A 72089-nucleotide genomic window follows, 5' to 3' on the forward strand; every position below is an offset into this window, starting at 1 on the left:
AGCGACAATGGCCTCTACTACCACGGGGTCCTATTCATCCAACCCCCACCGGGAACTGTTCATCAAGAGGCGGCTTCGACCGGCTTCTGTTAGCAGCAGTGGCGAAGGAATCACTTGGGTTTAGTTAACTGCAAGGGATCGATCAGGGTTCAGTAACGTAGCTAGTGCAATCGCTCAGTTTCAGTTAGAGCCCAATGCCTCGCTCGGGTTCAATTAGAGCGCAACACCTCGCACACATACGTGTACATGTACGAGAGAAATGCACAAATGTCCGTGCATCGCTCGGCCCCGACCACCCACCGTAACTGGGAACTCCCCGATATTTACCTCGCCCTGGCTTCTACCACGCCTTTTTCCGTCATGGACAGCCCAAAGAATGTCATGCAGCTGTGTCTCCAGCCCGCCCAGGACAAAAAGCCCATTTTTTGTCATGATTTTTTGTCATAGAAGTAGGAGCCCACCACACCTACGATGATACCGGGTTTTGTCACAATTATCGTCATAGAAGTGTCATAAGCATGACAGGAAAAAATTCATTCGGCCCAAAATGTCACAGATGTGTCTTTTTTTGTAGTGATGCCTCTCGCTGGTGCCTCCAACGAGGGAAGGTTAGGGGCGAATGCTACCTTGGCCGGGTAGGCGAACATAAGCCTTGTGAGCCCGAGTTTGTTTATGTGCATCTGTCCCCGTAGGCGATCGTTGATTGTTTCGCCACCACGGTGGCCGTTGGATGTCTTTGGTGGACATCGGGGCCACCCATGACTTAGCTCAATAGGGGAGTTTGCCGGAGTGGCTGGGAGAGTATGATGGCAATAGAGCGGTTTTGTCAGAATGCCATTGGTCCACCCGAATAGGAGTGCGAGGCCATGGGTTCCGTGGTGTGGGTAGAGTGTACTAACCTCTGCAGAGTGTGTGTTAAATCTATCGATAGCCGCGCCCGCATATAAGGGCCCAGTTCGTAGTCGGTCACACTATGGGTCAATAGTAATAATAATGTGCTTAATAACAACCCTAGTTCTAGGATGAGAAAGAGATTGGTTGTGATCGTGAGATGATCACGGAGGTATCGTGGATATCGAAGTTGGTTGATCTTTATGTGATTGTGAGAGGATCACCGTGGTACAGAGGATACCGAGTTGTTGGATATTTGTGGTGTTATGCGAGAATCACGGGTAAAGGTTAAGCTCCTTGTGATCGTGTATTGATTACTATGGTATTGTAATACCAAGGTTGATTGGATCCTGAGGTGATCGTGTGATCTCCATGATGGTAAGCTTATGCATGTGATGGTTACGAGGTAACCCGAGCATAGTAAGTTGGTGCATCATAACGTCATTAGGTTGCATGCTAGTATCATCATGTTCATATGTTCATGCTTTCCTTGTATTGTTCTAGCTATATCATGTTCATCTTGTCCATGCTATGATTGGTCTGATAGTATCATGTTAATCCTTGTTAACCTGTAAATGCCAAGCTGTTGTCTATCTTGATTGCTTTTGGTTAATTGTCAGGTTGCAAGTACATTCAATGTACTAACCTAGCGTGTCATGCCAGTTTACAGGTCATGCCTGGATTGCTTGCTTGTTTGGTGTGGTTCCTATGTCCGTGAACTAGGATAAACGTTCCAGACAGAGTACCTGTAGATTGGAGTCCATCTCTGTTGTCGTTGTTCCACTACCAGAGTTATTCCGCTACCTCGAGTTGTTGTGCTTCTTGCATAGAGCAACTGTGGTTGGCATAGCGTCACCGTGCCGATGTTATTCATTGTAATATCAGATACCTTGTATTCGTATTCGGGTTGTAATAGAGAGTTGGTTTGTTCTATGCTAAGAAGTGTCGTATTCCAGAAGACTTCGCCTCGATCTTTGGGCTAGAATATGAGGCATCCCGGTTTCTCTGAGCCAGGGTGCCACAGGGCTTGGCAACAGAGCAGGTCTGGCTGTAGAGCGTCCTAGTTCGTTGGAACGTTAGAAAACGGTAGTATAGGTTTGGTTGTTGTCCTTGCTTGTTGCATTTGGTTGTTGCATTTGTTTGCTACATATAGTCTTATTCGGTTACCCCTGTTTCGTGTGATGATGGCAGTCAGCTTCCATGAGTTCAATGCCCTCCCCAAAGCCCCCGGTGCTATTCCTATTATGTTTAATCCCACTCCTCCACCTCTCAGCTTTGCCACCCTTCTTGGCGACATGTGGCTTAGCATTTATCCCCCTGGAGATCCACCTCATTATCAAGTATTTTAGTTTTCTGCCAGAGGAAGAATCCTGGAATATGTTGCTCATGTCCATCTATCAGCCCCGATTCCTGTTGGTAAGCACACCTACAGTTTCCATGGTGGTTACGGTGCTACTCCCGAGTGTGCCGTTCATCTTGCCACAATGACAGGAATCACAGGTCTTCGTCATCAAGAGAGCATGGTGCAAGAGAACAGTGCTTATCAATAATATCCTACAATCGTCGAGAATCCTATGTGGATCAGGTTCCCCTCTGTCAATCCTCAAGATGACCCGGCTATCCTCGCCATATTTCGTTACATGACGGCCGAGTGTCTTCTTATTTCTGAATTAGTCTGAGACGCCATTCAAGACAGGAGATTGCTTAGTGCTTCCTTACCTCAATCTCCGCCAGCTTCTCCAACCCCTCTGCCTCATCCATCCGGAGTTTCAAAGTCAGTAGTTCCACTCACTACTCCCTTAGCTTCTTCGTCAGTGCCTGAGCGTTTCCTCAAGTGTAGGATGTAGTCATTCGTATAGTGCATGTGCATTTTGCTCTAGTATTATGCTTTTGTGTGCCTGTGTGGAGTAGTTTTGTAGCTTGTTTGTTGTGTACTTTATTGCAATCGATCATTTTCTCGTGCTTCTTTATTTGAATCTTTGGTTTTACCCCCTTATGGAAAATTTCTCACCAACCGACACCGGACCAGAGGAAGTCATGAGAAGTAAAGATATACACCAAGGAACTCAGTCAGAAGCAATGAGATTTTCAGCTTACGGCATTGTATTGCAGACATCTGGTCTGAATACAAGTATATTCTGCTCAGACTTTCAGTAACAAGTAACTGTCAGAGATACATCTTTACTGCAGCAATAATTAAGCTAGAAGGAGACAAAATTGATCCAAGTCCAACATGCATTTCAAGTCAAAGGTATGGTCTGTACAAAATGATTGATTCTGCCACAGGTCAGTTTTGAAGCATGCGGCACCCAAAAGTTAGTCCAAATATGCAATAAATTCAGCAAGGACGGTCAAACAATTCTTGGCATACAAGTAATCAGCAGTCGAAATGTCAAGAATATGTATATATATGTTATCCCGTCCGCAAAGAAAAGCAGCACAATATTTCTTAGCGAACCGTACAAGACATGATTGCCCACTCTGCATCAGTAAGAGTAAGGTATGAATGACTTCCCGTGCAAGATATTCAGTCTTCTTCGATAAGGTACTGCAAAAGCTTCTGGCACAAGGTACCGAGTCTTCCTCAGCAAGTCGTTAAGGGGGGAAGCTTATGAGGTACGATACCCAGTCTTCCTCGGCTAGATATCCGCCGAAATCTTCAAGCACAAGCCATCTAGTCTTCCTCAGCAAGATACTCCTGATGGCTTCCACTGCAAGTTGCCCAATCTTTTTCAGTACGACACTGGTACGAGATATAAACAATGAATTGTCGACATATGACAGTGTTTTCCAAGTGTCAGATCTGCAACAGTTGGGTTAGACACAAGAATCAGTCAAAACAAAGGTATGGCTCGAGAATCAGATATTTGTTCATACAACGAGTACGATGTCAAGTTCCTGCAAGTCCTTCGCGCAAGGAAGAATTCATGGTATGCATCCGACAACCTCACCGGTTATTCATGGGACAGAAAACCAGTGGGTGATGCAAGAATCCATAAATCTTGAAGAAAGACAATATTGAGACACCATCTTGGCAGTAGTTATCGAGGTCAGCCTCCTCACACCCGGCAAAGTGAAATTATTAATCCTGTCAAGATCCTGCATAATCAATAGTGAGAAATGTAAAAACACACATCAGCCGGATAAATATACCGAGACTGGACATATGAACAAGACCATGTTATGATTGCAAGATATTGCACATGACAGCACTCGGGGTCATGAAAATAATCAAGGATATATAACGCCCTGCTCTTTCAGTTAAATATCCCGATGAAGAAAGTAATAATGAAGGAGCAAGACCGACAATAATGGTACGCCGGAGTATTGTGTGAACAATGCGGTATGAATGCACAAGACGGTCTTATTTCATATCAAACCCCATAAAGATACGCCTAAGAGGTATACTCCATTGAGGTAAGAACCTCATGGCAAGGCAACTAGCTTAGCCCACAGTATGCTCAGAACTGTCAGTATTGAATACCCAAGTCTGTCAAGTCCGACCCAAGGACAACTCAATATATTGACCTCAGTAACTGTGCTAAAGTATCGCACAACCTACTATCCACATGAGAATGCCGGAAAAATGAAGAACCAGAGTATTAAATCACAAATCATGTGCTCTCACATATGGGAATAGATTAAAAAATAGGCTACCGTGAGCAGGATTCTTTGCCAAGATCACCGCCAGTCAAGTCTGCACATGTTATCCCCAGGAGATGGTGAATTTTTCTATCAATCACATCAAGCGACAGTCAAACCATTGGTACAGTTTAGATACTCAAGACTATGAAGCCGGTCAAGATAAGTCAAAAACTCCTGCAAGATGTCAGAATCCGTTAGAAGAGAATAGGTATGATTCACATCACTGTTTTGAACCCAGAAGGCATGCTTATATATTCGAGTAGCACGATGCCTCGATAAAAGGGAGTCTTTGTTCCACGGGAAGATGTGTTCCCAACCGCGTGAAAATTCTCGGTACTCGATACGAGAATAACATCTCCAGCAAGGATCAATATCGAGAAGAACACTTATGTCAGTAAAGATAATCTGTCGGACCCCAGCTAATCCAACAGATATGAAAGAAAATTTTGAGTCAGTATGTACAGGAACATATGAGGTAAGTCCTGTCAGAATGTCAGATACGGTGAAGTAAACCACCCCAGACCATGGCAGTCAGTCAGATGCAATTCGGTGGAAACATTATGAGAGTAAATAAGAGAAACTTGAATTGGAAACGGTTTCTTCAAGATAGAATATTTACTTGTTCCCTAACCAACCAAATCTTGAGGACGAGATTTCTTTAAGGGGGGAAGGTTTGTAACATCCTGGATTTTGCCCTTTTCTTTTTCTGATTATTTTCTTGGATTTATTGATTTGATTTTTTTGGCTATGTGGTTCTGAAACTTGGGAAGATCATGTCTTCCTAGGTTTTATAGTGGCTTGTAATCCTCATCATCATCCCTAGATCATGTCATTTTCATCCTTGACCTAATCCAATATTATTTTCTAGGGAATATTCCTTTTTCTATTAAAGGAATAACCCTCTAAACCCTAGGTTGTGAAGCAACCTATATTTCTGTCACTCCCAAAATTCCCAAATAATTCTCATAAATTTTTTGGGTCCTATATTCCTCAAATATGGAAAAATATTGCATTGCCATTGACGGTGTCCTGGACTAGGGGGTACTCACCACGTCGTCTCCCGATCTATTAGATTGGGCCGAGGACCCCCGTGGCCGTATACTCATGGGCCAGTTCGGACAGCTGCCGCATACAAGGAAGATTCCACAAGACTTGGCGATCAAGACAAGGACTTCTCCCCACCGGCGTATTCGGCTAGGACTCTTGTTATCCTAGGCCTCCGGTGCATTATATAAACCGAGGCCAGGCTAGTCGATAGATATTTAACATACAATACATACAACAATCATACCATTGGCTAGCTTCTAGGGTTTAGCCTCCTTGATCTCGAGGTAGATCTACTCTTGTACTACCCATATCATCAATATTAATTAAGTAGGACGTAGGGTTTTACCTCCATCAAGAGGGCCCGAACCTGGGTAAAACATCGTGTTCCTTGCCTCCTGTTACCATCCGGCCTAGACGCACAGTTCGGGACCCCCTACCCGAGATCCGCCGGTTTTGACACCGACATTGGTGCTTTCATTGAGAGTTCCGCTGTGTGATCGACAAAAGGATCGATGGCTCGCCTGCAGATCAACTACGACTTCGGCATCTTCATCACCAGCTCGACTGGTCACCTTGGTTCGACCAAGAATTGCGCCCCGTGTTCGGATCACCATGTCCGGACGAGGGCCTTCATCAAACATCAACTCTGATCTCTATCAAGATCACGAAGGAATCATCTACGGAGCTCGGGGGCTCAACGTCAACATTGCCCTCAAGCGACCGTGTTTTTTTTTTTGGACAGCGAACTCGTATCTGCCTCCACCACCTCCTCAAGTATCGCTTTGACGATCGCTTTGGTGTAATTGTGCGGAATTGAGTCTATAACAACCCTGGAAAATTTTGTCGAGTTCCGATGGAGGAATCTCTGGCAATCCACGATATACCGGAGCCTTGTCAAATCTGGACGGGAATTTGGATGAGTTTAGGGCGTGGTGTCCATCTTCTAGCTCGGACGTCCTTTGGAAGAACCAACTGTTGATCGGCTGCGGAATTCCTATATCTACCACCTCTCAAAATTTCAGCTCGATCCGACCGTCCATACTCCGGGAACCTTCCGATTAGTGCATCACTTTTCGGATCTGTTTTCTGCGCGAAAACGAATCCGACCCGAGTTCATCTTTTTTATGAACAGGATTTCAGACATCCCTTTTGAAGGAAGTTTTGTATGGGGTATTGTGTTTTGTTCCCGAACACATCCCACTAACTTTAAGATCTTTTGAACATGATCTTCTACATCATGCTCGTGTCAAACCAGTCCGGCAATATTGCTCCACGACTGCCGACCTGCGCTAGACACGTCGTCACTTTGTTGAGCCGAGCTCAACTTCTTCGGATCATCATCTCGGCAAGCCGAACAAGAGTCCGGCATCGCGAATGATAAATCATCACCAACATCGCCGCCCCACGGATTACACGGAGCAGGCATACCGGCATCACCGCATGGTCGTGACCACGTCACGACCTGCATCGGCAGGGCCGCACTATTGCTTCTTCAAGCTAGTGTCCATCACGCCGACCTACTTCGACTCATCAGCTGACATCGAGGCTTCGCCATCTCTTTATCAACCTACTCTGGTAATGGGTGTGCGGATCGAGTCCCAATTTTGGGAATTACCTTCCTTCGGATTGCTACAACAAATAAACCAGGTGCTATTAATCCTAGTATTTTTTGCTTGTTTGGGTTCAACTTTTCCCAAGGAATTATTACTCTGGTTTGTCCATCATATGTACATAGGTCTATCAAATGGTGGCCGCATTAACGACGATCACATGGTGGTCCGGTCAGTCTCCATACATAGTCCGGCGAATGCCGCATCTGGAACTCGGACCGACCTGTGAATTCAGGCTTTGCCACGCCTTTACTGCATCACACCGACATTACTGACACGAGATCCACGCCCTGCATGGACATTGACTTCGGCGCCAGGCCATATTTCTTTTATTACTCACTTTGCATAAATTATTTATTATGCAACATTTTTTTAATTATCATTATTACTATTATCTCCGGTTTGCACTATTTTTTGTGCACAGGGAAACGATCCGGGGACTTCGACGTCACTCTGCCGGTCTGCATTGACCGTGCTATGTCACCACTTCGTCGTGTCGAGCTCTCCGCTCCGCCACCTCGGGACCGGCTTGGGGCATGGAACCTTGCCCCGCATCAAGCTCGGACCGCGTCATCAATACCGAACACATTAACCAGCTAAGTCGCTTTCATGCTCAAAGCTTTAATTTCTAACTTGTGTTCGGTTCGACTAAGCATTATACTTTCTTGGAAAAAGTTGCTTGTAAAATTTTTTCATTGTCCAAACTTTGTTTGTGACACACAAATTCAAGGACCCAATTCACTTGGGGTTTTCCTTTATGAAGCTTTTCCTCTTGCATGTGATTATACATGTACAGCTTTGTTCCTTGTTCGTGTATTATGCCACAATATGCACCATATTGACTTAAGCGATTTGCAAGCTGGGTTGCCTCGCTCCTGTGTTTATCCCTACGTTCCCGATTGTTCGGCTAGGGAGTAAAGGGAGCACCTCTGCGATTGTCACGATCGGGTCGCCCGAGCCGGACCTCAGACTGGGTGAAGCCGAAAGCTAGTGCTCTTATAGTTTTCAATGATGGTCGGCGCACAATAGAACTCATGAGTACAAAAAATCTATTGCACAAGTCTCATAATAACAATGAGCACCGAAGAAAGGTATCGGTGGGGGTACTATTTTCTTCGAAGATGCTTCTTACACTTCACGGTAATATAGCATAAGTTCCCTGAGCGCGCTTTGTCTGTTACAGCCTTATGGCCTGATTGCCTGGTTATTGGAAACACCGTCGATATTCTCGACCGATGGAGTACATAACACTTTTTGGTCCTTGACCGAAGAGGGAGAAGCTAACGGTCGGTTAAGACGCGTTTAAAGTTCGGTTGAACATAGATATGATATAACTACTTCGGTACATGCAATCATTCTTCTACCCAAGTCACTTGGGGGCTCGTAAGTTTACTTGAGCCGTTTTATAATAAGTGTTCTTCTTCTTAGTCGTTGCAAAGTTTTATTATTATTATTTATCAGTCCTTTTTTCGACACGAGTGTGCGGTCACTAGCCAGGGAGCCTAATTTTTCTCTCAAAGCCGCTAGAGTTTAGTTTGCTAAACTGGCCTGATGAGAAGTACTCCGCCCTCGGGATAGGAGGTTGAAGCCGTAGGCTGACCTGCTCGAAGTCTTGAGATAGGATGTATCATGTTAAAGCACGACAGAAGCACTTATTTTTTCTAAGACCAACTTTCGGATTGGCACCGAACACTTGATATTGTTCGGACGTCATGTTTTTACTAATGTTTCTTGGTTTTCCAAGCTTTTTGGCACTTTTAAACTATTTGTGCTTTTCCAGCATTAGTCTTGCAGTGCAACGCCGGACACCCTTAGGGATTCGGCAAAAACATTCTCAGATATTGCTATATATGCATCGGTTTCGAATTGTGTCTTCGGTCAATAGTTGGGTTGCCCGGCTCCTGCACTTGCTTCCTACGTTCCGTTTTGTTCGGCTAGGCGTGCAAAGGGAGAACCACTGCGATTGTGCTTCCAGCTCACATGGTTAAGCACCTCAGTGGAGAAAGCCGAAAACTGACTTTCACAATAAGCGTAAACTGGTCAGCGATCCGATGACTATGTTAAATGATGGGCCATTCAAAACATTGGCCGAAGTGTTTACGGCTTGACCTCGACTGTCGCCGAACACTACCGGGGGCTATTAACTGGCCTCCCAAACTAAATTCTCGATATTTTGCTCTTACATTCGAGCTGAGGTTTCATGATCATGCTTAGCATGACAACCCAAAGAAAGGAACCGATAGCGGGACTATTTTCTTTGGAATACATTTCTTCTGTTAAACAGTAATATAACATATCTCTCTGCGTACCTTTGTTTATAAAACCGTGTGGCCAGATTGCCTTGTTTGTCGTAAATCTTTGCCCTCATAAAGGCTTTATAAAGTAGGACAAACACTCCTCGACTACTAGCCAAGGAGGTGGAAGCCGATGGTCGGTCAACAAAGTTTTGTACAATGCGGATCCGAGCATTAATGACATAAAGTACTTGGATACATAGAGTCATTACACATAATTTTGTGATTTTACTATGGATATTGATCGTTAATTCGGCCACCCGTGCCCGCATTAAGGCTCGGGGGCTACTGGGCTTTGGGCTTATTATTTACAAATATTAAAGCGGCACATCGATCCACTGATCAGATGTTGCCACCCGACCAGTGTCTCGGGGGCTACTGCATTGCTTATCCAATGCAGAAAATTTTATGTGCAATATAGTTTCCAAGGAGATTTTGATCCTCAGGTTGGTCGGCCGCACCCAACCTGAGTCTCGAGGACTGAGCACGCCGCTTTTAGTGTCCCGAAGTATTCTGCTGAGCTAGGACTTGATCCTCAGGCCAATTTTGCAAATCGGCCTGAGTCTCAGCGGATACTGGGATCAGCGGTCTTATGTCATCCTTCATGTGCATCTCAGGTTTTAGACCGATGCCCACCTTGAGGGCTACTGGCTATATATCTCGGCAGAGAATAAATTGCGCCAATAAAAAATATTCACAAAAATCGGCCCACATTCGGGGTGGTGCACCACCTCGGAAGCAGCCCGACATAAAGCTCGGGTGCTAGTGGCTGGCTCCATAGAGGGCATTTCCGGCATTAAGATCGGCTAAACTCCTTCAAACTTCTTTCAACCAAGGTGATTTACGACACCTCGGATATAGTCCGGCGTTGGAGCTCGGATACAGTCCGGCGTTGGGGCTCGGATACATATTCCGGCGTTGGAGCTCGGATACAGTCCGGCGTTGGAGCTCGGATACATAGTCCGGCGTTGGAGCTCGGATACATTCCGGTGTTAGAGCTGGGAAGCGGTCCGGCGTTGGTGCTCGGCTGCAAAAGATACCTTGAATGCAGTCCGGCGTCGGAGCTCGGACGCAAGAGGACGCTACTGCCCAGGAACAACTTCAAACCCGAGGTGTGGCATAAAAATAAGAAGGCATTGATAAAGGCCGGAAACTTAAAGGGGCTCCTCGGATACCCGATGTGTAAACTCGTCGAATGCATTTCGGCGATCCTCAAGATCGAAGATAAAGAAGATTTGTTGAACCAGTTTTCAAGACCGGCGACCGAAGATAAAGAACAGTTCGGAAGAATCGAGGAGCGTCCCTAACTTGAAGACCGGTTCAGGGGGTTACTGACGGTGTCCTGGACTAGGGGGTACTCACCACGTCGTCTCCTGATCTATTAGATTGGGCCGAGGACCCCCGTGGCCGTATACTCATGGGCCAGTTCGGACAGCTGCCGCATACAAGGAAGATTCCACAAGACTTGGCGATCAAGACAAGGACTTCTCGCCACCGGCGTATTCGGCTAGGACTCTTGTTATCCTAGGCCTCCGGTGCATTATATAAACCGAGGCCAGGCTAGTCGATAGATATTCAACATACAATACATACAACAATCATACCATAGGCTAGCTTCTAGGGTTTAGCCTCCTTGATCTCGTGGTAGATCTACTCTTGTACTACCAATATCATCAATATTAATCAAGCAGGACGTAGGGTTTTACCTCCATCAAGAGGGCCCGAACCTGGGTAAAACATCATGTTCCTTGCCTCCTGTTACCATCCGGCCTAGACGCACAGTTCGGGACCCCCTACCCGAGATCCGCCGGTTTTGACACCGACAGCCATGTTCCTAAATGATCCTCCAATAATTCTTTTCCTATTCTGCCCTAAGTGGCACTTTGTGAAGGAAGTGCTATTTATCTTTGCTTGCTTGACCCCAAACTTTTTGGAAACCTTTTAATGTCCATATCATTCCCCCATGCCAAAATTCAACTCAATTTTCCTAGTAAATATTCCTGAGAAATTTTTCAAAGTTCCTGTCTAAGGGAAGCCTTTGTTAAGGAAGTACTAGCTAGGCATATCCAAATGAGTTGAAATTTTGCAAGGTCCTTAATATGATAAAATCATGAATCTCCACCCAATTTGAGCTCTTGTAACTCATCAATGTGAGACCAGCTCCAAATCTTACTTTCTGGTCAGATTTTCAGTTTGTGGATCAACCATATTTTATATTGCTTCATTTAAGCTAAAAATTTACCAGGACATTCTCTTATCCATATCAGCTCCCTCCACCAAGTGTTGGCCCATTTCATCTAGCCATTTGCCCTACAAAATGTTTCCAAGTTTCTGTCCAGAATGAAGCTTTGTGAAGCAAGTGCCACTTTGGTATTTCCAAATGGCATGAAACTTTTACAGTAGCTAAATATCACTAATTCATTCATCTCCTCCGAATTTCAGCTCAATACAAGTTAGTATGTGAGTTCCACTTCAAATCTTGCAAATCTGACCAGTGGGTCACTTTGTACAGCAAGTACCCTCTAAACTCCTCCTCTTGAGCTGATTTTTGGTGATCAACATCATCTTAGTATGTGATCATCACCATACAAATCCTTTCCTGCATTCCCAAGCTGGTATCCCCACTACACAGCACAAACACTTGGCTGTTGGTCTGCTTTGGGGCCATCTGCAAATCTCTTCTTTGCCCCTAGACCAAATTCTTTCTTCATTTAGACTTAGGGCAGTATGGACAATCTACTGGACATGGTCGGTCCGACCAAAACGAGCCATTTGCACTAGTGCATGCGGTGATCACGCTTGCTTCATTGCAAACTCGTGCTTTGGCTCGATCTGGCCGCTATTCCCGTTGTCTCCCTCCTCGTCTCGACCTCCATTCAAGTCTAGTAGCTGCCCAGTGAGCTCCTGCGTCGCCCTGTGCCTCTGCCTCATCCAGGTTCGCTATTAATGTGCTGCTAGGGCCATGCCCATGCCGTCTCGAGCTGCTGTGCTCCAATAGAGCTTAGCGTGAGCTCGCCCGTGATGCTTCAGAGACTCCCCCTAGCCTATATAACAGTGCCCCGACCTCGTCTACACCTCACTTACTCCTCCCCCGCCTCTTTTACCCACTAGAGCAGCTGTCCCTCGCCATTTCTTCCTCCTCCCGCCACGGCCATCGCCGGAGTTTGCCAAGATTCGGGCAAGCCCGAGCCCTCCTCTTCCCCTAGCCACCACCAGAGGACTCCACCTCCACCCTACAGCCGTCTCTGCTACTCCCTCCTCCTCAGGTGCCCTGTAAGATGAGCTCCATCGCCTGCCGAGCCACTCCCTGCGGGCGCTCCAAACTACCACGGCCCTTGGCCCTCCTCGGCATCCGTGTTGTGCCAGGATGGATCCAGCACTCCCTCCCGAGTACTCCGATGGCCAGAACATCGTCCAAGATGGCCCACGTCACCGGCAACCGCCGCCGAAGTCCGCCTCTGCCTTTGGTTTTAACTGGCACCATGGCCCTCCCCCGCAGCCCCTGCTGAGCTTCCCTGTAGCAGCGCTCCATTACAAACACTCCAGTGGTCCTAGCTCCATTGAGGTGGCCGAAGCCACCGGGGACCACCGCCGGCTGTGCCTGGCCTGACTCTCTCTGTCCTTTTTTTCAAGAGTACGCCAATAGTGTACCATATTTTATAGAAGGCAGAAAGGTAATTAAAAGAGACCGAACTTAGATGCACACATCCAAGCTGGCCAACACCACTCCAACACCAACCAAGACGCACATGGCTACAATCTCACGAAAGGGTCTAAACCTCCAACACCTAGCCCTGCCCTAACCCAATCTAGCATCTCCGCTCTAATGAACGCCACAAGTTGGGAAGGGGATACCTGATACCGCGGCCTATTAAACACCCTCGCGTTGCGCTGCTTCCACAATGCCCAAGCCGTTCCTATGACAAAAGAATCAAAACCTCGTCGCACTTTGCCACGCAATCTCACTCTCTGCTCCTTCCACTAGGAAGAGAGGTTGGCGTTCGCTGTCGGCGCGATAATATTGAGATGGAAGGAGTCGAGACATGAGTGCCACACTTCACGAGCATATACACATTGTATGAGGATATGATCCACATTATCTTCTTCTTGGAGGCAAGTGTAGCACGGAGATGGCGCGTCCTAAATACCGTGTCTGGCTCGCCTATCAGAAGTCCAGAGCGTGAGTTGGACCACGAGCCAGGCAAAGATCTTGAACTGAAGGGGTTCCCAGGTTCTCCAGATGCCCTCCGTCATACGGAAGCGCTCCAGGCCCAAGCATAGCCCGTGGTAGACAGAACGCGCAGTATAAGCTCCGGAGATGTCTGCCGACCAGGTAAACTGGTCAGGTCTTAGGTCGTTGGTCGGCACCATGGAAAGAGCCAAGCAAAGGTGGGCCACTTGCATGTGCATCGTAAAAGAGATGTCGCCCTGCACATCCTCGATCCAAGCGTTGCCAGGAAAGCCCTGCCTGACTGTCTTTCTGTTGTGCACCCTCGTGCTCACCATCTCAAGGATGAGAGGAGCAATTCGCTGACCGTGAACCCGTGGATCCAATGGTCGATCTAGAATAAGACCCTCTTGTCGTCTACTACGCTGATCTTGACCAAACTATTGAACATCATCCTTGCATTGGCATCCTCAGCAATCGGAAGCCCTTACCATCACTACAAAAAAGACACATCTGTGTTATTTTGGGCCGAGCGAATTTTTTTTCTGTCATACCTATGACACTTCTATGACGATAATTGTGACAAAACCTAGTATCATCATAGATGTGGTGGGGTCCTACTTCTATGACAAAATCATGACAGAAAATGGGATGTTCGTCTTGGGCGGGCTGGAGACGCAACTGCATGACATTCTTTGGGCCGTCCATGACAAAAAAAACCGTGGTAGAAGCGAGGGCGAGGAAAATATCGGGGTGTTCCCGGTTACGGTGGGTGGTTGGGGCCGAGCGATGCGCGTTTCTCTTGTACACGCATGCGCGTGGGTGCGAGGCGTTGGGCTCTAACTGAACCCGAGCGATTGCACTGCAGGCTACGTGTTACTGAACCCGAGCGATCGATCGATGGCTATTAACTGAACCCGATCGAGCGATTCCTTCGCTATTGCTGCTAACTGAAGCCGATCGATGCTGCCTTCGGATGAATAGTGAGCATTGCCGGGGGGGTGGATGAACAGTTCCCAGTGGGGGTGGATGAACAATACCACGATCGATCGAGCTGGTTGGGGCTGGATGAACAGAACCCCATGGAGGGAAGGATGAACAGGACCACCCCGTGGAGGGCAGGATGAACAGTAAACGGTGGAGGGTAGGATGAACATTAGCCCGTGGAGGGGTGGTTGAACAGGAGCTCGTGGAGAGGGCTGGTTGAACAGTAGCCGGTGGAGTAGCGCGCTGTGGAGGCTGGATGAATAGGAGTCCGTGGATGAACAGTCGCAGGTGGAGGCTGGAGGAGGTCGACGGTGGATGAAAAGTAGCCCGTGGAGGCTGGAGGGGGTTGACGGTGGAGATGAACAGTATCACATGGAGTCCCGTTTTGTGGTACGCTACACCCCTCCCAATGAACAGGACCCCGACCGTAATGCTCCAACACAAGTCTGTTTCCTCCGTTTTGCGGTACGCCACACCCCTCTCGATCAACATGACCCCTGTTTCGACCATAGGATGTCCGTTTCCTCCGTTTTGCGGTACGCCAGACCCCTCCCGATGAACAGGATCCCGTTTCAAACGTGGCCGATCGAACACAAGGCCGTTTCCTCCGTTCTGCAGTACGCTAGGCCTCGTTTCCATCGGTTGTTCCGACCAAGCCCTCCCAATGAGCACGACGACGCATTCCATTCTGACCAAGCCAGTTGGCTCCCCATGAACACGACGACGACGCTGTTTCTCCGTTTCGATCCAGCCATGTACACGAGCCCTGGCCGTAGGTATGCGCGAGTAGGCATTCGAGACCCTGCCCGTATGTACGTATGTGGCCGTATTTTCTTGCTTGCACACTGGCCGATGTACGTACGTGTACATGCTATGTGCGCGCCTCTACTATGACACGTGCGCGCCTCTACGTCGACTAGTATATACGTACACGTTCGCGACCAGAATGACAACGCTACGTACGCTTCGACCAGGTGGGCCCCAACTATCAGGCACTTCCTTGCATGCAAAGATGTAGCTGGTGGGTCCCAGCAGTCAGGGGGGCCAATCTTTTTTTTTCCGAACACACATCCTTGCGTGCGAAGATGTAGCTGGTGGGTCTTAGTAGTTAGGGAGAAACTTTTTTTTTGCAAAATACGGTAGCCCGTCCGGTGGGTCCACGCTGTCAGGTGGAGGAATAATTATTTTGCACATAATAAGGAGGCACTTCCTTGCTGCGGCCGTGGACCCAACTGTCAGTCTCTCCATGTACAGTCCACATTCGATGGAAGACGTTCCTTAACCACGTTGACCACGCCGCGCTGAGAGCACCGGGGTGGTGGACGATGGCGAGGCCTAGGAAGGGTACGACGCGGAGCCGGGGAAGACACGGTAGTGGAAGCCCGTGCGGAGAGGAGTCCGAGGGTTCACTGGTTCGGCTGCGGTGTGAGGATGCCGTCGCCGCAGGGCGTGGACAGTGGTGGGAATAGTAGGGGGCGGTGAGGCCTCCACGGCAGCACAGTTGGCCACGGGAGGCAGGAGCATGCGGCACGACCGCCGCTGCTTTGGGCGGCTGGAGCAAGAAGACCAGAGGTTGAAGAAGCACAACGGCCGTTGGATGGACATCGTACGGTCACTGGAGCTAGAATCGTTCATATTAACTAAGTTGACAAAGCACTCCTCCCCGTCAACTTAGTAGGCCCACAAGTCAGCCACCCACCATGGTGGGTCCCAACTAGCAAGGGAATATTCATTTTTTGCGTAATAAGACGACACTTCCGGTGGGTCCGAGCTGACAGCGGGGGGAACGTTTTTTCGCGAAATACGGTGGCCCGTCCGGTGGGTCCCAGCAGTCAGGGGTCTAACGATTTTTTTGCCAAATACGGTGGTCCGTCCGGTGGGTCCCTGCTGTCAGGTGGAGGAATAATTATTTTCCGTGTAATAAGGAGGCACTTCCTTGTAGCTGTCTGGACCTAGCTATCAGCCTCTCCACGTACAGTACTCTTTCGATGGAAGTTGTTCCTTGACCACGCCGCCGAGAGCACCAGGGTGGTGGACGACGGCGAGGCCTAGGAAGGGGACAAAGCGGAGCCGGGAAATATGCGGCAGTGGATGGCCACGCGTAGAGGCGTATGAGGGTTCACTAGTTCGCTGCGGTGTGAGGCTGCCGTCGCCGCAGAATAACATGGGGTGTGGGTGAGTAGAGGGATGGCCTGGCCAGCAATGGGAGTAGTAGGGGGCGGTGAGGCCTCCGCCGCATCACAGCCAGCCACGGGAGGCAGGAGCACGAGGCACAACAACGCTGGTTTGGGCGGCTGGAGCAAGAAGACTAGAGGTTGAAGAAGCACTACGACCGTTGGATGGACATCATACGGTCATAGAGCTAGAATCGTGCATATTGACTAAGTTGACAAAGCCTTCCGTCCCCGTCAACTTAGTAGGCCCACAAGTCAGCCTGCCACTATACTGGGTCCCAGCTAGCACGGGGAGTATTAATTTTTTTGTGCGTAATAAGGACGCACTTCCTTGCGTGCGAAGATATAGCGGGTGGGTCCGAGCAGTCAGTGGCGGTAACATTTTTTCGTGAAATACAGAGGCCCTTTCGGTGGGTCCCAGATGTCTGGTGGAGGAATCATTATTTTGCGCGTAATAAGGAGGCATTTCCTTGTGTGCGGTCATGGACCCAGCTGTCAGCCTCTCCACATACAGTCCACTTCAGATGCATATCGGTCATTGACCACGTTGACCAGGCCGCGTCGAGAGCACCATGGCGGTGGACGACGGCGAGGCCTAGGAAGGGAACGACATGGAGGCAGGGAAGACTCGGCAGTTGTTTCCCACACGGAGGGGAGTACGACTGTACGAGGGTTTACTGGTTCGTCTATCGTTGCCGGAGAATAACAGCAGGTGTGGGTGAGTAGAGGGATGGCTAGGCCAGCGATGGGAGTACGGTGGGGTGGTGAATCCTACGCGGCAGCACAGCCGGCCACGGGGAGGAGGGAGCAGACAGTCCCGCCGGCGCTTGTTTGAGCAGCTGGAGCAAGAAGAGCAGAGATTGAAGAAGCATGACGGCCATTGGATGGACATCCAACAGTCATTGCTTGTGCGTCAACCATTTTTGAGGAAAGCCTCAAATCTGTGGAAAACAGCATACAACCCATCTGCCATTATTTCTAATAATTTACAGCCCATTTGCTAAGTCTTAAGGTTTTTTTGGAGCCCATATTCTTTTTGTTAGCATTACAGCCCATATTGTGCCCACGGTTAAAAAAATATACGAAATGTTGCATATTTCAGTGCGGTCTGAACTATTTTTAATCCCGAAATTTCGAGTCACATTCAAACTAATTTTAAAAATAAATGTATATCAATATGAAATCCAACAAATTGTCCACGCATAAAAATTAATGCAATTTATAATCTTGAAATGAAAAAAAGAAATTTGAAAGTAATTGCCAGTTTGATGTGTTTTAAAAATGTACAACCCATTTCTCATTATTGATAGGCCATTTTCTCGTCCAGCCGAATGAAGCTCTCCTCGTCTTGAAAGATTTGCAGCCCAACAGGCCTGACAAAGCGACTTACTTGGCAAATGACAAAAAACTGGGCTAGCCATTTGTAGAAAGAAAAAAACTACTGGGCTGGTCTGTGGTAAACATAAAAGAGAAGGTTGTCTAGACATGCCAGAGTGCCCCGCACAGCCCAGTTGACAACCTGCTTCCGTCTCAAAAAAAATTAGTTAAATGCCACAACAAATATGGCGATTCATAAAAATGCCACTGCAATTTCCAAACTTTGAAAAATGCCACTGCAATTTTTGCAAACTTTGGAAAACGCCACTGCATGCAATTTGCAAACTTTGAAAAACGCCACTCCAGACTTCGAAAAATGCCACCGGAAATGGCATGAAATGGCATTTTTCGAAGTTCAGAAATTGCAGTGGGCATTTCTCAGAAACACCAGATTTAGAGTAGCATTTATCAAATTAACCCAAAACAAAAATAACTGGGGCGAGCTGTTGGGTCCCTGGTGTCAGCCGCTCGTTGTGCAACTCTCTCTCGTTTATTGACTACGTTGACAATGGCATGGGACCCAGATGTCAGAAATCCATTAGGAGGAGCCATTTTTTTATTGGATTGAAATAAGGAGGCACTTTCTTGCGTACTGCCATGACCTTGGCGGGTCCCTGCTGTCATCCTCTCCATGTACAATCATCTCCTGATTGTGTACGCGTCAACTTGGTAGGCCCACAAGTCAGCCTCTAAACCCATGGAGGACAAATACAACCCCTTTAAAAAAATAACAGCCCATTCCATATGTTCAAACGAAAAGTTTAACATTCAGAGCTAAGTAATAGGTCTGATCCACATATAGAGTACTGAACTTCCACGTTGACAACCATCATAGCCAAGTTAACTATCTACTCCCACTAATACTCTAGAAGCGTACAAGTACTAACTTACTCTTAGCTAACTAGACGATGCCGACCACCATCTGCGGTACATGCTAAACGCCGGCACCGGCGTCCTCTGCCTCACCTCGTACTTTCCAGAGGTGCGATAGGGCGCGTTGCTCGCGTGCGTTGGCCCTTTCCATGCTGGCGTGGTCCACTGAAGCTTCGGCTTCTAAGTGGGAAACCCACTTGACGAGCTGGTAGTAAAAATCAGCGTCGTGAACGCGTGCGTGCCCGACAGCCTCCAGGGCTATTTGCCGGGCGCCAGCCTCCACGTAGTCGGCCCAGGTGCGGGTGCTCTGCTCGTGCCTCAGAGCGTCGGTGCGTTGCTGCTCCATGTCCCGCTGGCGGCACAAATCAGCGATACGCTACCCCTCCGCCAAGCGGTCACGCTCCAACAACTCTTACTCCTCCACCAGGCGGTCGCGCTCCAACAAGTCCTCGATCTCCGCATTGCCATCTAAAGACCGATAGAATGCCTCCTCCCTCCGTCTGCCTTCCGGTCAAAAAACGAACACTAGTTTCGGCAGTGACTGCCTCCGGCCTCGCCTATCGCGGACGGGCGGGGGCATGGCGGATGTAGCGAGAGCGAGGATAAGTGGCGAGCGACATCGAGCCGGTGGGGGCTTATGAGGATAGGGCGAGTTGGGTCATGGTTCCACCATAGAAGGCCGGGAAACAGTACTTATAGGAGGAAGGTAGCGTGATGGTCATCGCAATTCAATGCATAATTAAGCAGGCATGGCTTAGCGCGCCAGCTTGCCGTGGAAAACTAGAGAAACTGAAATTTTGACTGTGCCGTCCCGTCCATGTTGGGTCGCATGCCGGCATGACGGTCAAACGAGTGCACTCGAATCATGTCCCTCCTTGTCAATAATGATTCCACGGATTTAAAAGGCCCGCAACAATTAAAGCGCGTGTTTTTCGCATCAGTTAGCTGCCTTAATTACGGCCGGCTGCATGCAGGCACTCAAAATCGCTCGCAGCCAGTACGTGGAGTAGCATGTAATGAGTCGCAGCCGAGGGCATTAGTTGATGAACTTTAGCTGGAAGATAAGGCATTTGCGAACGTTTTCGCTTGCAGTTTCTTCAGATTCACATGGCATTTTCTTCAGAGCAGCTTGTCATTTTCTTCAGAGGTTGGCATTTTTATTCAAAAAACTGTCACTTCGGATCTTGTGTCGCAATTAAAATAGTGAGGAGCGCATTAGTAGGCTAGCTACTGATCGATCAGTGACTTGTAAACACTGAGCGAACATATATAAGGAACTGTTAAGGCATCTCAATGATGCACATATCATATACAAATATGTAGCTCCAAAAGCAAAGATCAGCCACAACTAAAAGCAACTAGTACGATTCCCATAAATAAGATCAACATGTTAATGCATCTCAATGATTCCCAGATCATATACAAATATGTAGCTCCAAAAGCAAAGATCTAGAAAAAAACATATGTTCTTCCTACTAACATGGATGCTTCTCTTGGCCAACATTCATTACAAACTGAAAGACAAATTTGTTTGTGAAGTCTACAATTCCTCTTGCAAACGTAAGTGGTTTCACCAACAGCTGGAACCATGAGAATGAACCACACATGATGGAGGAACATCCACTGCAATATGATTTGGTCTTCTCTTGATCACACGGCGAGACTATTTTTGGAATACAAACTTTAACTTAGGCAAGATGATGCCCATTGTATAATCAGACCAAAGCAATGAAGCACCTAGTGTTGGCCAACAAATAGTACAGTACTACTTTTCTACAGTCCATGAAGTGACTATCCAATCTTTCTGTGTCTATTTTCAAATGGCACTGCATGTAGGGACTATACTATTCTCTTGTGCAGTTCAACCAAAATTGCCGTCACTTTGTGTATTTGCCAAATAGAAACGGGTAAAGATCTCTGTCTGCACAAATATCAAGCAGCTAGTAAACATATACCCCACCTTGTATTTTCGGTTTAAACATGTCTCTTCCGCTTAGCATCTGTCATGTTTTGCACTGGACAATTTGATACAGTCATGTTTTGCCCTGGATAATTTGATACAGTCATGTTTTGCCCTGAATTGATTTGCTTGTTCAGAGTAGAAATATAGCGCCTATTCTTCATCAGACCAAGGATATCCATGTTCGCAGTGATGGAAGAGGTGAAATCGATACAACCGAAATTGAGCATCCAATCATTGAATCCTGTCCCGCACCTCCAATGTAGGTCCACCCTGCCAATAAATTCACATGCAAACCACTAGTATTACTATCTAATGATAGTACAAAAAGAGTAGCAAGATAGTAGCAAACCATGTACCTTCTTAATGAACAGCTCATAGTGCCACCAATTGAATATAAAGGTTTGGAAGAAAACATGCTCCTAATGTTGAACCAGTTGGAGTTTTTGTGCAGTTCCACTAAAATCAAGCATCCTTGTTTGCATAGATATTGAAAGTGTGATTACTATAAAAGTGGCACTAGTTGAACCATAGACTCACAAATATAAGCATTCCAATTCAGGAATAAATAACCACCTGTTTCTAACCACCTGTTTGAAGGAATAAATAAGGTAACAGTGGCTGATGTGAGAAAGGCATATATAGTTCTTTCTAAAACAATGATCGATTCCCGACCTTTCCTCTTCTTTTAAGCATATTTTGTGCAGTTCAACTAAAATAAAATGCCATCACCGCCTTGACAATTCAGTGACACTGTGCAAAAGGAAATGACTTAACATTACATCATGATGTCAGGTATGTAGTCAACAGGCATTAGAGACAAACTTATAGACCTCCTCCGATAACATAGTGAACATTAATTTTAACAAAGGTGTGACTAGCTTTACCGGGATAATTTGAGTGAACTCTACACCCTCTGTTCCTTAATATAAGACATTTTTGCGGTTCAGTTTAAAGTACCCAAACGTCTAGTATTTAGAAAAACGGGTAGTAGTTTTCTTGAGCACATATCTGGGAAAGGTTGCCACACTTTATTTATGTCCACACGCTAATGCAACACCATTCAAAATTTCGAATACTACAAATATACACTAATCTAGTGGCTAGTGCAACAGTAGAGTAGTTATTTTATTACAGGGTACAGTACAATAGTTTTACTAAACAGATTTCAATAAACTCTGGCACTGGAAGGTTTCTAACAATACAAAATGTAAAGGTAACACGTTTTAGCATTGGTATACTAGTTGTGCATGAGCATTAAACAAAATACAAAAGTCTGAGGGTAACTAGCATTATTAACTAATGATAGTATAAAAAAATTGCAAACCATGTACCTCCAAGGTAAATATCATTTCGAACTCGGGGGACCATAAAAATTGCTATCCCAATCTTGATAATCGATCAAAAATAAGAACTTGATCGAACAAATCAAGAGAACAGCTGGAGCAGGAGGTGCCCACTCTTGACATTTCCTCTTTTCTTCATAATTTTTTGTGCAGTTTAACCAAAATAAAATGACATCAGCGCCTTGGCATTTTGGTGACACTGTACAAAAAAATTAACTTATCTCATGAAAGTGAGCTATGTAATCTATAAGCATTAACAGTGCAAAAATCTAAAGCTAGTAACAAGTTTCATCGTTGGCATACTGGCTATGCAACAGCATTAGAATGCCTTAGCTGAAAAATCTTTAATACATCCACAATCAACAGCTAACCCTGAAATAATCCTATGACATTGAATGGCATTGCTTAAATTTATCGGTGGCATTAGACTAAGTGCGGCATTAGTTAAATGTGGCATCACTTTAGCAGTAGCATTTCTTGACTTGACTGCTGGCGTTATACTAACAGCAAAAAAGTGACCATAAGAGTATGGGAGGCCCATTCGGACAGTGAGCGCACCAGTACGATGTACCTCCACGGACGCATAGAGTGGTGAGGGAGGTATGGTTGCCCAGAGCAACAAATATCTAGGCAGCATATGTGGATTACGTCCCATTTTTGTTATGTTTAGCCACCTTTTTCCTATGTGAGGACAACAAACCGATCGACCTGGTCATTCTCTATTGTGTCGTCATGCCTTTCTACCCTTCTTCAACCAAGAGACACGAGACTCGTTCCTTAGCTACTGATTTTCCCCTTTTCAACCAAGATGCGGGTTCGATGCCTACTCTCTTGGACAATACAATCTCCCTTCCTTTCCTTATTCAACCCAGACATGGATTAGTCTGCATGAAGTAGAGTTTCCTTTAATAGTGCAAATTAAGGTTTTCGTTTGCATGACCAGCAAAGCAGAAGATAGCAAATTGAGAAGATGGTTGAGTGGAAAAAGATCCACATGCAGTGACATGGCAGATGGGGCAATAGAACAAGGGTATGGTTCGAAAAGAGGTAGCATACCTGAGGGTCGGCGGAAGTGGCTTCGCTCATGGTCGCCGTCCTCCGCACGCACTATGGCAGCGAGCTTGGGGACGGAGGCCATCCCGCGCGGGCGCTAGGTCTGAGAGGACGGCCTTGTCGTTAGTGCATGACCTCGCTCGCCGACGACGAGTGCGTCAATGTTGCACGTCCTTTTCTTCCCCGGCGGATCTGTGACCACCGGTGAGGAGGGGGAGAGTGGCCGTCTTTTTTAGATCTGGAGAGAGGGTGATAGTGTGAGAAGCAAGTGGGCAGCCCTTCGCAAGACAGCTCTGAAGCTCCAGCCTATATATCTTTTTTATACTACTAGTACTAGAGGTGGAGTAGTGGTGGAGTAGTTTATATTTTCTTTGCAAACAGTGCCAATTAGTCATGCTTCAAAACTAAACGGCATGCCATTAAAAAATAAAGTCAAGAAATAGTATGACACTTCGGGCCAACGCGGCCAGGTCGCATTTTGCACGAGTATTTACACACCATGTTTCATTGACATGTGGTCCCGTTCCAACATGTCAGTGAGACGACGACGAGTCCTTTTGTACAATTTTTGAAAGGACGTGTAGGCCGGGGCGCCTCTTCGTGTACCGTGGAAAACTGGCAACCGTCCACCGACTCTTCGCCTTTCCCTCTCGATTGGAACTGTTGTCGCACGCTCTTCCTCCCTCCTCCATTTGCCTTCACCCTTCCTTCTGCCATTGTTCGATCATCTTCTCCATGGAGGGAACAATCCGGAAATGACCCCATTATTCTTGCCCTGATCTAAAAGACGACGTGGTGGGGGAACTCATTGATCGGTGCAACGTCATCACCTCGGCTAGCATGGAAGGTTTGTTCAAGAACATTCTCGACTCAACTAATAACATCATTACATGGAACCCAAGGGTCCATTCTCGACGCAACTGTATCTATACCTCGGACATTGTGGTGGTTCCCTACCATGCTCCTAATATATGCCGCTTCAGCCTGGATGACCAGTCCTGCGTTGCTCCCGATATTGACAATAGCTGGCCCTTCCGAGAGCACCTATGGTTCAAAGCAAGCGTTTCCAATGCCAAGGATTGGTTGAGTTGAAGTTCATTTCATTGCTTGTTATTTGTTGTGTGATGAAAACTTCAGTATTTACTGGAATGTTTTATTGGAAATAATCTATAATCCAACTTGTATCATCGTTGTCATTGTGTGTTGATGACTTGTTGTATGTAATGAATGGTACATTTGCAAATGCGTGTCATAGACTCAATTTATGAATGATTTTCGAGTTAGTTCTTGGAGTGTGAGTACCGTAGTAGTATAGCCAACATATGGTTAGTATATAAAGTTGCCACATCACATAGAGCCAACCTAATATTGGAGTACCAGATCTGAGATGCCACGTGTACCAGATGAATGACTTCAAGTTCGACCACCGTGATGCTAGGTGCAAGCCGAGGAACACTGCTGGAGAGACCCCCCTCATAATTTTCCTACATTGGTCGTTTGATTCATAGGATAGAATGCTATAGGATATTTTTTCCTATGTAATCATGTTTTAATTGGCAATCTAGCATCCACTCCAACTTTTGTTTCACTTTCTTTGATCCTATGAACAGAGTACTTGCTCTAAATGATGTACCGCTGCAAGAGCCGCCTATATTAATTAACCATGCTCTAAAAAGGTGGACCAGCTTTGGCTATCGTAGTACTGTACTAGGTTAGTAGGTGACCTTGTGCTTAGCTCTTCTCCTCTTCCGGAAGTCGAATAATAATGATGGTACTACTTCTGGCAATCTGACACCAAATGAACTGCTGCACGTCCACCGCTTGTAAGCAAAAGTTTCTCCTCGTGCTGCGAGCCACCGCGCACACGTTGGCAAGGGAGGAGGCGTAGTAAGCAAGCTTCTCGTCATTCTGCGAGTTGACGGGACACATCAAAGTTACGTATTTATTAGTACTCTCTTCGAAAAGGGCCAAACATGTCCATGGCTACCATCCCGTGCTCTATCATTGAGTACGTGCACTATTCACGTGCCATCGAGGAGAAAAAAATATTGTGTAGTACTAGGTGCCATCGAAGTGCACGACTCACTTACACACTGCATATCTCCATTTCCTTGCATGACACGCCACCTCGATGCTAGATGTCCCGCGTGTCATGGAGGCCTATAGTATGATTTTGTAAAATGGAGGCATATAGATGTCCCGCGTGCCGCCAACAGGATGAACAAAGCTCATGTCTTAAACGAAAGAGCAGAATAACATAGATTCCCGACAACCGAGAAGGAGCTACAAACCTCGGGGTGGACTGTCTGCACACATAATATTTTATATTATTCAGAGATATAAAATCAACCAAATCTCTCCATGTTCCTATACCATTCTATAATACTATGAGAATAATATTGAACGTAAGCCATTGATTCACTCTATCCAATGGTCATAGTTGGAAAATCCAAACAAAACCAAGCATTGGATCAACTCTTTTTTCGAGATCAACTCTTTTAGCACTTAGATTGTTGCCGCCTGCCCACCTAGCCCACCTATATATCTGCTCACGTGTGATGACCATAGGAGCTATCCACTCAGATTGTACGCTAAAAAAATAAAGGTCAATAACTAATGCTGCACCTCGGGCCAACGCGGCTAGATCGCATTTTGCACAAGAAATTACACACCATGTTTCGTTGACATGTGGTCCCGTTCCAACATGTCAGTGAGATGACGGCTACTTCTTTTGTACAATTTCTGAAAGGACGTGTAGGCCGGGCGACTCTTCGTGTACCGTGGAAAACTAGCAACCGTCCACCGACTCTTAGCCTTTCCCTCTCGATTTGGAACTGTTGTCGCACGCTCTTCCTCCCTCCTCCATTTGCCTTCACCCTTCCTTCTGCCATTGTTTGATCGTCTTCTCCATGGAGGGAACAAGTCGGAAACGACCCCGTTATTCTTGCCCCGATCTGAGAGATGACGTGGCGGGGGAACTCATTGATCGGTGCGACGTCATCACCTCGGCTAGCATGGCAGGTTCGTTCAAGAACATTCTCGACTCAACTAATAACATAATTACAAGGAACCCAAGGGTCCATGAGCGGTTTGATCTCCCTTATATTCTTTGCTATAAGCCAGGCGCGGATGACGGAGGCCTCGCCTTGTGCAAGTTGATGGCGCTTGATAACGATACATGTGATGTCAAGATGCCATCGCTTTGGGGTAAGGCCTGGGCTGGCACAAATGGAGATTGGGTTGTTTATATTGGGTACAATTGCGAGTGGGAACTTGTGAATGTGTACACTCGTCAGCGGATTCCACTTCCAAAAATCTCAGAGTGCCTGAGGTTGAGCACACAGATGATCTATGTACGTTCAAATACGATCATGGTGACTGCCGTCTACAGAAGATAGTAATTTGTCGAGTTGCCAACCACTCTTGGAATTACAAGAACTATCAATGGTTGCTATCTTCGACAAGCTTGTTGCCTTCCTTACTGATTCCACGGTTCGTCCATGGTTATTGCTCAAAAATCAGTTTCTGTACACGGATGAGTACTATGATGCAATTGAATACGAGGATCTTGTGTTTGCTGCCACCACTCATGGCACTATTTTTGCATGGGATCCTCGTAGTTTCGGTACGTTTGTCTTCCACCGTAATTATAATTGTTTCGGCCACATGCATGCGGGTTAGCAACTTTCCCTTCAGTAATTAACCTTCTTGTGTTTCCAAGGTCCTGTGAACATTCCACCACCTATACTTGAAAAAATTTATAACCAAGGGGGAGATGACGATGGTGATGATCATGAGCTTGAGGACGAGCAGAACTTATATACTGAGTGGCCGCTGGCAACTAATTCTGATGGATCACATCTTCTTGTCTCCATACAGTGCACTGAGATTATTACTACTGAGGGAGCACGTGTTGTCTCCCATGGTCACCCTCTCTGGACCTATTCCAACACCCATTGCAGGGTATTCGGGATGGATACTGGTGTGCTAGCGCCAACACCTTCTCCCTGGTACAGTATTGATAGTCTTGGAGCAAACTCGCTCTTCCTTGGACCAAACTATTAACTGATGGTTAAAGGCGATCCAGCTGCTGTTGACACAACGTTACTACCATTTATGAGAAGCAACTATATCTATACCTCGGACATTGTGGTGGTTCCCTACCCTGCTCCTGATATATGCCGCTTCAGCCTGGATGACCAATCCTGCATTGCTGTCGATATTGACAATAGCTGGCCCTTCCCAGAGCACCTATGGTTCAAAGCAAGCGTTTCCAACGCCAAGGATTGGTTGAGTTGAAGTTCATTTCGTTGCTAGTTATTTGTTGTGTGATGAAAATTTCTGTATTTACTAGAATGTTTTGTTGGAAATAATCTATATTCCAACATGTATCATCGTTGTCGTTGTGTGTTGATGACTTGTTGTATGTAATGAAAGGTACATTTGCAAATGCGTGTCATAGACTCAATTTATGAATGGTTTTCAAGTCACTTATTGGAGTGTGAGTTCCATAGTAGTATAGCCAGCATCCGGTTAGTATATGAAGTTGCCACATCACATAGAGCCAACCTAATATTGGAGTACCAGATCTGAGATGCCACATGTACCCGATGAATGACTCCAAGTTCGACCACCGTGATGCTAGGTGCAAGCCGAGGAACACTGTTGGAGAGACCCCCTCATAATTTTCCTACATTGGTCGTTTGATTCATAGGATAGAATGCTATACGATTTTTTCCTATGTAATCATGTTTTAATTGGCAATCTAGCATCCACTCCAACTTTTGTTTCACTTACTTTGATCCTATGAACAGAGCACTTGCTCTAATTGATGTGCCGCTGCAAGAGCCGCCAATATTAATTAACCATTCTCTAAAAAGGTGGACTAGCTTTGGCTATAGTAGTACTGTACTATGTTAGTAGGTGACCTTGCGCTTGGCTCTTCTCCTCTTCCGGAAGTCGAACAATAATGATGGTACTACTTCTGGCAATCTGACACCAAATGAACTGCTACACGTCCACCGCTTGTAAGGAAAAGTTTCTCCTCGTGCTGCGAGCCACCACGCACGCATTAGCAAGGGAGAAGGCGTAGTAAGCAAGCTTCTCGTTGTTCTGCGAGTTGACGAGACACATCAAAGTTACGTAATTATTAGTACTCTCTTCGAAAAGGGCCGACCATGTCCACGGCTACCATCTTATGCTCTGTCATTGAGTACGTGCACTATTCACGTGCCATCGAGGAGAAAAAATATTGCGTAGTACTAGGTGCCATCGAAGTGCACGACTCACTTACACACTGCATATCTACATTTTCTTGCATGACACGCCACCTCGATGCTAGATGTCCCGCATGTCATGGAGGCATATAGTATGATTTTGTAAAATGGAGGCATACAGATGTCCCGTGTGCCGCCAACAGAATGAACAAAGCTCATGTCTTAAACGAAAGAGTGGAAGAACATTAATTCCCGACGACCGAGAAGGAGCTACAAACCTCGGGGTGGAGCGTCTGCACTCATAATATTTTATATTATTCAACGATATAAAATCAACCAAATCTCTCCACATTCCTATACCATTCTATAATACTATGAGAATAACTTTGAATGTAAGCCATTGATTCACTCTATCTAATGGTCATAGTTGGAAAATCCAAACAAAACCAATCATTGGATCAACTCTTTTTCCGAGATCAACTCTTTAGCACTTAGATTGTTGTCGCCTGCCCACCTAGCCCACCTATATATCCTCTCATGTGTGATGACCACAGGAGCTATCCACTCAGATTGTATGTTAAAAAAATAAAGGTCGATAACTAATGCTGCACCTCAGGCCAACGCGGCCAGATCGCATTTTGCATGAGAAATTACACACCATGTTTCGTTGACATGTGGTCCCGTTCCAACATGTCAGTGAGCCAACGAGTCCTTTTGTACAATTTATGAAAGGATGTGCAGGTCGGGGCTCCTCTTCATGTACCGTGGCAACCTGGCAACCGTCCACTAACTCTTCGCTTTTCCCTCTCGATTTGGAACTGTTGTCGCACGCTCTTCCTCCCTCCTCCATTGGCCTTCACCCTTCCTTCTGCCATTGTTTGATCATCTTCTCCATGGAGGGAACAAGCCAGAAACGACCCCGTTATACTTGCCCCGATCTGAAAGATGACGTGGTGGGGGAACTCATTGATCAGTGCGATGTCATCACCTCGGCTAGCATGGCAGGTTCGTTCAAGAGCATTCTTGACTCAACTAATAACATCATTAAAAGGAACCCAAGGGTCCAGGAGCGGTTTGATCTCCCCTATCTTCTTAACCGTGACCCTGCTGACTGGAGCGGGGACGAGGGAAGCCTCACCTTGTGCAAGTTGATGCCGCTTGATAATGATACGTATGATGTTAAGATGCCATCGCTTGAGGGCAATTCTTGGGCAGGCGCAAATGGAGATTGGGTTGTTTATATTGGGTAAAATTGCGAGTGGGAACTTGTGAATGTGTACACTCGTCAGCGGATTCCACTTCCAAAAATCTCCGAGTGCCCTGAGGTTGAGCACACAAATGATCTACGTACGTTCAAATATGATCATGGTGACTGTCGTCTACAGAAGATAGCAATTTCTCGAGTTCCCAACCGCTCTTGGGATTACAAGAACTATCAAGTTGTTGCTATATTCGACAAGTTTGTTGCCGTCCATCGTGGTTCGAATGGATGGATATTTCTCAAAAATCAGTTTGTATACACGGATGTGTACTGTGATGCAATTGAATACGAGGGTCTTGTGTTTGCTGCCACCACTCGTCGCACTATTTTTGCATGGGATCCTCGTAGTTTCGGTACGTTTGTCTTCCACCGTAATTATAATTGTTTCATCCACATGCATGCGAGTTAGCAAGTTTCCCTTCTCTACTAATTAACCTTCTTCTTGTGTTTCCAAGATCCTGTGGATATTCCACCACCTATACTTGAAAAATTTTATAACAAAGGGGGAGATGTGGACGACGAGGGCCAATATACTCAGTGGCGCCTAGCAACTTCCGATGGATCACTCCTTCTTTTCTGTATACAACCCATTGCTGATGTTACTACTAAGGAAGCAGGTGTTGTCTCCCCTGGTCGCACTCTCCGGACCTATTCCAACACCCTTTGTATGGTATTCGGGATAGATACTACTGTGCTAGCACCAACACCTTCTCTCTGGTACCGTATTGATAGTCTTGGAGCAAACTCGCTCTTCCTTGGACAAAACTATCCAATGATGGTGAAAGGTGATCCAACTGCTGTTGACACAACGTTACTAACATTTATGAGAAGCAATGGTATCTATACGTCGGACATTGCGGTGGTTCCCTACCCTGGTCGTGATATAATAGGTCACTTCAGCCTAGATGATTAGTCCTGCGTTGGTCTCGAGATTGACAGTAGCTGGCCATTCCCAGAGAATCACTTGTGGTTTAAAGCAGGTGTTTCCAACGCCGAGGATTGGTTGAGTTGAAGTTCATTTCACTGCTTGTTATTTGTTGTGTGATGAAAAGTTTAGTATTTATAATGTATCCTCATTGTCGTTGTGGGTTAATGACCTATTGTATGTAATAAAATGATACACCTGCGATAAATTTACTAAATTTATGAATGGCTTTCGAGTCGCTTCTCTGAGTGGGTGCTGCGACGAGGAAAAATTATATTTTTCGAATACATAATTGTACGTGCATTGCAACAGGTTATCGGATGAGGCCAATCAACAATAGTACACTATTTGTACTAGCTTCACATGATGCAGTATCTCTACGTCTACGTATGTAATACAACTAGTTTTAAACTTGAGACCAGCCACCCATCCTCACAAAGAACACTTTTTAACCTAGCACATACTCCAGGAAATTTGGCCACAGTGTGAGGTGGGCCATATGTTAATGTGTTCACTGTACGTAACCAGCACCTCGAATCCTCTATACTACTACTATAAGTGGTAGGAGTAGTAGGGTGGCATGGGCCAGAACAAGTATTCACGTCCAGCAGTACGGCACACGCCACAAGCACGACTTCCATCTGACACCATATTTGTTGGAGTCCATGCTACATCAATATCTTCAACCTCGTCGTTGCTCTAACTCAGCAATCGTGCGGTGGGCGAGGTGGGGGTTTGCCGATAGTCGGTTTCCTCAACTGCGGTCCCACTTGTAAGGCCAACTCCAACGCACGGCCCCAAACGGACCTCCGTTTTGTCCGGATTCTGTCTGTTTGGGTAGGGCAATGGGGTCGTGTCCGGGCCATTTCTCGGATGCGGTGGCCGTGCGCCGAACGTGCGGACGCATCCCGGCCGCATACATTTTTCTTTGCAAACACATATCTTTTTTCATCATTGATTTTTCGGTACATGGAAATACATCACCAAAATTTTGACTAGAAAAACAAGAACCACAAGAATACATTTTACAAGATATTCAACTTCCATAATAGCTTCTATAAGTTGGATTAGTGCCTTCTCGATGCATTCATTGTTGATCTGCGGAGGCTCGATCGTGCGTGCTTCTTTCTTCTTCGAGTGTAAAGAAGTAGACGTGTCTAGCCTCTATTCTATCAACAAGTGCACTAGTCTCATCTCTAAGCCTCTATGCTAGCTAAAAGTGCTAGATCATCTACTAAATTGCGCTCTATCAATATATCGTTGTACACTTCTTCCCAATACCAAAACTTGCATCCATTCTACACAATCAAATATTAAGTTAGCACAACTAGTCTAATCCGAGAGCACAACCGAAGATTTAGTCGAGTTCTTCCTCCTTTTGCCGACACGTGGGACATCCAGCATCCAGGTCGTGTCATGCAAGAAAATAGAGTGGTAGGTGAAGCCACGTGATGTGCATCTTGGGTTAAACTGTAAATAGAATCTTACTACTCTTGAGAAACTCCAAAAGCGGCCACCGAAGATCTTTATTGGATTTGTTTTTCATCACCAGCACGTCGAGGTGAAAGATGTGCAGGTTCAGTGGGTCCTCTTGCGTTTTCACTGACATGTGGGACCGCATATGAGCAAACAGACGATGGGCTCCGTGCGTCTGCTGGCTGGCTGAGAAGAGAGATAGAGGAGGGCTGAGCACGGACTCCAGGAAATTTGTTCTACGTAACCAGCACCTCGATATAGTGGGGTGGCATGGGCCATAACTAGCATTCATGTCTAGCAGTACGGCACATGCCACCCACACGAGTCCCATCTGACACCAATTTTTTTGGAGTCCGTGCTAGCTACAACCACCTCTTCTCCCTCCTGTTTTCTCAACCATCGCGCGATGGGTGGGGTGGGGGTTTGCCGATAGTCGGTTTGCTCAATTGCGGTCCCACTTGTAAGTGAAAATGCAACACAGTGCGCATTCCCCCTTGAGCGGCGTGCCGGACAAACCGTGTGGGGGTGCAATGCGAACACGGCAGGCTTTTCCTTTTGAACTTGTAACTTGTAAAATTTGGTTCTGCTCCATGGGGTGACCGATAGATAGAAATAACGATTTTCCCTAGAGTAATGAGAAGTTTGGTTCTGGCGCGGTTCATGCATGGAGTACGTAGGAAAATTATGAAGTTGATGCGAAAGGTAAGATAATTACTAGTACCATATACTACTACATGGATTTGACGGAATGATAAAGATACATACGGATCCATCAATGACATCCTCACGCCCTAGTGCACCGGGTCACTAACCGATGTGTGAGGAGTAGCGGTGTTGGCGGCAAGCTCAACGTGCTTCTGAACAATGCCGTCCAAGGTTGCCCTGCGGTCCAAGAAGGCCAGCGTCCTATCGTCCTCCTCTTGCATGTAGTAGTCCTTGTGGACGATTTGCGTGTAGACATGGGTGATTATGTCGATGGTGTCTTGATGTGCTAGACGTTGCGCGACCTCGAGGTGGACATTCTCTGGAGCGACGGCGGGCAGTCGCAGGGCCACCAGTGCGTCGAAGAAGTTGTCACCATAGAGGCCGTTCAGGGTGGCAGGCATCGCAGAGCCTGGGCGCGTGGGCTGGAGGCGTACGTCAAGGTCGTCCGTGAGCTTCCTGACGATGGTGAACTTGTCGAGGAAGCCGATGAGGACCTCGTCGAACAAGGAGACAAAGTTGTCGTCCAAGTGGCCCCTCGCCCTGGTGGCCTCAAGCACTACCTGGAGAGGTTCCTCGGTGCCGGGCCGCGGGCCGGCGTCGTGGACCATCTGGCATAGCCGGCTGATGCTCGCACTCATCGCTTCCATGGGTCTAGCTTCTAGTCAACTGATCTTGCGATTCGAGTGATCACTCTTGCCCTTGGGTGCGTAGGTGCGTAGCATTTCATAGATTGGACTGGCGGGAGCCTTTATATGTGAAGTGCAGACTGCGTTGAATTCACGTGCGTGGTGGCCACGTACACCTTGCCCCTCTACTGCACCTGCCTTTGGTTGTATGACAGGTTAGCGAGCCACCCGTTGGGCCCATGTGTCATACACACAAATGCAGGTGCAGTAAGTCAATGAAGCTGCATCCCCCTCCGTGCCCGTGCATCCTTTCAATGACTTGAGACTACCCAACATCACATGCAGTGGTTAGTTCATTGCATGTAATCCTATTAAGTAGCAAAAAGACATTAAGTTACCTTGCCGATAGGAATAAAACAATACACCATGTATTTATTTACAGAGGGAGTAGTACATTTTTTGTGACATGCATTACTAGATATTGCTAGTCAAATACTAAATCCAGATGGACGTGGTAGTACTACTAAATCCATATGGTGGTGCTAGTACTAGTAGTAGTACTACTACCAATGTAGTAGCACTGTACTACCCATTGGTCAAATTATTATGTGCTGCTCCTCACAGTGAAGTGACAAGAGCCTACACCGGAGATGACACATGAGTATAGGCGCCGTGTTCGGCATACCATAGTCAGCCTCACCGTCTGCAGTCACTATCATCATGGCTGTAGACCTAGCCTGCTTACAACTAGCCGTGTTCGACATAATTTCCGGTGCGTAGATGCCCGTGCATTGCACGGAACACCAAGATTGGGGGGTGGACGGCCCCAGTAGCAGCCATCGCGCCAGATTTTTCCATGGCCTTCTAGATGTGGTGGGGAGGAGATAAGGATGATTGTGAGAGACAAGGAGTTGTTTGTAAATAGGGAACAAGTGCGGGCATCTTTTTGCAAAACTGGAGAAGTTTGGTTTGTATGCGTCAGATCTAGATCCGACGGCCATTGGTGAAAGATGGCAGGCACTACATCATCACCAACACAGGACCTGTTTGATTCACAGGATTTTGAAGACACATGAATAGGACATGGCAATATTACAAATTTCAAACTGATATTACAAATGTTAGGAGTAATGTTGCACCTACGAAGAGGGAATTACTCGAAAGTTTACGTAAGAACTTTCGTTACTTTAGGTGGATGCAGCATTATCGTACAAACTAAAATCCACCGCCCTGACAAGTCACTAATGGGCAAATAAGTTTTTGAGTCTCTGGCCACTTGATGTTTCAAAAACAAATTCAGCTTCTGCGAAGACTTTGTCATTTAGGCTTAGACGCTTGTGGTAATCAGCACGCCATTCATTGTTGCGCCAGAGAACGCCAAACCTCATTACCTTGAGGACACTTGCCTCCAGAACAAAGAACCTGGCCAATTTAATCTCAGATGTGCTGCCTCGGTAGTCGATCAAATCAATTTCTGTAAGATGGAGATCAAGGCATTCGATGAGATTGTTATAGTGCAGCACATTTTTCACTTTTGGGTCTTTTTTATCTGCAAAAAGAAGAGAACATATTAGAGCAGCTGGCTGTATAAGATTGCCGTGTAATCAAGAGGTACCAATATCATTCGCTCATACGATAGGGTTGGCTGGCTAGTGATATTTTTTCACTCTCTCTCTCTCTCTCTCTCTCTCTCTCTCTTTCTCTTTCCTCTCATTTACCTAGGAGTACGTGAAGAGCTTGGGCATTTGTTTCCTTCCACTATGTGGCCGATGCCATAATACGCATCGATGTCAAATCAAAAGATTTTGGCACCGCTCTCGCGATGTGAGAGAGTTGGCACTGCTATGCACACAGACCCACATGTATAAACAAATCAATCAAACCAACTACACAGCCTCTCACTCTCCCAAACAAGTGTTTTTTATTGCCTCAGTTCTCTCTCTCTCTTCCACGCAAGTGTTTTTTCATTGCGTGAGTTAATTTGGCACCGGAGCAATGTAGGTGATCCATATTGGGGCACTAGGTGAGCAATGGAGGGGCATCAATGCCAAATGCATCACAAGTATATTTGGCATGTGTTTTGGCTTACATAGTGGAGGGCCGTTATAGCCCACTTTTGTACTACCTCTTATTTAGTATAAAATTTTGACCATATATTTATGTAAGAAAATGCTAATGCATGTCACTAAAAATTACACCATTTGAAATTATGTTCAAATATGAATCCAACGATATAGTTCTTAGTGACATGCATTAACATTTTGTCAGTTAAATCTATGGTCAAATTTTGACACTACAAAATAGGAAGAGTAAACCAGGATGGAGGTAGTACTTGCTCTTAGGGTAACCATAGAGTTACTGGAGTAGTCTAAGTTACTTTCCACTATGACTAGCCTAGGCTACTATAGTAGTACAACAACAAAACGATGCAGGTGATCACATGAGAAAAAATACTAAAAACATTTCTTTCGGTGCAGTGCGTAGATGCAGTTTTGAACACTACACTTGTCATCATAATTTGGGAAAATTACGAAAAAAATATGAGCTACGTTGTGATTACCGTTTACTCATAGGAAAGAAGTTTCACCTCGATGAGTAACTTCTCCCTGCATGGAAAGCATGTAAGGAATCCAACAACTTGATCCAGATTGGGGCCAATAGATTTTATTGCCAAGATCTTCACTATGCGCATAGACTGGGTCAAGCTTGTGGGAATAATTTTCTGGAAGACGGTCGTAAATACATCAAGAAGAAATTTAAAAATGTGAATTTCAAGAAGACTAAGAAGAAAATGAGTGTTGTACCTGAACGATTACGGATCCAATAAAGATTTCGGAGAATTTGGCAGACAAGTGCACCAACGCTGTCAATTTCGGCGCGTCAATGACCCTGATTTTTGCTGGACCTTCTAGATCCGATACAAGCAATCTGTAACGCCCTCGATGCGGCTATATCTCCTACGTGTCGAAGCACGACATAGAGGCATAACCGCATTGAAAGCAATGACGCAAGTAAGGTAATCTTCACAACATCCCATGTAATACATAATAAGGGGAAAGGAACATAGTTGGCTTACACTCGCCACGTCACACAATTTACATAAATAGCATTACATCATCCAATACACTCATGGTCCGACTACGGTAGCAAAATAAAAGATCAACCCCAACATGCGACATGGCCCCGATCGCCCCAACTGGGCACCACTACTGATCATCAGGAAACGACACATAATAACGGCGTGAGTCTTCGTCGAACTCCCACTTAAGCTCGAGCGCATCATCTGGAACGGAGTCATCGGGCCCTGCATCTGGTTTGGAAGTAATCTGTGAGCCACAGGGACTCAGCAATCTCGCACCCTCACGATCAAGACTATTTAAGCTTATAGGTAAGGTAAGGTAATATGTGGAGCAGCAGCAAGCGACTAGCATATATGGTGGCTAACCTGTTCGCAAATGAGAGCGAGAAGAGAAGGCAAAGCACGAACGAAGAACTAGAGAACAACCTATGGCAACCATTACTCCAACACCGTGTTCACTTCCCGGACTCCGCCGAGAAGAGACCATCACGGTAACACACAGTTGATTCATTTTAATTAAGTTAAGGTTTAAGTTATCTACAACTGGACATTAACAAATTCCCATGTGCCCATAACCGCGGGCACGGCTTTCGGAAGTTCAAATCCCTGCAGGGGAGTCCCAACATAGCCCATGACAAGCTCTCACGGTCAATGAAGGATATTCCTTCTAGCGGGAAGACCCGATCAGACTTGGAATCCCGGTTACAAGACATTTCGACAAGGTAAAACTAAACCAGCAACACGGCCCGAATGTGCCGACAAATCCCGATAGGAGCTGCACATATCTCATTCTCAGGGCGCACTCAGATGAGCCAGATGTCGGGTAGGCCAGCCCAGGGTTGCCCCTGGTAGCCCCGGACATCGCTCGGTTGGACCAACACTCAGAGGAGCCCTGGCCCAGGGGGGTTTAAATAAGATGACCCTTGGGCTCCAGAAACCCAAGGGAAAAAGAGGCTAGGTGGCAAATGATAAAACCAAGGTTGGGCATTGCTGGAAGAGTTTTATTCAAGACGAACTGTCAAGGGGTTCCCATTATTACCCAACTGCTTAAGGAACGCAAAAATCCGGGAACATAACACCGATATGACGGAAACTAGGGCGGCAAGAGTGGAACAAAACACTAGGCAAAAAGGCCGAGCCTTCCACCCTTTACCAAGTATATAGATGCATTAAGATAACAAGATAATATAATGATATCCCAACAAGAAAATAATGTTCCAACAAGGAACGATCTCCAATCTTCACCTGCAACTAGCAACGCTATAAGAGGGGCTGAGCAAAGCGGTAACATAGCCAATCAACGGTTTGCTAGGACATGGTGGGTTAGAGGTTTGACATGGAAATTTGGGAGGCATGATAAGCAAGTGGTAGGCATCGTAGCATAGGCATAGCAAAAGAGCAAGCATCTAGCCAAGCAAAGATAGAAGTGATTTCGAGGGTATGATCATCTTGCCTGCAAAGTTGTCAGAGTTGACTGGATCCTCGAAAGCAAACTCAACAGTCTTCTCGTTAGTGAACTTGTCTCCCAGCTCTACCCAAACAAGACAAACAAGCAAAAGGAACACAATCAACCACGTGCAAATGCTCGAACAACATGATGCAAAGATGGTATGCTATGAGGGATGCGATATGTGATGCGTATGCAAGATTTGACAAGGAGTGATTGATCCTGGCCTCAACATGAAAATCCTAGTGTGCCACTGGAAAGGTGAGGTGATTTTGGTTGAAATCGATATAAAGAACACCGGAATCGGAGACACGGTTTGGAAATGGCAAGCAAAACAAATATGGCATCGGTCTGCGATAAACAGCAAGTAGCCATCTAAATGCATCAAGATAATTAAGCTACAACACTCAAACATGGCAAAAAAATGCATGGCAGGGATCCATTCATGATTCTTAACAAAAGATGAACACTGAGCTACGTCCAATTCATCCATTAACAGGATCAAACAAGAATGGCAAAAGTGCAATTGGTAAACAGATTTCAGACTTAGTGAAATTAACACAAGCCTGGAATTTCAGATCAGGTAGCACACTTTGGAGCAAGAAAACTATATGCTACAGGACCTTAATGTGGCAACGTAAAGCATTCCGTTGAGCTACTCAAAGATCTTAACAAAAGACCCTTAGTGACCTTGAGCCAAAAGGGATCAGAAAATACAATTGCAAGCATGAGAACATGGCAAAAAGATAATCAGGTTACAGACTTAGAGAAAAACTGGAACATGCAAATCTGTTAACAAGTAGGCATGTTAACGAGCTCGATGCACTCACTACAGAGCAAGGCATGCCAATCTAAGCATACACCCATCAAGAACACACATAGCATGCACGGATCAACAACATAGCATGCACGGATCAACAACAACATCCTCGGCAAAATCGCTAACAAGTAGACAATCTGCCCAGATTCACGAAATAGCAAAAGTAGAGCTCGATCGACTCAAGCTAGGGTGCTCCATAAATGCAAACAAAGACATGGATGGATAGACCACGGATCACTAGGAAAGAATATGAACATATGGCATATTGATAAAAACAGATCAAGGACTTAGAGAAATTCTAAGTCCCTGAAATCAGCATTAACGAATGCACCACTTTGCAAGCTTGTGCTAGTCACCACACATATCACAAAAATACATGGATAGCACCTCTAGAAAGATGGCAAAGCATATAACAAAACTCATGAAGAGCTCAGGGGCATATGGTGCACACAATAATCATGGCAAAAATGACAAGTAGCTATTTGGTGCAGCAGATCTGACAAATAACTCAAATGGCACTCTTCCAACAGCATTTCGGGCATCAAGATGAGCTCAAATGAAACTGATGCAATGAGATGAAACGATGCGCTCTCTGAGACGAACATTTTGGTATGCTACACGCCCAAAACGGAGCTACGGATGTGGAGATATAGCATGATGAATATGGAAAAATAATTAGGGTTGGGGGGTAGAAAATCAACCCGAGATCCGGATCTGGATATGAGGTGGTACTGTAGCTCGCCGGGGTACTGTAGCACGAACTCACCGGAGATGGCCGGAATTCGCCGGGGAAGAGGCCGGAGAGGCGGGGGCGCGCCAGGGCATGGTCGCCGGCGAGACGACGATGGTGCGGCGGCGGCGGACGGAGAGGCGGCGAGGCGAGTTGGTCGGTGGTGAGGCGACCGGTGGAACGGGAGGAGGCGGTGGCCGGCGATGGTCTTGCCGCGGCGGAGCGGCGAGGGAGACGGCGACGTCGGGCGGCCGGCGCTGAAGGAGGAGGGAGGCGCGGGCGGCGCCTCTTTGGGCCCGGTCGGCGATGGGAGAGGGCCCGCCTTGGGCCCGGCGGGCTTCGGCGGGAGGCGGCCGGTGATGTGGGCGCGCTTCCCACGTGGCACTCAGCGATTGGCCTAGGCGAGCGGCGGACGTGTACGGCGGCCGGCGGACGTGTCCGGCCGCGCGGAGAGGAGCGGAACTAGGGTTTCGGGGAAGAGGAACCGTGGATTTCGGAGGGCGTGATATTTATAGGCATATGGGGAGCTAGGAGAGTCCAAATGAGGTGCGGTTTTGGCCACGCGATCGCGATCGAACGCTCTAGATGATGGAGAGGGTTTTGGTGGGTTTTGGGCCAAAATGGAGGGGTGTTGGGCTGCAACACACACGAGGCCTTCTCGGTCCCTCGGTTAACCGTTGGAGTATCAAACAAAGTCCAAATGGTACGAAACTTGACAGGCGGTCTACTGGTAGTAAACCAAGGCCGCTTGGCAAGTCTCGGTCCAATCCGGAAATGTTTAACCCCCACACACGAAAGGAAGTAGAAATGACCACCGGAGGAGATAGAAGCGCCGGAATGCAAAACGGACAACGGGGAAAATGCTCGGATGCATGAGACGAACACGTATGCAAATGCAATGCACATGATGACATGATATGAGATGCATGACAACAACAATACACGGAGAAGAAAACCCAAACTGGAGGAAATAAAGTAACTTAGCGCCGGAAATGGCAAGAGTTGGAGTACATATTAGGTAAATTACATCTGGGGTGTTACAACACTCCACCACTACGAAAGGATCTCGTCCCGAGATCTAGGACTGGAAGAACGCCGGGTACTCAGAACGGAGGTGATCCTCGCGTTCCCAGGTGGCTTCACGGTCGGAATGGTGTGACCACTTGACTTTGAGGAATTTGATTGACTTATTGCGAGTCTTGCGTTTAGTCTCTTCAAGAATAGCCACGGGGTGCTCACGATAAGAGAGATCTTCTTGGAGATCAATGTCTTCGAAGTTGATGGTGCGGTCAGGGATCTTGAAGCATTTGCGGAGCTGAGAGACATGGAACATGTCGTGCCCATTTGCAAAGTTTGAAGGAAGCTAGAGTTGATAGGCGAGATCGCCTCTCTTGCTGACGATTTTGAAAGGACACACGTATCTAGGGGCTAGCTTCCCTTTGATACCGAAGCGACGAGTATCTTTCATTGGAGAGATGCGGAGGTAAACATGATCTCCGATCTCGAAAGCCAAATCACGGGGCTTACTATCATAGTAGCTCTTCTGGCGCGATTGCGCTGCTTTGAGGTTATCACGGATGACTTTACACATCTCCTCTGCCTCTGTGATTAAGTCATTTCGAAGAAGTTGACGTTCACCAGTTTCAGACCAGTTGAGAGGAGTACGGCACTTCCTGCCATACATAATTTCGAATGGGGCCTTGCCCGAACTTGCTTGAAAACTGTTGTTGTAGGAGAATTCGGCATATGGAACACAATCATCCCACTTCATGCCGAAGGAGATCACACAAGCCCTGAGCATATCTTCAAGAATCTGATTGACACGCTCGACTTGACCGCTAGTTTGAGGATGGAAAGCTGTGCTGAAGCGGATGTAGGTGCCCATGGCCTTCTGGAAAGAATCCCAAAACTTGGAGGTAAAGATGCTGCCACGGTCTGAAGAGATCACCTATGGAATACCGTGCAGCAAGACAATACGAGAGGTATAGAGCTCCGCCAATTGAGATGCAGTGATAGACTCTTTGATAGGCAGAAAGTGAGCCACTTTAGTGAGTTTGTCGATGACAACGAATATAGCATCATTGCCACACTTGGACTTTGGAAACCCAGTCACGAAGTCCATCTCAATGTGGTCAAACTTCCATTCTGGAATGGCAAGAGGTTGGAGGAGACCAGCTGGCCTTTGGTGTTCTGCCTTCACTCTTCTGCAGACATCACATTCATTCACGAACTTAGCAATCTCTCGCTTCATTCGAGTCCACCAATAAGCCTGCTTGAGGTCCCGATACATCTTCGTACTCCCAGGGTGGATGGAGAGGAGTGAATTGTGAGCCTCGTTCATGATCACTTTATGAAGGTCACCTTTGGGGACAACAATACGATCCTCGAAGAAGAGAGTATCCTTGTCATCAAGGCGGTAGCACTTGTACTTGGGTTGACTCTTAGCAATCCTAATCTTCACCTTCTTTACCATAGCATTAAGAAGTTGAGCCTCGCGAATCTGATCTTCCAAAGTAGGAGAGACTTGAAGGTTGGCGAGGAAACCTTGGGGAACAACTTGCAGATTGAGTTTGCGGAAAGCTTCACAAAGCTCGGGTTGGTAAGGCTTGAGAATCAGACTGTTGCAATAAGCCTTCCTGCTCAAAGCGTCAGCAATCACATTGGCCTTTCCTGGAGTATACTCGATACTCGGATTATACTCTTGAATCATTTCGACCCAGCGAGTCTGCCTGAGGTTGAGATTAGGCTGAGTGAAGATGTACTTGAGACTCTTGTGGTTAGTGAAGATGTCCACTTTTCTTCCCAATAAGAGATGTCTCCAAGTCAAAAGAGCATGCACAACTGCCGCCAACTCGAGGTCATGAGTGGGGTAGTTCAACTCGTTGGGCTTCAACTGGCAAGAGGTATAAGCCACAACTTTCTTCTCTTGCATCAACATTGCGCCAAGACCTTGGAGAGAGGCATCGCAGAAGACCTCGAACGGTTTGGATTCATCAGGAGGAGTCAGAACTGGAGCAGTTACCAATTTCTCTTTCAAAGTGTTGAAAGCGATGTCACATTCCAGAGACCAAACGTACTTGACGTGCTTTTGGAGAAGGTTTGAAAGAGGCTTCGCAATCTTAGAAAAGTTCTCCACGACCCTTCAACAATAGCTTGCGAGACCGAGGAAGCTACAGAGTTGCTTCACATTCTGAGGTGGTTCCCAATTCACAATTGCAGACACCTTCTCAGGATTCACCGCAATGCCCTTGGCAGAGATGATATGCCCAAGATAAAGAACCTCATCGAGCCAAAACTCGCACTTTGAGAACTTGGCGTAGAACTGATGTTCCCTGAGCTTATCGAGCACCAAACGCAAGTGCTTGGCATGATCTTCCTTGTTCTTGGAAAAGACCAGAATGTCGTCGAGATAGACCAAAACGAAGTCATTTGTGTAGGCTTTGAAGATGAAGTTCATCATGCGAGAGAAAGTCGGAGGAGCATTGACGAGGCCAAAAGACATGACAGTGTATTCATATGACCCATAGCTTGTTCTGAAAGCTGTCTTGGGAATATCTTGCTCACGGATTCGAATCTGGTGATAACCCATACGGAGATCAAGCTTGGAGAATACTTGGGCACCATTGAGTTGTTCAAATAGCTCATTGATGTTGGGAAGTGGGTACTTGTTCTTGATAGTCTTCTTGTTCAATGGACGGTAGTCAACACAAAGTCGGTTCATTCCATCCTTCTTCTTCACAAAAAGAACTCCACAACCCCACGGAGAAGAACTAGGTCGGATGAGACCCATTCGCTCTTGAATATCGAGTTGCTTCTTCAGCTCCTTCAACTCTTCAGGTCCGAGCTTGTAAGTACGTTTGCACACCGGTTCCGTGCCCGGCTCAAGATCGATGACGAATTCAACTGGCCGGTGCGGAGGCATTCCTGGAAGCTCTTCTGGAAAGACGTCTTGATATTCGCAAACGATTGGAATTTGAGAGATAGCATCCAGTTCACCCTTATCATTGAGAGAAAACAGACGGATGGTATCATCACGAGCGGAAAAGACAATTACATCCTTAGACGAATGAGTCTATTGAATCTGCCTGACAGCACAATCAAGGTGCGCCTTGTGCTTAGAAAGCCAATCCATTCCGAGAATAAGATCAATGTCCGAGTTGCCAAGGACCACTGGAGAGGATAGAAACTTGTAGTCGCCCAACGTGATAGTAACATCCGGGGCCATAGCGATTGCATTCATGAATTTACCCGGAGAAACAACGGATAACTGACTAGGCAAATCTTGTAAAGGCAACTCATGCTTAGAAACAAATGGTCTCGAGATGAAACAATGCGATGCACCAGTGCCAAAAAGAACTTTTGCAGGAATATCGTTAACAGGAAGGTTACCCATGATGACATCTGACGAGTCCTCTACCTGAGCTGCATTCATCAGGTTGACCTTTGCAGACTTGGGGTTATACTTGACCACAGCTGTACTTGCCGATCTCACAGGAGGAGGAGGAGGGAGACGCCTCTGATTGAAGCATTTGTTGGCATAGTGACCCTTCAGTTGGCACTTGTTGCACGTGACCTCTGAAAGCGGACGGTGTGTAACACCCTCGATGCGACTATAGCTCCCACGTGTCGAGGCATGACTTAGAGACATAATCGCATTGAAGGCATATGTCGCAAGTTAGGCAATCTTCACAACATCCCATGTAATATGAATAATAAAGGGGAGATAACATAGTTGGCTTACACCCGCCACGTCAATCAAGTACATAAATAACATTACATCATCCAAACACTCATGGCCCGACTACGGCGCCAAAATAAAAGAGAACCCAACATGCGACACGGTCCCGATCACCCCCAACTGGGCACCACTACTGATCATCGGGAAAGGAAACATAGTAACATTGAGAGTCCTCGTCGAACTCCCACTTGAGCTCAAGCGCGTCTCCTGGAGCGGAATCATCAGGCCCTGCATCTGGTGTAATAGTAATCTGTGAGCCACAGGGACTCAGCAATCTCGCACCCTCGCGATCAAGACCATTTAAGCTTATAGGTAAGGCAAGGTAAAATATATATGTGGAGCTGCAGCAAGCGACTAGCAAATATGGTGACTAACTTATTCGCAAAAGAGAGCGAGAAGAGGAGGCAAAGCGCGAGCGAGAAACTAGAGAACCACCTGCGCAAACATTACTCCAACACCGTGTCCGCTTCCCGGACTCCGCCGAGAAGAGGCCATCACGGTAACACTCAGTTTATTCATTTTAATTAAGTTAAGGTTCAAGTTATCTACAACCGGACATTAACAAATTCCCATCTGCCCATAACCGCGGCACGGCTTTCGAAAGTTCAAATCCCTACAGGGGAGTCCCAACTTAGCCCATGACAAGCTCTCACGGTCAACGAAGGAATAGATCTCCTCCCAAGACGTTTCGATCAGACTCGGTATCTCGGTTCTTCAAGACACTTCGACAGGTTAAAACAAGACAAGCAACACCGCCCGAATGTGCCGAAAAATCCCGATAGGAGTTGCACATATCTTGTTCTCAGGGCACACTCAGATGAGACTAGCTACGAGTAAAACCAACCCTCAACTTTCCCCGAGGTGGCCCCGCAGGCAGCTCAGTTCGGACCAACACTCAGAGGAGCATTGGCCCGGGGGGGTTTAAATAAGATGACCCTCGGGCTCCGGAAACCCAAGGGAAAAAGAGGCTAGGTGGCGAATGGTAAAACCAAGGTTGGGCATTGCTGGAAAAGCTTTAATCAAGGCGAACTATCAAGGGGTTCCCATTATAACCCAACCGCGTAAGGAACGCAAAATCCGGGAACATAACACCGATATGACGGAAACTAGGGCGGCAAGAGTGGAACAAAACACTAGGCGAGAGGCCGTGCCTTCCACCCTTTACCAATTGTATAGATGCATTCAGATAACAAGATAATATAATGATATCCCAACAAGTAAATAAATGTTCCAACAAGGAACAGCCTCCAATCTTCACCTGCAACTAGCAACGCTATAAGAGGGGCTGAGCAAAGCGGTAACATGGTGGGTTAGAGGTTGACATGGCAATTTAGGAGGCTTGTAAGCAAGTGGTAGGCATCGTAGCATTGGCATAGCAAAAGAGCGAGCAAACTAGCATAGCAAAGATAGTAGTGATTTCGAGGGTATGATCATCTTGACTGCACAGTTGTCAGAGTTGACTGGATCCTCGAAAGCAAACTTAACGGGCTCCTCGTTAGCGAAATCGTCTCCCGGGTCTACCCAAACAAGACAAACAAGCAACAAGGACACAATCAACCACGTGCAAGGAACAAACAATACGAAGCAATGATGATATGCTATGCGGGATGCGATGCGGGATGCATATGCAAGATATGACAGGAAATGCAAGAACCTGGCCTCAACTTGGAGATCCAAAGGTGCCACTTGAAAGATGAGATGAAATCTCTTGAAAACGGTATAAAGAACGCCAGAATCGGAGTTACGGTTTGGAAATGGCAAACGATTCAAATATGACACCGGTCTGCGGTTTACAGCAAGTACCCATCTAAATGCAATGAGATGAACATGCTACAACACCCAAACATGGCATAAAAATACATGGCAGGGATGCATTCAAGATGCTTAAGAAAAGTCTAGCACTGAGCTACGGTCAATTAATCCACTAACAGGTTCAAACAAGCATGGCAAAAATGCATATGACAAACAGATCTCAGACTTAGTGAAATTAACACTTGTCCGGAATTTCAGATCAGGTAGCACTCTTCGGAGAAACAAAACCACATGCTACAGGACCTGAACATGGCAAATAAAAGCATGGCATGGAGCTACTCAAAGAGCTTAACAAAAGTCCCTTAGTGACCTTGAACCAAAAGGGATCAGAAAATACAATTGCAAGCATGTGAACATAGCAAAAACATAATCAGGTCACAGACTTAGTGAAAACTGGCACATGCTGAAACATAACTCAAGTAGGCATGTTTACGAGCTCGATGCACTCACTACGGTGCAATTCATGACAAGCTAAGCATACACCCATCAAGAAGGCACAAAATGCAAGCTATACATGGCAAGAAAAATAGCATAGCATGCACGGATCAACTACAACATCATCGGCAAAATTGCAAACAAGTTGACAGTCTGCCCAGATACACAAAGTAGCAAAAGTAGAGCTCGATTGACTCAAGCTAGGTCGCTCCATAATTGCAAACAAAGACATGGATGGATAGATCACTACAATATTAACAAAACATCCTTACTGATCATCCTCAAAAGAGGCACGGATCACTAGGAAACAACATGAACATATGACAACATGAGATGAACAGCTCAAGGACTTAGTGGAATTGCTAAGTCCCTCAAAACAGAATTAACAAGTGCACCACTTTTCAAGCTTGTGCTAGTCACCACACACATCACAAAAATACATGGGTTGCACCTCTGGAAAGATGGAAAAACCCTTAACAAAACATATGTAGAGCATCAGGGCATAACATGCATACATTAATCATGGCAAAAATGACAAAAACCTAAATGGAGCAGCAGATCTGACAATTAACTCACGTAGCCCTCTTCTAACAGCATTTCGGGCATCAAGATGAACTCAAATGAAAATTATACAATGGAATGAAATGATGTACTCTCTGAGATGAACATTTTGATATGCTATATGCATAAATCGGAGCTACGGATGCAAAGTTACGAGGCTATGAACATGAGCACTTGAACTGCAGACTTAGGAAAAATTGAGAGGTCAACCCCTAGGGTTCGTCCCAGATCTGGATCGACACGCGAACCAAGGATCGCAGGAGGAGCACTGCAGCTGGCCGGAGCTCGTCGCGGACATCGCCGGAGTGGAGAGGAGACCGGAGCCGGGGCCGGATCCGGCATGGGGGGAGGCGGCGAGCGGCACGGACGCCGAGGCGGCGCGGTGGGGGCGGGGACCGGCCGGGCGGCGTGCGGTGGAGCTGCGGCGGCGCGGCGCCGGCGCAGCGGCGGCGGGGAGGCGGCTAGCACCGCGGGAGGAGGGAGAAGGCGGCGGGGCGACCGGGCGGGCGGCGCACGCGGATGGGCCTGCGGGGGCCCTGCCTGCGCTCGGCGGGCCGGCGGGGATGTGGTCCAAGTGGCGCCATGTGGCAGCTCCCGGTTGGGGCGGCGGCTATGTCCGGCCCGGACGGACGTGTCCGGCCGGCGCGGGGACGAATTTTAGGGTTTCGGGGGAGAAGGAGATCCGAATTTCGGGGGTCTATTTATAGGCATAGAGGGAGCTAGGAGAGTCCAAATGAGGTGCGGTTTTCGGCCACGCGATCGTGATCGAACGCTCTAGATGATGGAGAGGGTTTTGGTGGTTTTGGGCCAAATTGGAGGGGTGTTGGGCTGCAACACACACGAGACCTTTTCGGTCCCTCGGTTAACCGTTGGAGTATCAAACGAAGTCCAAATGATACGAAACTTGACAGGCAGTCTACCGGTAGTAAACCAAGGCCGCTTGGCAAGTCTCGGTCCAATCCGGAAATGTTTAATCCCCACACACGAAAGAAAGGTAGAAATGACCACCGGAGGAGAACAAAGCGCCGGAATGCAAAACGGACAACGGGGAAAATGCTCGAATGCATGAGATGAACACGTATGCAAATGCAATGCACATGATGACAGATATGAGATGCATGACAACGATAACAACACACGGAGACAAAAACCTGAACCCGAGAAAATAAATAACTTAACACCAGAAACGGCAAGAGTTGGAGTACAAATTGGGAAAGTTACATCCGGGGTGTTACACGGTGATACGAAGCACTCGATCTTGGAGCTTGAGACGAAGTCTTGTTCTGAAAGCCAGGGTTGGGTGGGTGGGAAGATGCACTGCCACCTTTGCTCTTCTGCTGAAAAGGCTGATGGAACGGAGGAGGAGGAAGCCAATACTTTTGCTGCTTGGCCACTTGAGTATAGGAAGAAGGAGTAGCATCTTTGACTCGCTTCTTGGAAGCATCACACTTCAGTTGAGCAGCCTCTTGCTTCAATGCCATGTTGTAGAACTCATCGTACCTCAAGGGCTCAAAGAGAACGAGAGCCAGCTGGATTTCTTCTCTAAGACCACCCCTGAACTGGTATATCATGCTCTTCTCGTCAGGGACGTCCTGCTTAGCAAAGCGGGCGAGCTTCTGAAACAACTTGTTGTAGTCATAGACAGACATAGCGCCTTGCTTCAGGTTGCGGAATTCCTCACACTTGCTTTCAACAATGCTCTGAGGAATATGATGAGCTTTGAGGTCTTGACGGAATTCATCCCAGGTAATCTCACGGCCTCCTCTGGAATCTTTGTACTGCTGAAACCATTCTGCAGCTTGGTATTTGAGTTGGAAGGAAGCGAACTTGACAAAGTCCTCAGGCCTGACGTTAATGCACTCGAAATGCTTGCACAAGTCCACGAGCCAATCGTCAGCATCAGTTGCCTCAACACAATTGCTGAAAGTCTTTGGCTGGTTAGCAAGGAACTAGTTGAGTGTAGCAAAGCGATTCTGATTGTATCCCTGATTGCATTGGTTCGCTTGGTTGCACTCTTGAAGAATTTGGATGATCAACTGCGTGTTTGCATTGGTAGCGGCCATCACAGCTTGCCATGCCTCCGGAGGAGGAGGAGGTGGTGGTGGATCAGGATTCGGAGTCGTGCGCGTTGGAGGAGCCATCCTGAACAGGTTGACATCCATTAGCACATTGACAGATAAAATAGAAGCTGAATCAAGCGGGTTGAAATTGCAACATATAGTCTTCACATCCGAACAAAATGAACGAATGCATTCCACTTGAAATGGTCACATATCCATAAATTGAGAAGCCACTTAGAATTTAGGTAGAGGAATAAAATCAACAAGGTACAGAGCAAGAACGAATACTCGGCAAAGATCACCCAATCTCAAACCAAATATCCGCGGAAGAAGAACTAGAGCTACAAGAATTCCCACCTATGAAACTCCCGAACCTTTCCGGTTATGCAATCAGGTGTTGGGGATACAGGGGAAGCATAATATCTCACCCAAATCTAGCAAATCCTACATCCAGCTGTATCCATCCTTCAACACATAACCGAGAAAAACTTCGGAAACCATCTACCTCAACCTTCCAAAAGCATCCGTTATACAAGTTATGGCAATACTCCCGAACTCCCGCCCCAGTACTGGGTGGCGTCGAGGTTATCTCACCACCAACTGCATAAAAGAGATTTTCAATGTCGGTGAACTAAACTCAGGTATTCCCGAACTGCAACGATAAAATTGTGACGAGAACACCTCGGAGCTCAACTCCCCGGGACACTGCCACAACCCCTAAATGACAGGAGGCACCAAGAACAATGTTCTCGTCACAAAACCATCGGAACGATTCCAAGATACCCGCGTGATCCTAAAATTTTTTTTAGTGAAGAGAAGAGAAGAGACAAAACTCTACGTCAGGATGCCTCACCAGAGCGATGAAGGGACTGGGGAGTAAAAAGAATTCCTAAACTCTCTGATATATAATTCCTAAATGACTCAAAACATTTTTCTAGACTCAACTCGTCCGCTAATTTGATCAAGAAATGGGGCTCCTAAGGTCGGGGAAGGCTCTGATACCAACTTGTAATGCCCTCGATGCGGCTATATCTCCTACGTGTCGAAGCATGACTTAGAGGCATAACCGCATTGAAAGAAATGCCGCAAGTAAGGTAATCTTCACAACATCCCATGTAATACATAATAAGGGGAAAGGAACCTAGTTGGCTTACACTCGCCACGTCACACAAAGTACATAAATAGCATTACATCATCCAATACACTCATGGTCCGACTACGGTACCAAAATAAAAGATCAACCCCAACATGCGACATGGCCCCGATCGCCCCAACTGGGCACCACTACTGATCATCAGGAAACGACACATAGTAACGGCGTGAGTCTTCATCGAACTCCCACTTGAGCTCAAGCGCATCATCTGGAACGGAGTCATCGGGCCCTGCATCTAGTTTGGAAGTAATCTGTGAGCCATGGGGACTCAGCAATCTCGCACCCTCGCGATCAAGACTATTTAAGCTTATAGGTAAGGTAAGGTAATATGTGGAGGTGCAGCAAGCGACTAGCATATATGCTGGCTAACCTGTTCGCAAATGAGAGCGAGAAGAGAAGGCAAAGCACGAACGAAGAACTAGAGAACAACCTATGACAACCATTACTCCAACACCGTGTTCACTTCCCGGACTCCGCCGAGAAGAGACCATCACGGTAACACACACAGTTGATTCATTTTAATTAATTTAAGGTTTAAGTTATCTACAACCGGACATTAACAAATTACCATCTGCCCATAACCGCGGGCACGGCTTTCGAAAGTTCAAATCCCTGCAGGGGAGTCCCAACTTAGCCCATGACAAGCTCTCACGGTTAACGAAGGATATTCCTTCTAGCGGGAAGACCTGATCAGACTCGGAATCCCGGTTACAAGACATTTCGACAAGGTAAAACTAAACCAGCAACACCGCCCGAATGTGCCGACAAATCCCGATAGGAGCTGCACATATCTCATTCTCAGGGCACACTCAGATGAGCCAGACGTCGGGTAGGCCAGCCCAGGGTTGCCCCTGGTAGCCCCGGACATCGCTCGGTTGGACCAACACTCAGAGGAGCACTGGCCCGGGGGGGTTTAATAAGATGACCCTTGGGCTCCGGAAACCCAAGGGAAAAAGAGGCTAGGTGGCAAATGATAAAACCAAGGTTGGGCATTGCTGGAAGAGTTTTATTCAAGACGAACTGTCAAGGGGTTCCCATTATTACCCAACCGCATAAGGAACGCAAAAATCCGGGAACATAACACCGATATGACGGAAACTAGGGCGGCAAGAGTGGAACAAAACACTAGGCAAAAAGGCCGACCATTCCACCCTGTACCAAGTATATAGATGCATTAAGATAACAAGATAATATAATGATATCCCAGCAAGAAAATAATGTTCCAACAAGGAACAATCTCCAATCTTCACCTGCAACTAGCAACACTATAAGAGGGGCTGAGCAAAGCGGTAACATAGCCAATCAACGGTTTGCTAGGACATGGTGGGTTAGAGGTTTGACAAGGCAATTTGGGAGGCATGATAAGCAAGTGGTAGGCATCATAGCATAGGCATAGCAAAAGAGCGAGCATCTAGCCAAGGAAAGATAGAAGTGATTTCGAGGGTATGATCATCTTGCCTGCAAAGTTGTCAGAGTTGACTGGATCCTCGCAAGCAAACTCAACGGGCTCCTCGTTAGCGAACTCGTCTCCCGGCTCTACCCAAACAAGACAAACAAGCAAAAGGAACACAATCAACCACGTGCAAATGCTCGAACAACATGATGCAAGCATAGTATGCTATGCGGGATGCGATATGTGATGCGTATGCAAGATTTGACAAGGAGTGATTGAACCTGGCCTCAACATGGAAATCCAAGTGTGCCACTGGAAAGGTGAGGTGATTTCGGTTGAAATCGATATAAAGAACACCGGAATCGGAGACACGGTTTGGAAATGGCAAGCAAAACAAATATGGCACCGGTCTGCGATAAACAGCAAGTAGCCATCTGAATGCATCAAGATAATTAAGCTACAGCACTTAAACATGGCAAAAAAATGCATGGCACGGATCCATTCATGATGCTTAACAAAAGATGAACACTGAGCTACGTCCAATTCATCCATTAATAGGATCAAACAAGAATGGAAAAATTGCAATTGGTAAACAGATTTCAGACTTAGTGAAATTAACACAAGCCTGGAATTTCAGATCAGGTAGCACACTTCGGAGCAAGAAAACTATATGCTACAGGACCTTAACATGGCAAAGTAAAGCATGGCATGGAGATACTCAAAGATTTTAACAAAATACCCGTAGTGACCTTGAGCCAAAAGGGATCAGAAAATACAATTGCAAGCATGTGAACATGGCAAAAACATAATCAGGTTACAGATTTAGAGAAAAACTGGAACATGCAAATCTGTTAACATGTAGGCATGTTAACGAGCTCGATGCACTTACTACAGAGCAAGGGATGACAATCTAAGTATACACCCATCAAGAACACACATTATATAAGCTATACATGGATATAACAACAACATAGCATGCACGGATCAACAACAACATCCTCGGCAAAATCGCTAACAAGTAGACAATCTGCCCAGATTCACGAAATAGCAAAAGTAGAGCTTGATTGACTCAAGCTAGGGTGCTCCATAAATGCAAAAAAAGACATGGATGGATAGAGCACCACAATATTAACAAAGCATCCTTACTGATCATCCTCAAAAGAGGCACGGATCACTAGGAAACAACATGAACATATGGCATATTGATAAAAACAGATCAAGGACTTAGAGAAATTCTAAGTCCCTGAAATCAGCATTAACGAATGCACCACTTTGCAAGCTTGTGCTAGTCACCACATATATCACAAAAATACATTTATAGCACCTATGGAAAGATGGCAAAGCATATAACAAAACTCATGAATAGCTCAGGGGCATATCATGCACACAATAATCATGGCAAAAATGACAAATAGCTATTTGTTGCAGCAGATCTGACAAATAACTCAAATGGCACTCTTCCAACAGCATTTCAGGCATCAAGATGAGCTCAAATGAAAATGATGCAATAAGATGAAATGATGTGCTCTCTTAGACGAACATTTTGGTATGCTACACCCCCAAAACGGAGCTACGGATGTGGAGATATAGCATGATGAATATGGAAAATTAATTAGGGTTGGGGGGGGTAGAAAGTCAACCCGAGATCCGGATCTGGATCTGAGGTGGTACAGTAGCTCGCCGGGGTACTGTAGCACGAACTCGCCGGAGATGGCCCGGATTTGCCGGGGAAGAGGCCGGAGAGGCGGGGGCGCGCCGGGGCGGGGTCGCCGGCGAGACGACGACGATGCGGCGGCGGCGGGCGGAGAGGCGGCGAGGCGAGGTGGTCGGCGGTGAGGCGACCGGTGGCGGAGCTCACCGGAACGGGAGGAGGCGGTGGCCGGCGATGGTCTTGCCGCGGCAGAGCGGCGAGGGACGCGGCGGCGTCGGGCTGCCGGCGCCGAAGGAGGAGGGAGGCGCGGGCGGCGCCTCTTCAGGCCCGGTCGGCGACGGGAGAGGGCCCGCCTTGGGCCCGGCGGGCTTCGGCGGGAGGCGGCCTGCGATGTGGGCGCACTGCCCACGTGGCACTCAGCGATTGGCCCGAGTGAGCGGCGGACGTGTCCGGCGGCCGGCGGACGTGTCCGGCCGCGCGAAGAGGAGCGGAACTAGTGTTTCGGGGAAGAGGAACCGTGGATTTCGGAGGGGGTGATATTTATAGGCATAGGGGGAGCTAGGAGAGTCCAAATGAGGTGCGGTTTTCGGCCACACGATCGTGATCTAATTCTCTAGATGATGGAGAGGGTTTTGGGCCAAAATGGAGGGGTGTTGGGCTGCAACACACACGAGGCCTTCTCAGTCCCTCGGTTAACCGTTGGAGTATCAAACGAAGTCCAAATGGTACGAAACTTGACAGGTGGTCTACCAGTAGTAAACCAAGGCCGCTTGGCAAGTCTCGGTCCAATCCGGAAATGTTTAACCCCCACACACGAAAGAAAGGTAGAAATGACCACCGGAGGACATAGAAGAGCCGGAATGCAAAACGGACAACGGGGAAAATGCTGGGATGCATGAGACGAATACGTATGAAAATGCAATGCACATGATGACATGATATGAGATGCATGACAACAACAACAACACACGGAGACGAAAACCAAAACCCGACGAAATAAAATAACTTAGTGCTGGAAACGGCAAGAGTTGGAGTGCATATTAGGTAAATTACATCCGGGGTGTTACACAATCTCTCAAGGAAAGGAGCATTCTCAATGACCATAACGTAGAACAGCTGGAGTGATCTCTTCCCAATTAATGTCTTTTTGCGGGGCCAACAAGACACATAAATCATCGGAGATTTGTCGAGGCGATGTGGAGGCTAACGAATCCGTGGATCTACTCAAGACGAAGGTACTCGAGCGCAGTATAGTTGCGGAGCAGGTGCTCCATAGCCTTCTTCGAGATGACAACGTCGAAGAGGTCGAGGTGCTTGAGTTGAGGTAGAAGAAGGGCGGACGCGACATTAATCTGGGGAAGATAGCAGGAGCTGAAGCTGGCAAGAGGCGGAGTGCGGACGACGGCAGAGAGCGACATCGTCCAGCTTCAAAGCTGAGCTCCTCGAGCTGATCTAGGGCGTGGGATAAGAACTACTCGTCAAACATGGGTTGAACCTTGTAGTTGGTACTGAACATGCGGATGTCAAGGCGTCTGGCTGGCCCAGGGTGCGATGAAAGGATCTTGGAGACTGCGGCCATGTGTTTGCAATCCCCATCGTAGAGGCAGCTGTTGACGGTGAGGTTGAGGGGGACGCGGCGCCAGAGGGGGCGCCACCGCCGGGAGAGCAGGGTGGTCCACACGGCAGATTTGGTGGGGAGGAGGCCGATGATGACGAGCAGCATGTCGTCAGGAAGGCTGCTGATGAAGTACAGGCTCGCCGGATGGGGTTTTGGCTCGAGTCGCCTCTGCTTGTTGGCTGCCTCGCCGTCCATCTCAACCAGTGGCGACGCTGGTGTACACGTGTGCTGGTGTGTGTTGGGTGTTGGGTGTGCGTGAGTGCGTCCTTCTGTGCATGCCGCCACACAGTGGTGAATTGTGCGCGAGCGCGTCCTCCACGTGCAAGAAGTGTGTCCTCAATGCCCCTCAATTTACTAGCGTGCGGGGTGCTACCCCGAGTGGTTTCAACTTTGTTTACTTCACCGCGTGTCATATGGGCCTCTAGTTTACTTATTTTCACCCTCTGCCACATGGGCCAGCACACGAAGATACAGAACACGAGCTGACAAAGCAGCATGTGGACTGGTTGATCGGTCAACTAAACAATATACGGAGCTATATGCTGACACAGTGAGCGTATAATCCATCGGTATAGAGTGTTCGTGTGAGAGGGGAGGCCCGTGAGAGATAGCAGAGAGAGAGAGAGAGAGATAGAGAGAGAAAGAGGTACTCCCTCTGTTCGATAATGTAGTTCCTACATTTTTTTAAAGTCAAACTTTTGAAACTTTGACCAAGTTTATAAAGAAATTACTTATATCTACAATACCAAAGATAAATGATAGTATGAAGTAAGTACATGTTGTGATGAATCTTTCTAGATGTAAATGTTTTTCTCCACATATACCTGGTCAAACTTTTCTGAGATTTGACTTTTCAAAACATCCATATGCTTATGGGCGTGAGAGAGTCCCTAACTAGAGAGAGAGATAGAGAGAGAGAGAGAGTGAAATAGAAAGAGTGAGTGAAAAAAGTGTGTGTGCGTGTGTGAAAGATACATGGACAACACTCGATAAAAGTCAAGAAAAAACGTGTGTGTCTTATGCAAACATATCACACATGCATCTTCGACAACGGAAGGAAGGTGAGGAGATAGTGTGTGGTTGTTTGTACCTGAGAGAGAAAGACCCCTAGCACGTGGCCAAGAGGGGTCTGACAAACAAGGGAGAGAGGTCGAGAGAGATGTACGGAGAAAATGCAGAAATGGGGAGGAGAGAGTGTATGTTTGTCATAGAGAGATCCCCTGGAGATCGTGACGGGACTACATGGGTGGGAGATCGAGTGACAAGGTGTGTGCGCGATAGAAGATACCACGAGAGATATTGAGATAGACGTATGGATGGAAGGAGACAATACATGTGTTCCTGATGGCTAGTGAGAGATAATCATACTTAGGAGGGTGGAGTGCTTGCGTATGATGGAGTGAGGGATTATGGTACTTATTAGGGGGGTGGGTGTCACATAGAGAGAGAACAAGGGCGGAGAGTGTTGGATGGGTCTATATGTATAGCGCGAGCGAGACATGTGTATGTGTGAACCAGGGAGATATAAAGTTTGACAGAGATTGAGGAGCCCCGATAAGGCTGAGTGGTGCATCAGATAGCTGAGAGGGGGAAAGAGATATTCCATCCTCTCGATAATGCAGTGCATGCAATTTTTTAGAAGTCAAACTTTGGAAACTTTGATCGGGTTTACACAAATGTTATTTATATCTTCAATACCAAAGATACATCATACGAAACTACATCTCATGGTGAATCTAATGGTATATGTTTGTCGTTCCAGATGCAATTGTTTTTCTCCATGTACATGGTCAAACTTTGTGATGTTTGACTTTTCAATAAATCAGTATGCTATGGATCGAGGAGAGTGCCTAAGTAGAGAGGGATCAAGTGCGTGTGAAGGAGAATGAGTAAGTGTGCAAAAAGAGTATGTGTGTGAAAGATAAAGTGACAACAAATTATAAATTAGAGGGAGTGTGTGTTTTTTTCATTTCTTAGGCGAACATATCACGCATGCATCTCCGAGATAGAAGAGCGAGGTGAAGAGATACACGAAGATAGCTAGTGTGTGATTGTTTGCAACGAAGAGAGACACCCCTATAGCACATGTCCAATAGAGGTCTGGCCAACAAGGAACAAAGGTCGAGAGGGACACATGGAGAACATGGACACATGGGGAGGCCGAGAGGGTGTGTTTGTGATAGAGAGACCCCCTCGAGATCATGAGGGGACTATATGGGTGGCAGATCGAAGGAGGTGCGTGTGTGATAGAAAGATGCCCCGAGAGAAATCAAGATAGACCATGCACATGTTTGTGATGGAGACTAAGATTAGCTAGTCATACACATATAGGGGGGACTGCGTGTGCCTACAATTGAGTGAGAGACCATCATACTTCGCTAGCTAGGCATGGGATTGTGTGTGTGTGCGTGTGAGATGGAGAGAGAACGAGGGAGAGATATAGAGTTTTAGATGGGCCTATCGAGTGCGAGTGAGATATGCATGTGTATGTGTGACCCAGGTAGATGGAGAGTTTGAGAGAGGGGGGGAGAGCTCTGAGACGACAGAGTGGTGCATGAGAGAGTTACGGGCAACGAGCCAAGGAATTTGTGTGTGTACGATGAGTGCACCCAAGATATCTATCTTGGACTAGAGAATCATACATAGTGTGCGAGAGAGACCTATAGATGGAGTGTATATGCATGCGAACTAGAAAGACCCACCCCCACGCACACACGCAAAGAGAGAGAGAGATGGAGAGAAAGAGAGAGGACCAACAAGGTTTGTGTGTTGGATGCATGCGACAAAATTGAAGATTGTCGGCGAGAGAGAGAGAGAGAGAGAGCAGGAGTCCGGGAGAGGGGGAGGTCGCGTTTTATGCATCAAAGACTAATATAAACCATGTTTCGATATAAACTTGCATTCAAATATTTAAATTGGAGAACATGTTGTCTGCAATCCACACATGAACGGATATATGCGTATATCAAAAAAGTTCCTTAATTTGACTTTCAACATGTTCATGGAGTACTATAATACTATACAACATGCTATTCGATTGAGGTGTTCAATTTTGGATTTAGTTCACTATTTTGACCTGGTGAACGAGCTATTTCATTGAATCGAGATATTTCATTTTGGGGTTGATTCCCGTTTTTGAGTGGGTCAACTATTTGTCATATAGTAAATCGCTAGCAATGAGCATGTAAAAACACATTACTCCCGAGCATCGTCTATCCATCTAAAAAAGAAGTGGCAAGCTAATATTTCTAAATTTGATTCAAATCGACTTGGTAAGGTAGACGTGGATGCTAGTTCTCCCAAATTTTGAACGAACCGTTAAACATCCTCTGCTCGGTGGAATTCGTCCGAGTAAATAAATGGGAGACGCGAAATTACCGTCCTGTGGGAGACGCATTAATTGGCCCGTTGTGCATCGAAGGTAGGTTCGTAAGTTCATCCAAGCGCGCCTTCTCCTCGGCCGAAATGACATGTGCCGAATAATTCATAAACTATGGTCGGCAAAACACACTCTCCTCGCCCGAAATAGCTCGCGCCCACTTTTTCAAAACACGCTCTCCTCGCCCAAAATCGCTCGCGCCCACTATATTTTAAAACACGCCCTCCTCACCCGAAATCGCTCCCACCCACTATTTGGAGAGAAGAAAATTTACTCTACTATCCCCGACCCTCAGTACACAGACCCAAGCCAAGAAGCCTAAAGGCAGGGGTAGAACTGTAACTCCCCCTCACATTTCAGACAAATGCGTCCATAAAACATGGTTCCACTCCCCTCCGAATCCCCCCTCCATTCATACCTCGTGGGCACCAAATCACCTTCTCCCCGGAAGCTCCCTTCTCCCGAGCCGCGAAACCTCAGCCCCTCCTACATGGCGCCCCCACCGCACCAATTTTACAGCCTCCCTCCTCCCTAGTGCCGGAGACGCTGTCCATTTGTCGTCGTGCACTGGGCCGTGTGCCTCTTACTCCGTGCTGCTGGAGCTACCTCGACGACGGCCGCGGGAACCGTACCGGAGCCCACTCACCCCCGTCGTTGTTCACGGCACCGGAGCGGCTCCAACTTCGGATCTTTCCAGAGTCCTGACGTTGCTTCCCCGTAGTCGTCGACCGTCGCGACATCGCTATTTCCCTGCCGTCGGTGGCCACCGCAACTGCGCCGGCCTCACCGACTCGGCAGCTGGACCTGCCTACTTCACCATGCCGCCAGATAGGTCACACCCTCATCTCAAATCAGTTTATTTAGGCATTAGTTGTCTGGATTTTTATTCTGGGCCAATCGATTCCCAATGGGAAGCAGCACCCCTCGAGGCGGCGGAGCTCCTAGGCTGCCGGTTGGCTGGTATCTAATGTAAGGGTCCGAGGCCGCAAGTTCACCGCGGTAGCAGCTTAGATGGCTATCTTAGAGTTTCGTAGGTTCAAGGTACTACCGCCGCCAGATCTGGATGACGGGGAGTCTTTGTGGATTGGCCCGGGGGCGGCGCAACCATGGCAGTGCGGTGGGGCGGGGAGCAGGGTTTTGGCCGGGGCCCCGGACGGTGGAGGCAAACTGCTCTGCCGTTGGTCGCTGGCTCTTCGGGGAAGATTCCTAACAGTGTCAGCCGGGAGGCACAAGACGACCATCAAGCCATATGGCGTAGATTGGACAGTACTAAAATAAAATAAAATCGTGTGACCCCAATTTAGTCTCAGTCAACAGACGTGTGACCACTCTCGTACCTTGCTGTTGATCTCTTAGTGTATTTCTTCAGATCAAAGAGATGTGTCGTTCTTAACATTATGCGTTATCTTCATCTTCAGCCACACCGTCTTCCGACTCACCGCAGCTGCTCCAACAAGGGAAGCATACACCAGAAGGGAGCTATAGTCCCCACTCAACAGTTCCCTGCATCGAATGCGCGTGCCCCACATGGACAGCCACAACAACTGTAGGGCCATCGACAAGTCAGCACATGATGCTCACTCCTATGGATGGCGGCCAGATAGGTTGTACCCTCATCTTACTTGTGTGCAACATTTATGGCTTTGTTATTCATCTAAGCATGGAAAATAGATTATCACATTTCACTATATATTCATGCTGATCTCTTATGGGTCTTGTTCAGGAGATAGCATTGTTCCATAGTTCAGCTAAGATACTTGTTCTTTAGGTAACGATGTTCTATAGTTATCATCCATCAGCCAATGCTATCCCACAGGCTGGTGATTATAGTATTATACCACTTCTAGTATTACCTATGTTGTTCTTTAATACTTTTGTGTGCCATCTAGTTAATCTCGAGTACAAACGATACATATTCTGTAGCTTTCATCTGTGTTCTCCCTTTAGTTTTTGAGACCAGTTGCTGCTAGTTAACCCTAGTCCTACTATTTATGTCGTCTCCTACAGGCACTCATTACATAAATCTAACTACTAGTTGTCTCCCATGCATGTCAGATATAATTGCACACACTGATATATCCACGAGAACCTCGCGGAGCAATGTAAAGGCCAATAAACTTAATGTCAATGATACCCAATATGATGAACATGTAAAGGCAGTTCTTCAGAAGACTTGCAGAAAGATGTTGAATCCTCTTCACCCCACAAGGTCCTTGCTCTAACTTGGCCCGTGATATGGGTACAACATGCATATAATGTCCTGGAGTGCATCTGCTCTATTGCAATGCCATGTGCTTAGCATGTTGATCATGCATGTAAATATGTCATGCCTTCCTGTTTTTCAGTACCTATTCCATTCATGATAACATGTTTTCAAATTCAAGTACTGTCATTCTACTCTATCACAATGCCATCTGCTTAATTTGGACATCATGCTTCTGAATATCTTATGCATTGTTATTCATCAGTACGTACTTCATCTGTCTACCATACCATGTTTTTTTACATTGAAGTGTTGTTCTAGTGCTCTGTTGCAATGCTATCTTAGTTTTTCAATCATACACGTGTATGTTGCCTTAGTTTTTTCTGTACGTATTCCGCTAGCATATAGTTTTACATTCAACTAGTTTTTTTACTGTGTTGTCCTGTCGTATCCCTAGCTCTTACACCATACTCCCTCCGTCTGGATTACATGTTGCCGAAATGGATAAAAAAGGATGTATCTAGAACTGAAATACTCCTAGACCCATCCATTTTTTCCAGATGGAGGGAATACATATCAATATGTCATGCCTTTCTATTCTTCAGTACCTATTCCATCTCTCTGCTGTAGCATGTTTTATAACTGAAGCACCATTCTTCTATACAAGGCATGCAAGGGGAAGACAACTATGTTAGAATTTGAAGGGTTACAAACCAGGTCTTTGCAAAAGATCCAAATGCCAGGACATAATAAACCAACTCCAGTTTTTGTAGATACTGCTTCAGCACAGAGAAACCAAACTCCTACTGATAATAAGCAGATTCCAGTGTCCAAAGAACTAGTCCGTTCCAGTCCAGCAAAAGTATGTCAACTCCATTCTAAGAAGCGTGTGCGTATCCTTGCATCATGAAATTTTATAGCATGCTAATCATATTTTCTACATGTTTCCGACCCATCTATCTTTTAGAAAATAAGCTTAACAGATAGAAGAATTTCAGCACTGCTATCGTCTATGAGGAAAGATTCTTGCAGGAATTCTCTGTACTCCAATGCAGATGTAAGTACCTGTTGTATATCACTATTTTTTTACATCAGCATGTATTTTGTTAATCAGCGTGAATCCAACCTTTATCTTATCTAAATTTAGTTGTAGCAAAATGTATGATTAAAGGCCATAATGTTGATTTTTGTAAGGAAAACTGCCTGATAGTTTTGCATCCTGAGCTGGATGAGTGTACTATCTCATATCGGTGGGTTTGATTACTTTGGTTACGTAGTGGGTTTTCATTGTTTTTTACGGTATTCTCCTGTCGTATCCCTAGCTCTTACATCATACTCCCTCCGTCCGGATTACATGTCGCAGAAATGGATAAAACTGGATGTATCTAGAACTGAAATAGGCCTAGACCCATCCATTTATTTCTGGATGGAGGGAATACATGTCAATATGTCATGCCTTTCAATTCTTCAGTACCTATTCCATATCTGTTGTAGCATGTTTTATAATTGAAGCACCATTCTTCTATATAAGGCATGCAAGGGGAAGACGGCTATGTTAGAATCTGAAGGGTTACAAACCAGGTCTTTGCAAAAGATCCAAACGCCAGGAGATAATAAGAAACTCCATTTTTCATAGAGACTGCTCCAGCACAGAGAAACCCAACTCCCACTGATAATTAGCAGATTTCAGGGACCAAAGAACTAGTCCGCTCTAGTCCAGCCAAAGAATGTCAACTTCATTCCAAGAAGCGTGTGCGTATCCTCGCATCATGAAATTTTATAGCATTCTGATCATATTTTCTACATGTTTCTTACCCATCTCTCTTTTAGAAAATAAGGTTAAATGATAGAGAAGTTCCTTCATTGGGATTGTATTTGAGGAAAACATCTTGCGGGAATTCTCTGTGCTCCAATGCTGATGTAAGTACATGTTGTATATCACTATATTTTTACATCAGCATGTATTCTGTTAATCGGCGTGAATCCAACCTTTGTCTGATCTAAAATTAGTTGTAGCAAAATGTTAAAGGCGCCAATGTTGAGTTTTGTAAAGAAAACTGCCTGGTAGTTTTGCATACTGAGCTGCATGAGTGTACTATCTCATATCATGCACATTACTGAATTGTAGTGCTGCTCTGGTTGCCCATTCATTCATTCATTCATTGTGTCAATGTTGCTTTCATATTACCTTACCTGGTTGATGATAGTTGTGCCATATTGTGTTAATTTGGTGTTGGCTAGTTTCCCAAACATTCGTTGTGCCAATGTTGCTTTCCTATTATCTGACTTGGCCAATCATAGCAATGCTAGTGTCTTAATTTGGTGCAGGCTGCTGAAGATAAGAAGACAAACTCTGTAAACAGCAAGGCAACCCCATTGTTTCTTTCCAATAAATCTAGGCCAAGTAATATGCCAATAACTCATGATTAATCTGTTTGGTTCCCCTCCTAATTTATATAATGATGTAGTGGTCGAGACACTCTCCACTATCAATAATACAAGCCTTCCAAAATCGCCATCTGAATATGTTCAGTATCCTCTGTCTCGAATGCAACGGAAAAAATGTATGTTTGTGAACCAATTAATGGCTGAAGGAATGATGAAAATGGTGGAGGAATCAGAGGTGTAGATTCATGCGACACAACAACTGATCAATGTTTTCAGAGAGAGTGTAGCAAAGCAGCAAGAACTTTCCCACATGCTTATGGGCGTCATCCGTGCTGAGTTGCAGATTGTGACGTTGTAGATCGTTAGGTTCTGTTCATTTATTTGCATTGGCATCAATCTTTGATTTCCCAGTGGATGTAATTTCCTGTAATATATGCTGGATGAGCAACATTTTTCCATGTATGACGTACCTTTGCTTGATTGGTTAATTGCTCGTTGTAATGGGCTCAAATGATCTAATTTGGCCTAAAGACATGTATGAACTTTAGTGGGCCCATTAAGTTAATGGGCCGTTACCAGGCCGAAAGTTAATGGTCGGCCCTCTTAACTCCCGGGTCAGTAATAGGCTGACATCAAAGCGGGCAACAGATGGGCCCAATTGATTTCACGGGCCATTAATAGGCCGTTACTAAGTTCGGGCTACATATGGCCCAACTATACTTTGGGCCTTTAGCAGGCCGAAAGAGACATCGGGCTTGTACTGGACTATGAAGAGCATGGGCCGCTAAGAGGCCGAAAGTCTGGTCGTATTGTAAATGGCCCAACTGTGTTGTGGGCCTTTAGCAGGCCGAAAGAGAAATTGGGATGCTATTGGACCATGAAGGGCATGGGCCGTTAAAAGGCCAAAACTCAGGTCCGACCACAAATGGCCAAACTCATTTACAGTCCGTTAACAGGCTGAAAGGCACACAGGGCCGGGAATTGGCCCAACAATTAAATGGGTCGCTAAAAGGACAAAACTCAGGTCTGACTACAAATGGCCCAACAGATATATGGGCCGTCACCAGGTTGAAAGACACACCGGGCAAGAAATTGGCCCAATACTTAAATGGGTCGCTAAAAGGCCGAAACTCAGATCCGACTACAAATGGCCCAACTGATTTATGGGCCGTCAACAGGCTGAAAGACACACCGGGCCGGAAATTATCCCAATATTTATATGGGTTGCTAAAAGGCCGAAAGATGTACATTGTGAAAATTGGCCCATCCACTGAATGGGCCGTTAACATGACGAAATCTCATCGGGCCGATATTGAGCCCAAATATATAGCGGGTTGTTAACGGGCTCAAACTGACAATGGGCTGCAATGGTGTCAAATCTTTAATGGGCCATTGACGGGCCGAATTGGCACATCTCGTATGGGTCGTGGGCTTAAATGGACCTGACACAAGTAGGCCTTATATGTGCCGGCCTGCTATTTTTTATTGGGCCGGCCTTTTTCACCAGAATGGGCCACTATTGGGCCGTGCCATGTGTCGACCTATCATAGGCGCCTCCTGTCCAATGAGTGGATGACATATGTCCCAACGGTGAGGCAACACGTGTTTCCTCCGGCCAATGATGATTTTAGACATGGAAAATCCCCATTGGTCTGGGCTTTTAACGGGTTATCGGATCCAAAACCGGACCCGATAGCTTAATGGCGTTCCGTTATGGTGGATGCCACGTGTTGGTCACCCTTGACGAAAGCACTTCTGTGATGCGCGATTTATCATCATGGAAGTGGACACTTCCATGATGGTAATTTTGGTAATGGCATGGAACACTTCTACGACAGCACATGCATGACTATCTTGATTCTGTCATAAATTTGTCATGGATGTACATGCATGACAGAAAACGTGACCTACTGTGACAAACACGTATCATCACGGAAGTGTATTTTTTGTAGTGCATGGCCTAGACGGGTCAGTTCTACGTAGCCATTCCCAATGAACATGCAACGCGAGACCTTACTTGCGCAGATCACAGACCCCCAGGCCACCGAAGCAAGTAGGGCGGCACACCGTGTCCCAAGCAACCAGGCATTAGCCACCGTTAACCTTTTCTTTGCCCGCCCAAAAAAACGCCTGGATCCATTTATCCATGTCTTCAAAGACCCATCCAGGGGCTTCAAGCACCATGAGCTAGTGCACTGGCCTCGCCGAGACGACAGATTTGGCCAGAACCAGCCTTCCTGACCGCTGAATCAAGCCTCGTTGCCACGCAGGCACCACCTTCCTGACTTGGTCGAGAAGCGGTTGCCAGTCCGAACGTCCTAGATGGTGGATCGGTAGCGGGATCCAAAGTTATTTACATGGAAAAGCTCCTAACTGACACTGCAGCACCGCCTTGACCCTGACTCCATCCTCCTCTATTCCCAAGATCAGGATTGCGGCCGACTTGGCGAAGTTGATCCGAGGGCCTGATGCCTCACCAAAGATCTGTAGTAGCTCCTTGACGCAAAGCAGGTCTTGCAGGGAAGCCTTCACGAACATGGCAACGTAATCGGCATAGACCGAGAGCCTCTGCATAGGCTGAATCCCTCTAAAGGAGCTGAGAACGCCCACGGCCGTGGCAGAATTGATGAGAGCTGAAAGAACATCCATGGCGATAACAAAGAGCAAGGGGGAGACCGGGTCCCCTTGCCTTAATCCTTGGGCGTGATAGATGATTCTTCCCGGGGCACCATTGACAATGATCTTAGTGCTTGCTGAGGAGAGCAGTGCAGTAACCCAGTTAATCCATCTCCATCCAAACCCTCAAGCCCAAAGCACCTCTGTCAGGAACGACCAGGATAAGGAATCGAAAGCTCTGGCCATATCCAACTTAAGGAAGATACCTGGTATCTTGGAGGCATGAATTTTCCTAGCCACGTGTCTGACCAGCAAGTAATTGTCGTGAATGATGCGTCCCTTAATAAAGGCGGACTGATTGATGCCAGCAATCTCATGCATATGCTTCCTGGCCCTCGTGGCCAGCAACTTCGTGAAGAGCTTTGCAAAGCTATGGGGGAGACTAATGGGTCTGTAATCCTTGACATCCAAGGCCTCAGGAACCTCTCTCTGTCGTGACGCAAGAAAGACGAAGGAACACAGGGGAGAGAGGGAGGGTCAATGCAGGTCCCACCCGTGAGCGATCGGTCCCACTAGTTTAAGTGGAAGCGTCTTTTCCCTCATTGCGCTTTCTGGACAGTGAAAGCGTATAGAGCTATGGCTTTGGCCAGGAATACATTTTCCCTACTCCAAAAGCGTAGTTCCAGGAAATGCGCTTTCTGTTTAACCCAAGCCATCCAAAACATTTATTTTGTGAACGTTCACCCGTTAGCAGCAGAAAAAGAAAAGAATAGTTTTTATTTAATTTTTGCCTAACTAATGAATGGTCATATCTCCGCGACCGTAACTCCGATTGAGGTGAAACCAATGCTCACATCTTCGTCTCATCGAGATCTTTCCATTGGTAACATTTTCACTAGGTGTCCCCATAGTGAAAGTGACCATTTTTCCCTTGCTCCTAATCAGCCCTCTCCGAGAGAGAACCATCCGCCAAATCATTCTGCGGCTTCATTGCACTTCTTCTCAAAGTCTCCATCACCCCAAGGCAAGCGACAACAGCCACTTGCATGATAGCCTTGCAATAGCCATGTTTTCTACTTGAATATTTAATAAAAGTTTGCCCGTTATCTGCCTGCTTGTTTGCTACTGTTGTCGTTGTTTCGGTTATGCTCGTGGTTTCATGTTCACTTTCATGCTATGTTCCAATGCATCTGGTTATCTTGTACTACTTGCTAGTATCATGTTCATATGTTATGCTTCGTACTAGTAGTACATGCTGATAGTGGTGATGTTCAGTTTGATGCATGTTTACCGTCTGTTATCCAGTACCGTTGTTATGCATATTCCTTTGCATCTAGTCGGTTACATGCCTACTTGGTAGTATTCTTGCTATGTTCTTGCATGGTATTTATTTATGAGGCTAGTGGTCATGTTATGCTCATGGGTAATGTTATGCTTATACTCGTTAGTATGCCATGCTCATTTGGTTTAATGCTTCACTGTAGTTATGCTCGATGATTATGTTGCTCCTCCATGCTTATGTTGATATCATGCGCATGCATTATAGTTGCATCATGTTACTTTTAATGTGGCTCAACTTATTGCATTCAAGTTTAACTGAATAATAAGAAAACTTGAACAACTATTGGCTAAGTCATGGTGCCACCAAATCGAGCTGACCAGTGCAACCACATTTGCCTTTTGTGGGAAGGTCCTAACTGGGTCTATTGTCATGCCTCTTGTCGGTGCCTCCAATGAGGGAAGGTTATGGGCGTGCGCTACCTTGGCCGGGTAGGCAGACATAAGCCATGTGAGCCTGAGTTTGTTTATGTACACTTGTCCCCGTTTGGGACCGTTGATTGTTTTGCCACGACTGTGGCCGTTGGATGTCCTTGGTGGACGTCGGGGCCACCCATGACTTAGCCCAAGAGGGGAGTTTGTCGAAGTGGCTGGGAGAGTGTGATGGCAATAGAGCGGTTCTGTCAGAATGTCATGGGTCCACCGGAATGGGAGTGCGAGGCCATGGGTTCCGTGGTGTGGGTACAGTGTACTAGCCTCTGCAGAGTGTGTGTTAAATCTATCGATAGCCAAGCCCACAGATAAGGGCCCAGTTCGTAGTCGGTCACACTATGGGTCAACAGTAATAATAATAATGTGCTTAATAACAACCCTAGTTCGAGGATGAGAAAGAGATTGGTTGTGATCGTGAGATGATCATAGAGGTAGCGTGGATACCGAAGTTGGTTGATATTTATGTGATCGTGAGAGGATCACCGTGGTATGGAGGATACCGAGTTGTTTGATATTTGTGGTGTTATGCGAGAATCACGGGTAAAGTTCAAGCTCCTTGTGATCATGTACTGATTAGTATGATATTGTAATACCAAGCTTGATTTGACCCTGAGGTGATCGTGTGATGTTTGTGATAGTAAGCTTATGCATGTGATGGTTTCGAGGTAACCCAAGCAGAGTAAGTTGGTGCATGATAACATCATAAGTTGCATGCTAGTATCATCATGTGCATATGTTCATGCCATGCTAGTATTGTTCTAGCTGTATCATGTTCATCATGTCCATGCTATGATTGGTCTAATAGTATCATGTTAATCCTTGTTAACCTATAAATGCCAAGCTGTTGTCTGTCTTGATTGCTCTTGGTTAATTGTGAGCTTGCAAATACATTCAATGTACTGACCTGGCGTGCCATGCCAGTTTGCAGGTCGTGCCTAGATTGCTTGCTTGTTTGGTTTGGTTCCTATGTTTGTGATCTAGGATAAACGTTCCAGCTAGAGTCCCTGCGGATTGGAGTCCATCACTGTCATCGTTGTTCCGCTGCCAGAGTTATTCCGCTGCCTCGAGTTGTTGTGCTGCTTGCATAGAGCAACTTTGGTTGGCGTAGCGTCGCCGTGCCGATGTTATTCATTGTAATATCGGAGACCTTGTATTCGTATTCAGGTTGTAATAGAGAGCTAGTTTGTTCTATGCTAAGCAGTGTCGTATTCTAGAAGACTTCAACTCGATCTTTGGGCTAGAGTACGGGGCGTTCCGGTTTATCTGAGCTAGGGTGCCAGAACTTGCTGAGTGTGAAGCCAAGAAGAGGAAGCATCATGACACTTCTGATGCTGCTCCATCCAAGAAGAAGTTGAAGACAAAGTCTTCACGCAAAGAACGTGCTGCTCCCCAAGAACCATTGCTCGTTGAGCCTATTTCGGTTGCATTGCCTGCTTCCACCAACCATGAGCGTCATCTCGTTGTGCATGAGCCTGCTACCACAGAGGCTCATGAGTCTGAAGATATTCCAGCTGCGGACCCCATTGCAGCTGAAGACATTAGTCACAAAGACAATGTTGAAGATGATGTAGTTCTTCCTCAGATCATGCCCAACCCGGTATCATCGCCTGCTCCCACGAGCAGTGAACAAGTCGGCATTAGCGGTCCTACGATGCTAATCACACAAGAGGCATTCTAGGAAGAGCAACACCCCAACTCCCGTTGCACGAACTAATTCCTCGCACTCCACCTGCTCATGTCACCACTCTGGTGCTTGAGACACCACAAGAGACTACCGAAAACATGGAGAAGACCACTCCTTCACCAAAGTTGTCGCCATCTTTCCGAAGGCTTCGTAGAGGCCCTAGTTCCTCGGTCTCCATGTTGGGCATTCCTGAAGAGGATGTGCATACCACCAGCTTAGTAGCACGTCAAATGTTTCCTGAAGCCATCCCTTCAGTAATTGCTCTTGAATCTGAATCCAAAGAGGCTGAAGATATTCCGATTGCATCAGCCGATGACAAGGAAGAAAAATACCGTGAAGCTATTCCCCCTACCGCTGATCCACTTGTTCAAGTAGAAGTGATTGTGCCAAACCCCCCAATTCCTAAAGCCGCTGAAGTTGAGGAAAACGCGGCTGCCACCACCACCACTGAAGCCAATGACGTTGTCATGGCTGAAGATAATGTGCAGCCTGAAGTCAATGATGCCACGGAAGACAATGCACAACCATCCACCTCGGATGTGGCTGTTCCTCCCCCAGTGCCTCACACCATGGAATGGGCGTTCTATCGTGGTGAGCTTGTGACTGTTGAGTGGCCAATCTTGATGCCTCCAACTATTCCTGGTCCACAATACAAGTACCATGTGGAGCAAAGGCCTCAGACACAGAAGCCAAAGCCCAGGCTGTCAAGGCTTCCAAGTGCTATCACTACACAAGGCTCGTTCAGTGTGCTCAGCTTCAGAGAGCACAACACATTCTTCAATAAGGCCAAGAACCCCTTCAAGAAGCCAAAGATCCGATCTGACAGGTTCTGGAGCCACCATCATAGGAGTAACTATTCATGCATTCTCTACAATCAAGACAATATTTTTTCCCCACAAGCATCTTGACTATGATGCCATTTCTGGGCTGCCATGCCTTGAAGAAGACCTTGACTACTTTCATGAAGTTGGTTTGCTCCCATTTGTCACTGACAAGGAGCACTGGAATGAAGAGCTTCTTCTGCAATTCTATGCCACTCTACACATATCATGCTGCAACAGGAATCCGAAGTCGTGGGTTCTTGAGTGGATGTCAGGGGATGTCCATCATGAAGCTAAAGCTCAAGATATCATCGAGCTCACTTCCCTGCCCACTCCTAGTGATCTATTTGAACCAGGTTGTCAGCTGCATGTGCAAGAATTGCAAAGTGTATTCCAGAAGCCTGAGCCCAATATGAGTCAGATGCTCAGTATGATGAAGCCCTTGCCCATTGATGCTGAATATCCAAAGGAGTTCTATGTCAAGGACCTTGAGTACCTGCCCCGCACCATATATCACATTATGAGGCGTACTTTGTGGCCTATCAAAGGGCATTCTCCTGACGCCAAGATTGAAGGAACCATGAAGACATTGGCCTTCTACATCTTCAATGGCATCAGGTTCAACACTCAAGACTTCTTAATCCGTCAACTGGCTACATCTGGCATTGATCTATTTGCCATCAAGTTTCTATGCTCCATGGGTCATGCGGCTCATTAATCTTCACTCCTCCATCAACTATCAAGCTTCAGTGCACAACCATGTATTTCTGCCTGAAGTTGATACATCATATGAAGACATATACCCTGAGCCTGCCAAGAAGCCACTCCTTGAATACAATGTCGCCTTTCAGAGCTTTACTCAACCCATTGAAGGTGTTCATGTGCCGAATCCTCCTGCTCCTACTGGTCCTCTTGCTTGTCAGCTTTGGCTGCCGCATAGTCCAAACACTAATTCCACAGTCAGCACGGTAGCTCAAAGGCCTTAGAAGCATGCTCGTGTCCTAAATGACAAAGAGCTTCTTGTGTCACTTCATCATAAGCAGGATAGGCATCATGACTGTGGCTGAAGTGCCAGATGCAGAGTCTCCTAGTTGATGTCAATCGCATTCGCAACCTTACAACCATGAACTCATTTGTTGTGCATGAAGCCTATTAGTGGTCCTGGAAGAGCCTCACACTGCTCTGTTCCAAAGTCGATCTTCGAGTAGATGGCTTCACTGAACATTTCAAGTTTGACTCCAGGCCCCCATAATCAACAAGTTGGCGTCCAACTCCTTCTCTTGAAGATTCAGACTATTCATCTTCGGCTCCAACTGTTGTGGCATGAGTCATAGATGAAGAGGACGACGCCACTTCACCAGCCATGGCTTCACTTCACCATGATTCTGCATCAGGCCCATTGCACCACCAAACTCCAACGTCGACCTTGCCGCCCCAACATCTTCACCACCTGGGAACGAGTAGACACTCTATGTCTTCAAACCTTTTTGGTCATTCCTGACAAAAGGGTGAGAAGCATATGAGTTGATAGTCTCCAAGCATGTCCATATGGTCGGGTGCTTATTTTTGCTAAGTTTATACAACTCTCGTTCTTGAACTGTTGGTTTTTGAGTTGTAACACTTAATCTTGATGGTCGTCTGCCACTTTTGCTGCTATCTTAGGATGCGATGATAAATCCCGCATGAAGTCATTCTACAGACGCCCATTTCTCATTATGCATTTCATTATCTTCATTACATTTGTGTATGCATGATGAATTGTCTTCATGTGTTGAAGAAGATCTCCACAAAGCAAAACCTGCCATGTGCATTTGCATTCAAAGGCAAAACATTTATATGCACATCTTCAGGGGGAGCCTCTTTCAACCTATGAAAACAATGCCCATGTACTTTAACTTTCACATACTTTTATCCCCGTTGAAAACTTCAACCTGTTTGTCATCAATAACCAAAAAGGGGGAGATTGTAAGTGCATCTAGTGCCACCCCTAGTTGGTTTTGGAGTATTGACAACAAACATGGTTGAGGGACTAATGTGTTTGTGAGAATTGCAGGATGACACAGGTAGAAGTCCCTCATTGATTCGGTTTTCCTACCA

Source organism: Triticum urartu, chromosome 2 (assembly GCF_003073215.2).
Source record: "Triticum urartu cultivar G1812 chromosome 2, Tu2.1, whole genome shotgun sequence".
In the NCBI taxonomy this organism is placed as follows: domain Eukaryota; kingdom Viridiplantae; phylum Streptophyta; class Magnoliopsida; order Poales; family Poaceae; genus Triticum; species Triticum urartu.